This window comes from Eulemur rufifrons, chromosome 2 (genome assembly GCF_041146395.1).
Source record: "Eulemur rufifrons isolate Redbay chromosome 2, OSU_ERuf_1, whole genome shotgun sequence".
Taxonomy (NCBI): Eukaryota; Metazoa; Chordata; class Mammalia; order Primates; family Lemuridae; genus Eulemur; species Eulemur rufifrons.
Window position 1 is genome coordinate 42,933,228 of NC_090984.1, and position 53,613 is coordinate 42,986,840.

Consider the following 53,613-nt stretch of genomic DNA (forward strand, 5'->3'; position numbering starts at 1 on the left):
TCCTCAGAATTTCCCAAAGCCTCCCGTGCCATGCCAAAGACCCCCCCGGTCCTGGAATAGACTCCACAGTGGGGAGACCGGCTGTGGAGTGAAACCAGCTCCCGTCTGAGGAGTGTGGGGCATTTGCGTGTGGGACTGGGCGTGCTAATCAGAGAGCTGGGACTTTTCTGGTTCACAGATGCATTTTGTCTGGGATGCATGGAAGTTTCAAAAATTTTGAGACTTCAGATTTTAAAAAATTGGGAGATTGACATGAATATCTCGATTTCTGTTTTCTGAATAATCAGAAGATCCCAGCAGTACCTGATCTGTATTCCCACATGACAATACTCAGCTGACGGAAGCTTAGTAGCTGTCCCATTTGCCACGTTCATTTGTGATCTGCTTCTCTTATCCACATTACCTGTGTGAATCCTGAGGACACTTGAGTTTGCAACCCTTGATGTAGATAAAACATGTATTGAAATCAACTTCTTTATTGAGGAATTTATTGAACTCTGATGTCATAGACTTAGGTTCCTGAGGACTATAGATGGCATTTTCACCTGTTCAGTGATGCTGTCTGTACGCAGTGGGTGAGAGGGTTGCCTTACAGTGGAGCTGGATTTCCACTGGGTTGTCCATTGCTGATTCGCCCCTCACCCCACCTTCCCCCTCTCTACCATTTTTACCTAGAATGTCATTATCATTATGAATGAGACCCCCGTGAAAAGTTACCAATGAGGCCATCAGGCTTTGGAGTAACTGACACAGGCTTTTCATTCAGAATGAAGTCAGGAAAGAACACAAGAGACAGTGCCATCTCATGTTGGTGTTCATCTATTTTATTATGTATTTTAAAAAATAATGCCCTCCCTCCAACCAGCTCCATTTGCAAATACAAACAGTAGGTGCACATTGAAAAATAATTAAGTCTTTTCACTTGCAAAGGTTCAGGTGTAATTAAAAAAAGTCTCCCCTTATTGGTATGCATAATTTCCTAAGCAAAAATTATACCTCACAATCTTCAAACAAATTAAAGTTGAATTATATCACATGGCTATACTAGGTCCATTCATTTTCTTTCTGGGAATATTGAGTTACCCTCTTGGGAATATTCAGAGTTTCACAGTGTTAGCACTTATGGCATTATAAATGTCCTCAGTCATGGGCACATACATTTTTGCTGTGTCATCCAAGAAATATAAAGGATCTTTGATGACGGTGGGGTTAAAACCCTCCGCCACCAGGGTCACTTTGCGGTGTTTAAAAGTTCCAGTAATCTCAATGGTGTCCTGAAAAACATCAAATAATCCACATTGCAGTTATGTTTTGCAACAGATTAGGGAGCCGGGCAAAGGGAAGGGGTTGGGTATGGGAATTTGGCAACTCGTTGGCATCCCTGGCTCCTGTGAGAGCTGTGAAGTGAAAAGTTGGACTCTTGAACATTTTTTTCAGCCAGGTGTGGTGGCTCACACCTGTAATCCTAGCACTCTGGGAAGCCGAGGCGGAAGGATCACTTGAGGTCAGGAGCTTGAGACCAGACTGAGCAAGAGGGAGACCCCCATCTTCATATAAAAAACAAAAACTTAAAAAATTTTTTTTCCATGTAAAAAATTTACAATTTTTTTGCATACATAGGACGGACATAAAAATTATTTTTAAATTGACAGATAACAGTGTATGTTTTTTTTATCGTGTACAACATGATGTTTTAAAGTACATATACTTTGTGGACTGGCTAAATCTAGCTAATTAACAAATGGATTACCTCACGTAGCTGTCATTTTTGTGGTAGGAGTCAATAACATCTACTCTCTTTACATTTTCCAGCGAAGTGAACATTTTCTACGATAACCACAAATCCTGTTTTCAGAGTCTCCACTAGGGGGCCCTTTGCGAAGTATTTTTTTATTCCCTTAAAGCTTCAGGATCACCTTTGGGGAGAAAGGAGCTGCTAACAGTGAAAAATTTATTATTGACTTCTAGTCATTTAATCCATGTTTTTAGAATTAAATTGTCAATAGCAATTGTAACAATAAGAACATCAACAAGTAAGATTTTCACGAACCAAGTGCAGGGTTTTGCCCAGGTTTTGCATTAACTGCCTTGTGAGTTGTATTTAACTCACGCTAGTTTTGAGCCTGAGGCCTTGTGAAGCATATGTAACTCACATGTCTCTTTACCTTGGGAGCTGCATGAACTATTTTTCAAGTTGCATATAACTCATGCACAGAAAACAATAAAAAATAAATTTTTCATTAAATTAAAAGGATTGTTTTGTTTTTGAAGTTTTGATTCTATTTTCATCATAATATACCATGGCCCCAAGGAATATTTTTTTTTTTATTGTAGCAGTCAATGTGTTAATTTCTTTTCTTTTTTTTTTTTTTGAGACAACATCTCACTCTGTTGCCCAGATTAGAGACACTGGCATCCTCATAGGTCACTGCAACCTCAAGCTTCTGGGCTCAAGTGATCTTCTTGCCTCAGCCTCCTGAGTAGCTGGGACTAGAGGAGTGTGCCACCACACCCAGATAATTTTTCTATTTTTTTGTAGAGATGGGGGTGGGGGGAGTCTCTCTCTTGCTCAGGCTGGTCTCGAACTCCTGGCTTCAAATGATCCTCCTGCCATGGGCTCCCAAAGTGCTAGGATTATAGATGTGAGCTACCTCGCCCGGCCAATTAATATGCTAATTAAAGTATCTGAGGATACTTCATTTTCATGTCCCTTCACCACCTGGTTGCAGAGCAAATGTCAGTACTTTATGAACATCAATAAAAATAGCCCTATATACACAACAATATCTGGAATCCTGAGACTTTTTTCTCAAGTCTTCAGCTAAAGAGTCATAGAGCTCAAAGTCGAAAAGTTAGTTAAGTTTTGGATACTTCCACCTGGCTAATGAAGCCAACTTAAATTTCACACCATATAGAAGTGTAGGCTGTCAGCGGATTTTTCCATTCTTTAAAACTGAAAACAACAAATAGGAGGGTCAGAGCATTTCTATTTGAAGTGTCTGTCACACCTCATGGAACACGGACTTTGCAAGTTATTTGCTAAAACTGCTGCTGGATGAATTGGCCTGTCAATTTAGGGAGAAAGGGCTTAGGATTGGATTTCTGCTAGCTATATTTTCTGGTATGTATGCTTCCTTACTGATCCATGACAGGGCTTTCTGAGCTTCCTGGAAAGGGTAGTGAAAATTTGGCAAATGTGGTCACGCTGGGAGAAACGGACATGTTTCCTAAGAGGCGGGGAACTCCAAGAGAGAAGATAATTGAACTTAATAACAAGAGATCTCACCTGTATTCTTAGAAAACGTGGCCTTGCATAAGTAGGCAGATAATCAGCAACGTGCTGGAAGAGTTTCTTTCCATCAAATTCATGGTTTTCTTTCATCTTGATGGAGGCCATGCCAATTCGGCCTTCATGACCTACAAATAAAGGGAGCAAAAATTACATGTGTTGTAGCTATTTATTTATGATGCTTTGCTGGTTCAAAGAACTGTGGATCAAGACAACATTATAGCATAGTTGAAATTTTTGTTTCAAATACATGTTAAAGTTATTCTAACGTGAATGTACTAATCGTAACAATAATAGCTATACATTGATTGAATCTTTATTATATGCCAGGCTCTATACTATGTGTGTTTTATGGAATATCTCATTTAACCCTCACAACAACCTCACGAGGAGGTACAAATGTTATCTCCATTTTACAGATGAAGAAACCGAGGCTTAAAGACATTGAGAGACTTATTCATGGACACAGGGCAAATACTAGGCAGGGTCAGAAATTGAATCCAGGCCGGCCGGCTCCGGACCCTGTGCTGGTAATCATTATCCTTTTCCTCAGCAGCCTGTATGAGAACATCTGAGTGGGAAACAGGTTGAACTGATGACTAAAGATTTTTTTTTTTATACTTCAGTGAAAAGTCCTTGCTTCGCTGTCATGAATAATGGAACAGGGTGTTCTTTAGGTTGCAATGTCAGGTCTGTTATGCTCCCAGGCACAAACACCACCTTTGAGACTGACTTATTTAATCAAGGTTCATAATAGCTTTGCCCGTCTGCATTTCAGAGGCTGTGGGACTGGGGGTGCAGAGGTCAGCGGTTTTGTGCCCTCCCATGGATGTCCATCTGTCCTGAGACCATGTGCTCGCCACAAAGAAAACACATCCTGACAGCAGGGCCGTGAGTGGAGAGAAGTTCAGAACATCTCCACTGTTTTCGTGTGGGGACAGTGGTAACTAGGTATTAATATATCTTCCACCTGATCCAGCAGGGCCAGCGGGAGTCCAGGTCTACTTCCCTGATCTGCTTAGCTGTAACTGGAGAGCGGGAAGGAGCCTCCCTTGGTCACCTGGGCCCCAGCTTTCGAAATCTCTCCCATGGTGATTGTGTGTTTGCCTATGGCACTAAGGAAGGCAAAACACAAAAGGAAAAAAAAAATACCCCCTCGTTTGGTTTGCCTCTTATCTGAAGGAGAGAGGTAGGGCGCTGGACCCCCTTTCTTCAGGGGTCCCTGGCACCTATCTCAGGATCTCAAATGTCTCCAATAAGGTCCTTTTAGAAGTAAGGCAGGGGCTCCTGGAACAGATATCTCTGCACTGACTGGCCCCTTGCTTCTTGCTCTGGCAGCAGCAATGCCTGACTTGGGGCAAATGGGCCTGTTGGTTCTTGGCTGCTGCCCGAGTCTGAGGTTAGTTTGGGACTAGTTCAGCTCCGGGGGTAAGGTTCAAGCCTACAGCAGTTCTGGACTGAGTCTAAAGATCAATTCTGGCTTGGGATTCTTTAGAGCTGCACTATCCAATATGGCAGCCACTGGTTATTTGTGGGTATTAAAACTGAAATTAATTATAATTAAATAAAATGAAAATCCTTAGTTGCACTAGCCACATTCCAAGTGCTCAACAGCTACACGGTGGCTATTGGATACCATAATGGACAGTGCAGATATAGCACATTTTCATTATTGCAGAAAGTTCTGGGAATGAAAAGTTTTAGAGACTAGTTGGGCAGTTCTGGTATGATACCTAGAAACAGTCAGTTCCACTCTAGGTCCAAACCTAGAAGTTCCCTCTTGGTCCAAAGCTGAGATCTGTGAAGGCCTTGCTTAGAATCACCCGGGGTGGGCTGATATCTCATTTTAGAAAGGCTTGTTGCATTTCTAGGCTGGAATGGGGCTGGCCTCTGCAAGATGGGAGGCCAGACGGCATCGAGTGTGGCACTGAGAGTCACAGAATCTGAAAGTTTAGAATTTATCTCTAATCTTTCACTGCTGCAAGAAATCTCCTAGGATTCCAGGTCACTTCTAGCCTCTCCTTACATACCCCAGCTGGTGCGGCATTTCCTACCCCAGAAGACAAGACCGTTTAACTGGTGATCCCTCTGGTTTCAGGGGAGTTCTCAGGCTAAAAATCTGCTCCCTGGTTATTTCAATCTGGTTTTAGTTCTGGTCACTGGAGCAGCACAAAACCCACCTGCTCCTTGTCCTTGCCTGACTGTCTGCCAACCACTGGAAGACCATTAGCCTCCTCTTCTTTGTTCTAGATCAGTGGCTCCCAAACCTTACTGGTTATTAGACTGACTTGGGAATTAAAAAAAGACATGCAGATTCTGAGTCCCAAACCCCAGAGGATCTTGATCCATAAGATCTGGGCTTTAAAAAGTTTCTCAGGTGATTCTGATAATTGGCCAACTTTTTGTAACCTTCTTAGACTTTAGTGTTGTTTTTTTAAATTGTGGTAAATAACACAAAATTCATCATTTTACCCATTTTAAAGTGTACAATTCTGTGGCATTTAGTACATTCACAATGTTGTACAATCATCACCGGTATCTTTTTTTTTTTTTTAGACAGAGTCTTGCTCTGTCCCTGGGCTAGAGTGCAGTGGCGTCAGCCTAGCTCACAGCAACCTCAAACTCCTGGGCTCAAGCGATCCTCCTGCCTCAGCCTCTCTGAGTGCTAGGATTACAGGCATGAGCCACTGTGCCCAGCCTGACATCTATAATTAATAAGATTTATTGTCACAGCAACCCTCATGTATATATTTGATAAATATATGTTTAGTATTGATGTAATTAAAATGAATTCGTTCTCCTGACAATCTTAACTGCAGGTCTAGTATCATCTCTAATTTTAGTGATTTGCCTGTAGTCAAATAGCCAGCAGGTGTTACAGCCAGGACTCAGCGTCAGATCTCGGCCCTCCACTCTGCTGGCAGAAGCACATCTGCAGATGAGGTGGTGGGTTACAACACTCTTTATCATGATTTTGAAACTTATAGGGGGGTGAACTGGAGTTGAGAAACTTTAAAAACAAGAGGCTGGGCCTGGGCATGGTGGCTCACGCCTGTAATCCTAGCACTCTGGGAGGCTGAGGCGGGAGCATTGCTTCAGCTCAGGAGTTCGAGACCAGCCTGAGCAACAGTGAGATCACGTCCCTACTAAAGATAGAACACATTAGCCAGGTGTGGTGGTGCATGCCTGTAGTCCCAGCTACTCAGGAGGCTGAGGAAGCAGGATTGCTTGAGCCCAAGAGTTTGATGTTACAGTGAGCTGTGAGGACACCACTGCACTCTACCCAGGACGACAGAGTGAGATTGTCTAAAAAAAAAAAAAAAAAAAAAAAAAGGAGGCTGTATAAAATCAGCCCCTTCCCAGTTTTTTCTCCTGGTAACTGCACTTGCTCTTATTGATACCTCCTAGTTCAGAGGCCAAGACACTACTTCCCAGCTCTCAAGCATGATATAACTTTTCTTAGGTGTGCCAAACACAGCATGGGACCCTGTACTTCCGAGACTTAGTTTGCCTGAGAGCCCAAGAACAGCTGGGAGCTGAACCACAGAGGAAAGCCACGTTCAGATGTACTGAGCTGGCTGCTGTAATGGAACATAAGTCAGACATAAGCTCCTTACTCCCTGGTGACTGAAAGTGTTGTTTAATTCTCTGGCTGGCGGGAGAAAATAATGACAAACTTTGCCCTGGGATTAAAATTATGTTCAGTTACTGTGTGGGTTTAGGCAGAGATTTATATCTTGTGTATACCTGGCACAGACACTCCATACACATTCACTTCTTGGACAAAATCAACCAGTCCTACTATATCAGCGACTTCAGTGGTGGCCACGTTTTCCCCTTTCCACCTGGAAGAAAAGGCAAGGTAAGCAGAGGTCACTGGTGGCTTCTGGCCCAGATTGTAACGACAAAGAGCAGGTATTTCCTTCAGACCTCTGCAGGGTAGCTGACCTTGTCTTCCCCATCTTGGCCCCCTAAACCCCCAACTTAGTTATGGGTGGGGTATCCTGCTTGAGATATAAAAGACAAAGTTATATACCTAGATAATGAAATAGGGAATTTTATTTTATTTTATTTTAGAGACAGGCTCTCGCTCTGTTTCCTGTGCTGCAGTGCTGTGGTGTGACCACAGCTTGCTGCAGCTGTGAACTCCTGGGCTCAAGTGATCCTCCTACCTCAGCCTCCCAAGTAGCTGGGACCACAGGTGCATGCCACCACACCAGGCTAATTAAAAATAATTTTTTTTTGAGATGGGGTCTCGCTATATTGCCCAGGCTGGCCTCAAGTTCTGGTCTCAAGTGATCCTCCTGCCTTGGCCTCCTGAAGTGCTGGGATTATAGGTGTGAGCTACTGCACCCAGCAAAAATGTAGAATTTTAGTCTTGTCACATGAAACATGATACACAGAAGGATGTTGTTCTAATGTTAAAATACAGCCTTGGCTAAGAAAGGCACTGAAAATCAGATATAAGTCTCAACTTTTGGCTGTGTTTAGACCTCTCACTTTTCTCATTGATTAATTTAAGTTGCTATTTTTTTTAAATTCAGTTAATTAAGTTCTGTGTAATGGAATTTCATATTTGTATTTCAGGGTCTCAGGGCAAAAAGCAAGCTTTTGATTAAAAAGGAAAAAAAATCGTACATTAGTTGCAGGGAGATTATACTGTTAAGGCCCAACTAGGTGCTATTTTTCACTTAATAAAGAGTTCAATTTTGTTTTACATAAATACTTTAGATCTCCCAGAAGTATCTTCTTAATGACCTGAAGGTGGCATAAAATAATGACATGGAGCCTGAGTCACACAATATTAGAGATGGAAGGGCCCTTGAGGATCACTGAGACCCTCATTTCATGTGTGAAAGAACTAGATCCAGAGTAGATACCTGCCTTGGTAACACTGCTGGCCGGGGGCACAGGGCAGCCTGGTTCTCCTCATTCAACCCCGAGAGATCTACCTACTGCAGTCAGACAACTTCCCTCCCTTCCTCATTCAGTCATGGAAAAAGTAATTATGTGTGTCAGGCACTGTGCTAGGCGCTGGGGGTGAGCAGGGAAACCTCCCTCAGGGGTTTACATACAATGGAAGCTGTGTCAGGAGGCTGGAGGACTGCGCTATCGTTAAGAATTAATTCCGTGGTCTGTTAGAAAGACTTTCAAGCTTCCTAGTGCTGACCTGGGGGTTCTGTGGGAAAGTAGCTGGCTGGGGATGGAGGGAGGGGAGGGACTCCGAACCCCTCACCTCCTCTTCAACCAGATCAGCGCCACATTAATTTGCACTGGATTTTATCTGAAGAAAAGCCCCATGACTGGAAACTGTGTGAATATCCCTGGCTGTCCTAAGAGTGACCAGTAGTAACACAGGACAAACATGAGGAGTTAAAAGGACGTCAGTCTCCAGAATTCTGACACAGGTTTCCTGCCTTGCTCTCATCTGGGGTTGCTCAGCCGAGTTAACTGCACTGCAGAGCGACACTGCACACGCTTCACTCCTTGTTCTCTCGGAACACAGAAGGCTGAACCGACACGCTAAAGAGACAGAAGGGAACGAAACACCATAACCAAAGTGGAATGCGATTCCAAATTAGGAGGAAGCTGAACTGTACATGTGTTTTCTTTTGGCTAAATAATTTAGAGAAACCCACCGGAATGTATCGCCAACTCTGTCGTGGAAGTAGATGAAATTTTCACGGTCAATCATTAAGAGATCTCCACTGTTGAAATACAGGTCTCCTTTCTTAAAGACATCTCTCAGTTTTTTCTTCTCTGTCTGAGTCTTTCCCCCAGCATAGCCACTGAATGGTGTAAATTGTGTGATTTTGCAAACCAGGAGTCCAACTTCACCTAAGACAGAGGAAAGTAAATTATTATTTTATGTGCTAGAGGTAAGCATATTTATGTATCAACCTATTCTTTTTTATTTATTTTATTTTTTTTATGGAACGCTTCACGAATTTGCCCATCATCCTTGCACAGGGGCCATGCTAATCTTCTCTGTATCGTTCCAATTTTAGTATATGTGCTGCCGAAGCGAGCACTGTATCAACCTATTCTTAAAACTGATGCCATACAACCCACTAGCAATAAGCTGGCTGTAGAAAGTATCATTTTCCATGCATATGTACATATGAGTTATATATATGTTAATATATATGGATCATATACACATATATACACCACACGCATACACATTATTTTATATGGCCACGCATCTGTAATTCTTTTAATGTGAATATTTTACTGAATAATGACTTACGCACAATTAGACAAAGGCACAGTAGTGAAAGCTTACAGGTAAAAACCACCTAAAACTAAGTATGGTTTTGCAACCATACTTACATATCCCTTCCCACAAAACACTGCGTAAGCAAGAAGTTGTTAAGCTAGGTTTAAAACTATAATTGTGTTACATGTAGTGGTAAATTAGCACCTTTTGGAATTTCTGTTATTTCTGAGGATACTGAAGTCCCTACCTTTCCTCACTCTGATAAATTTTACCACGTGGCAATAATGTTAGTCCTCAAATGTCTTTTGGTCAAGAGAAGAAAGGGCACAGGTTAATTGAACAAAAGTCCACTGTACCTTTAGGAACTCTAACGCAATATCCATTTTCATCACGGACAGGTTCATCTTTCTCCACATCATATTTAATCAGGTCATAAGTTACGACTTTCTGGCAAAATTAAAATATTATCATTTTGAGTACACATCTTTTATAATATTTTTTATTGTGGTATAACATACCTACAGTACATAAAGTACACATATCTTAAGTGTGCAAGCTGGTGAAATTTTGCATTTGTATGCACCCATGTAACTACCACCCAGATCAAGATACAAAACATGGGCATGGTGGCTCACGCCTGTAATCCTAGCATTGTGGGTGTCTGAGGCGGGAGGATCCCTTGAGGTCAGGAGTTCAAGATGAGCCTGAGCAAAAGTGAGAACCTGTCTCTACTAAAATAGAAAAATTTAGCCATGAGTAGTGGTGCATTGTGCCTGTAGTCCCAGCTACTCTGGAGGCTGAGGCAGGAGGATCACTTGAACCCAGGAGTTTGAGGTTGCTGTGAGCTAGGATGATGCCACGGCACTGTAGTCTGGGCAACAGAGAGAGACTGTCTCAAAAAAAAAAAAAAAAAAAGATATAAAACATTTTCATTTCACCTAAAGTCTCTTCCTGCTCCTTTCTATGAAGTTAGTTTAACTACTATTCTGACTTTTATCACTGTCAATTAATCTTAAACCTCAAAAAAGTGAAATAAATGTATGCCTTTGTGTCTGTTTCTTTCACTCAATATGTCTGTGATATTCATTCATCCACGTGGGTATTCTTATTAATGGTTTATTTTTTATTGTCATGCAAATTTCCCTTGTATAAACATACCATAACTTATTGATCTATTCTCCTGTTAATGGGTATTTGGATTGTTTCTAGTTTTGGACTATTATAAATAAAGCTGTTATAAACATTCTTGTACATGTCTTTTGGTGGATATATCACAAATGAGTTTTTAAAATCTTATATAACCTTGCCACTATTAGATGTTTCACATTTCCAGGGAAATGTTATCCAACATATTTAAGAATCAAAGGCATAATAATTTCATGCCCATAACTATAACATTATTAAAATTTGGTCATATTTAATATAATTCAATGGCATAAAGATTTAAATTCTGATAATTCAGTAAGAACAATAAGTATATTGCTATCTCTATTGGCAGAAAATGCAAACATGATAGTATTTGGATGTAATTATTAGCCATGATTACTGTGTCCACTGCAAGTTTATATTTAAGTCAATGTGATAAAGCAATCAATCACATGCTTTAGTATTAGCAGCTTATTAAAAAGCAAGTGACATTTATGGTCAACAAATGTAGATCTTATTTATTTGCAAGAATGTCAAAAATTTCTGGGTGGTAACTCGTGCTTCTATCCACAACAATTTTTTTCTCAATGGGGTTTTGCTTAAAGTATAAAAACTGACAATAAAACATGGCAGTCAATGGATAAGAAAGCAAAGAACTAGTAACACACACTACCAGCTGACCCTCTCAGTGGGGGAGTAGGAAATGGAGTCTGTCTGGAGCAATGCTGCCCAGTGGAGTTTTCTGCGATGATGGAAATGTTCTACATTTGCACTGCTCAACATGCCAGTCACTAACCACAAGTGGCTAGTGTGACTAAGGAACTGAATTTAAACTTTTATTCACATAGTTTAAAATAGCCACATGTAGCTAGTAGCTAGTGTTTGGACAGTGCAGGTCTGGAGGGCAGTGGAGGGACCTCTGTAGCGTAGGTTTGGCTGTCATCGTCAGAGAAATTCCTTAGACTGAGGAACATCTTGAGATCAGGCTAGAATATAAGAAATGGAATGACAATTATCATTACACCTAACAATTATCCAAGGCTGTTATATGACAGGCACTGGGCTACAGCCTCTAAGGGCTTTTTCATAAAGTTATTTAATTTAATCCTTTCAACAATCCCTTTCTCTTCTAGAGTGTAGGCTAGACACTGGCCTCAATATTTTCTCTTTTTGTCTCTGTTTTACAGATGATGAAATTGAGGCCTAAGGAACACAAGTTACTTGCCCAAGGTCACTCAGCTAGTATGTGGAGGTGCTGAGATTTGCTCTCCAGAGCCAGGGCTCTTGTGCACACTGATTTCAGTCCTCTGTACTCTGCTGGCTGTCCCTGAGGACATAGGTTGCCTGGGAGTTCCAGTGTGGCTGTTCCATGACCAGGCAGGATGAGCTGCCCAGAGACCACAGTGACTTGTCATGTCAATGGAGGCTCAGCATTTGCTCAATACTCCTGGAATTTTGCAGAATAGTTCATTATCTGGAATACTGACTGCCTGAGCACACAAATACAACAGATTGTCCAGAGACCTCAAGCAATATAATGACAGGGAAGAGACTCCTATGTGAGCTGGCTTAAATATAAGAAATATCTTTCTGGTGGAATTATTAGGTAAACATGAATGTTCAGCAGATCCTAGAACTGGGATGCCCGGGGGCCCCACCTCAGAACAACTGAATCCCCTGGGGCCCTGCATCTATGCATATAAAAAGCTTCCCAGGTGATTGTGATGCACAGCACAATTAAAGGGAAATACACTTTACGGTGTGCCATAAACTTAGGGAACTTGTAACCTTCAGGTGTTTTATCATGTACAAGTATAAATGGCAACAGAAAGACTTCATATAAATTGCAGATGTCAAAGGCACCAAGCATTGTTATTAGTAGAAACTGAGATGTTTTTAATTGGAGGATCCTGATTTTTTGAGGTCATTGTCACGGAGAGTGAGGAAAACCTCTTGGTGATACGGATGGGACATATCTCTGATGCTGCCTGAGTTCTGATAATGACATACCTTTTAAGAAATCTCTGCATTCTGAAAACCAGCTACCTATGCTCTCATTTTTCAATGTACTTACTCTCTGTAGGTAGTTGACTCTTCCAATAGCACCTATTTTTCTCGTGTAATTCAAAAATCCAATATTGCCTTCAGTGGCAGCATAGAACTCGTAAATGTGAACATCCCCAAACCTCTTGATGAATTGCCTCCACACATCTGCTCGTAAGCCATTGCCCACCGCCATTCTCACTTTATGGTCGCGATCGTTCGGTTTCTGTGGCAGGGGGAGAAGAATGGACCAACCTGAAACATCTCTGGAGCCTGAACTTATATATTAATACTTGTCTTTATTTTTTACATGTTTAATTTATATTAACAGTTGCCTTTATTTTACTACATACATATGTTGGTTACAAATTCCCCTCAGTGCCTGACTTTCCTGCCACCCGAACACATTGTCCCCTCTCCCTCTAACACAAGGAGTATGGTCTGACAGGTGGAACTCTGAGTTCATCACCAAAAAGCTTGGATTTTCCCATTTTGATTTTTAAGGAGCAAGGTGAGAAAATCTGACAGAACCAGGTGATGCCAACATCTAATCCATATCCAATCTAAAGTTACAATAATGCATTAATAGTTTTCTTGATGGGGCTGGTGAGTATCAGAGAATTTCCAGAAAGGAGGAGCCAACATGGGAAAGGTCTGTCAGAGATGGACACAATCTGCTTCTAGGAGGACCCTGGGCAGCGTCTCTCATGCTGAGCCAATGATTTTCACTTGATAATGGAGAAGAAAACTGGGAACACAGGCCAAAGGGGGGTGGGGGGAGGGAGAGAGAGAGAGACAGAGAGGGAAGGAGGGAGGGGAGGACCACTTCTTTCTTTCTTCTTGTTTTTTTTTTTTTTTTTTTTTTTTTTTGAGACAGGTCTCACTATGTTGCAGAGGCTGTCTTAAACTCCTGATCTTCCCACCTCTTCCTACCTCACCCATCTGGTAGTATAGGCCCTGCGCCAGCCTGAGAACCATTGTCTACAAAGTCATTAAAAAGCACTAATGTCTGCCCCGGTGCGGGGGCTCACGCTTGTAATCCTAGCACTCTGGGAGGCTGAGGCGGGAGGATCACTCGACGTCAGGAGTTCGAGACCAGCTCTGAGCAAGAGTGAGACCCCCGTCTCTACTAAAAATAGAAAGAAATTAGCTGGACAACTAAAATTATGTAAAAAATTAGCTGGGCATGGTGGCACATGCCTGTAGTCCCAGCCTAGCTTGAGCCCAGGAGTTTGAGGTTGCTGTGAGTTACGCTGACCCCACGGCACTCTAGCCTGAGCAACAGAGCGAGACTCTATCTCAAACAAAAAGAAAAAAATAATAATGTCCCGGCCTCGAGGGACTAGAGAGAAGAATCTTGATATGCCCTCATTTAACAAGGAGACCCAGTGGTCGCAAGACCAGTTAGAGCTGAACTAAGGCAAAAAAACTGGCCTCATGGGTTGGGAAGGGGAAGAGGAGGAGGAAGCTGGCTCCCAGTGGCCTCAGGTGGCCAGGGTGGAATATGCTTTGCTATAAATAAAAATCACAAAGGAAAATCTGTTTGGGGCATAATGACTGAAAGGCATCTCTCCTGGGTCAGCACGAGAGGTGGGGCTTGGACCAGGCCATCTTCCATTCAACCAAACTCATTTACAAGGCCCCCATGGATATGTCCAAACCAATGGTGGTTTCAACGATATTTTATATTAATCAGGCAATTTATGTCCCCTTAGGAAATCACAGCCTGGCAGGAGAGACAGGTAAATAAATAGGTATAATTTTATCGGGCAAATTCTGTTACTCTATGACCTTTATTCTAACGGAGAACAGAATGAAATGGGGTAAAAGGGCTACAGTCACCAGGGCTCTCCTCTCAGATCACATGTGAATTTCTTTGATCCAACAGCAACTGCTTAAATTAGAGCATTTTCTACATTATTTCCTACACTGTGAAATCACTGTGGAGTGATTTGGGAATGACAGCTCCTGTTGGAAAAGAACTGTTTGAAGCCAGAAGCTGGCAGTTCTCTATAAGGAGGAGGGCCTTTGCATGGCAGTTTAAAACCACAGAGCAATAAACTCTGAATTGGTTTCCACGCAGGAGCAGATAAGGGGCCAGTGAGGCGGCAACTATACATTTCATTTTTAAGTAGCTTGTTGGCCAAACTGAGGTGGCGAAGCTCTTTCAGGAGTCCTACCCAGAGGGCAGACACTGGCCACTGGCACAAACGGGACCTTTGAGCCATCTTTCTGAGCAGGAGATGTGTAGAGAGACCGGGGCCGAATGCCAGTGGCTCTTAACCAGGGAGTCTGCAAGAGTCACCCGAGAAACCTTTTGAACCTGCATGAGCCCTAGACATTTCCCCTGGGTAGGAATCTATCCTCTTAATCAGCTCCCTTGATTCACAGGTCAGCAAATCTATTCCCCTTTGGAATTACCAAGTACCTATAAGTAGGGAGACCGTATTCTAGGGTGCCAGGGTGAGTCCTGGCTATGCCTGTTGTCCTGGCATGCTTATCACCTCGCATTACCTTTCGCCCTCAGGTGTCCCCATGTGGATGATAAGCTGTAGTGTTATCCTGCCCGTGAGGCACTATTCTCCTCAGTAATGACTGTCAGTTTTCAGAGACCACCCCTGCCCCCTCCACCCCCACTGGCCCTCCAAGAATAGTAAAATAATACAAATATCTGAAGAATACTTACTTTCGCTTAAAAATAATCATCTGACCTGAGTGCTGACCTGCTCCCAGGCCAGCACAAGAAGCTCTGAAGCAGCATTCCTGTATGTAAACCCAAGACCTTCCTTATCCCACGTGCAGCCCACGATCAACCCTCCTTCTGCCCACTTACTTTATTTCCTTGTCTAATGGGGGGTGAACACCTGTCTCCCTCATTAGATGGTAAACTCCTTTGAGGCCAGCTAGACCTCTATATCATCCCCAGTGCTTGGATCCATGTTTTGCATGTAGCATAACCCCTGAAGTAAAATAAATAACCCCCACCAAGAAACCCTCAATTTTCCCACTCAACAGCTAGTGGGGACATCAGCACACAGGCAGGGCTTAGGGTGCTGGAGGTCGCAGATGCTCTGGGTGTGTGAGAAGCTGGCCAGCCTCACAGGTGCAGCTGTCACCTGTGGGTGGCAGGTAGCTGGGCTCCTAATCACAACACCATGGGCTCAGTTTTCACCATACAACTGAGGGATCTTGTTACACCAGCAAAAGGGATTAGAGCCCTGGGCTGGAAATGTTTACGCACACAAATGGGAGACCCTGGAGCCTTCTAAGATGTCTGGTTCCCAACTAAGCTTTTGTTCACCCGTGGCTGAAAGTAGAATAAGACTCGAGTTTTCCTTTCCCATAGGGAAAACAGTGTTTCTCCATCACCAAAGCTACTCCTCAGAGGAACTGATTTTTAGGTCAAGGGTCACCTGCTCATTTTCTTTAACAAGGATATAACCTTCTCCTCCACATTTGAGCTAAGGTGTGACATGCAAACACACCTGGGGGACTTAAATCCGCACTAGGATTAAATGACCGATGAGGAATGAGAGGTCAGGGTGTCCAGGGAGGAATGTAGGGTGCCAGGCACTTAAGCAGAAAGCTTCCACAGAGGATTTCTCCATGCATCAGGCATTTGGTCTGTGTTATCTTAAGTTTCTAAAGAACCCTAACAAAATGTGATAGCTAATAAAGTATTTGCCTTATATTACAATTGAGGAAATAGAGGCTTGGGAAGCTTAAAATAATGTGCCCAAGATCACAAAGGTAGCAAATATAATAGTTGCTCCAAAATTCAAGTCCAAATCTATGTGACTTCAGAGCTCTTTTCCTTAATTAAAAAAAAAAAAAAAAAAAGCAAAAAAGAGAGAGTTGACACACATACATAAATTAAGAGTCAAATAGTACTGAAAGGCTCTTAAATGCTGTGTTCATTTCACTTGTCTGTCCCCACCTTTGTCTCAGCTTGCCACACAGAGGCGGACACTTTTAACTCTAGTAGCTGTTTCTTCTGATCTTCGTATTTCTAAGTGAAATGCTTATTCTGTTATCTCTTGATTCAACAATGTTAGATTTCTTATTGTGTTAGGTGAGGATTAAGCTCTCTCTCATTTTTCCAGTATCACAGTTTTTGGTTACGTCAATATTCAGAGCTCACATTATTTTGCCCATGATACACCACCTACGAGCCAAGTAATATACTATGAACAAATTCTTGCACACACTTTTTTTTCCCCTGGAATTAATTGTTTCCCTGCCCATTTGCTTTATTTTCTTTGTGTCTATTTGTTAAGTCTTTTCTTACCTTCCAATAGCCTCTAAATAAAATCTTCCTCATAGTGAACTCTATCAGATGATATAATTTCTTTTTTCTCCATTATGTTTCTTTCTTTCTGTCCCAACCTGGACTAGTTTCTTGCTAGGCCTGAAGATTCCCTTTGTCTCTCTTTCCTGGATCCTGTGTCTTCCTCTCTTTTTTCACTCTCTTGTTTTGGATGGAACATTTTCTCTAGTAACTTCCTGAAGGGAAATATATGAGACGTAAGTTTTTTTTTTTTTTTTGAGAATTTGAATGTCTGAAAATATTCTTATTGTACACCTGATTGATAATTTGGCTGGATATATAATTCTAGATGGGAAATTTTGAAAGTGCCACTGTGTTCTGCAGCTTGCGGTGCTGCTATTGACAAGTCAAATGTCATTCTTATAGAATCATCTCTCTTTCTCTTTTTTTGGTAGTCTTAAATTCCATCATGGCGTAATTTTTTTTCCTCCATTAATTTTACTAGGAACTCCATTGGTCCTTATCATCTGTCCTTCAGTCCTGGGATGTTTTCTTTCGTTCTTTCTTTCTTTTTTTTTTTTGAGACACAGTCTCACTCTGTTGCCTGGGCTAGAGTGCTGTGGCGTCAGCCTCACTCACAGCAACCTCAAACTCCTGGGCTCAAGAGATCCTCTTGCCTCAGCCGAGTAGTTGGGACTACAGATATGCGCCACCATGCCTGGCTAACTTTTTCTATATATTTTTAGTTGTCCAGCTAATTTCTTTCTATTTTTTTAGTAGAGACAGGGTCTCGCTCTTGCTCAGGCTGGTCTTGAACTCCTGAGCTCAAATGATCCTCCCGCCTCAGCCTCCCAGAGTGCTAGGATTACAGGCGTGAGCCACCACGCCCGGCCAGTCCTGGGATGTTTTCTTGTATTATTTCTTTGATAATTTCCTCCTCTCCATTTTCTCTATTTTCTTTTCCTATAAAACATATATTGGACCGCTTTAGTTGATCTCTAATTTTCTTATCTAGTCCCTCCCAATGTCCATCAATCTATCTTTTTGTTAAACTTTCTTTTTTTTTTTTTTTGAGACAGAGTCTCACTTTGTTGCCCAGGCTAGAGTGAGTGCTGTGGCGTCAGCCTAGCTCACAGCAACCTCAAACTCCTGGACTCAAGCGATCCTCCTGCCTCAGCCTCCCGAGTAGCTGGGACTACAGGCATGCGCCACTATGCCCGGCTAATTTTTCTATATATATATTTTTAGTTGTCCATATAATTTCTTTCTATTTTTAGTAGAGACGGGGTCTCGCTCTTGCTCAGGCTGATCTCGAACTCCTGACCTTGAGCGATCCACCCGCCTCGGCCTCCCAGAGTGCTAGGATTACAGGCACGAGCCACCGTGCCCGGCCTGTTAAACTTTCTGTAAGATTTCTCAGTTTTATCTTTCAATCTTTCTATGAATTACAGATTTTTAAAAATTTTCAGGTCTTATGCATTTTATTTTTTGTAAAACACCTCTCTTGTTTTATATAGTATCTTCTTTAATCTTTCCAGGGATATTAATTATAGGTTTTTGGAGGTTTTTCTCCTGTTCTTTGAATTGATGTTTCTTATTTTCTTTTGATGATCCCTCCTGTTGGAGGTTTTCCTCAGGTGCCTGGTGATCCTTGATGTCTGTTCCTATTCAATAATAAAGCCACAAAAAGATGTCTGAGCAGTCCTGTGTGTAGCAGGGGCTACTGCCAGGTGGGCTGCACCGTTGGGTGATGAGGCAGTAAGCCAATGTCTGATTTCCTTTCTGGAAAAGTTAGGTCTTCCTAAGAATGACCCTATTTTATTCTCCTGCCTGCAAGCATAAACTCAGTACTGGAGTCCCAAAAGCTGTGCAGGGGAGAGGAGCTGGGGTTCTCCCTGGCCAGTATGTAGATATTTACTCAATCTCTGTTTCTAGTGTCTCACCCCTGCCTTTCTCCATTCTTGGGGTCCTTGAGGTCAAAGCTTCTTTAGTTCTCCTCCAGAGAATAAACTTCCTGTTGCCTGTGGGGTGAGGGAGAGGAACAGCAGGTCTAGCTACTCCTCAGACAGATTTTCAAACAATCTTGTTTTCAAGTCTGACACCTCATCTTGCCCTTAGTTGAGTATTCAGTGCCTTCAATTTCTCAGCATTCAGGAAGTCAACTGGCTTCCTTCTTCTTGGCCCTGCTTCTTAAGTTTCACCTTCCTTAGCCCTTCTAGGTCATCTTCATTGCTCAGCTTTCTTTACTATGTAGTTCGTGGTTGTAATGTCTCTTCGTTTCTTAGATGATGGAGCTTTCCTTGTCTTCCTTGTTTTTGGGTGACTTCTAAGAGTTGAAAGGGCAGGAGGTCTTTACCACCTTAGGAAAACTCTAGACTTAATAACTAACATGTTACAACTTCTGCCTGGAAGAGGGCCCACCTGTCTGCTTTACAGAAGAGGCCTGTCTCCTTCCAGTGTATTTTCCCCACTGCAGCCATTGACCATTTAGCCAATGGTTTAAAAATGCCACCTGTCACATCACTCTCACACTTCAGGTCCTTTAGTCGTGATGTGTCCTGTTCACATTTAAGTCTCAGCATAAAGCCCTTGCCATGTGGCCCTGCCAATAAGTCTCACCTTCTGCCACAGTGCTTATGGCTCCCAGTGTGCCAGGTGACTTTGTTCCAGTGCACACATCCTGTTCCAGCTAGCCAGAAGCCCTTCTTCACTTGCCTGGCTGGAGAACTCCGCAGTCTTCAAAACTTACCTTCTTTGGCAAACCTTCCTGATCCTATGCTCCTTCCCTCTTTCTCCTCGCCTGTCCCCCATGTCAACCCCCAGTCAAATTTGTCACTCTCCACCCTATGCTGCTTCACACCCATCATTCTCTTTTCTACCAGCCTGAAAGTGATGCAGAGATGGAAATTTTAGGCGGGGAGGGACCACAGAGATTATTGAATTTCAAAGGGAAGACCGGAAACATTAGGGAGGTAAGTAGAGTCTATTCAGCCCTTTCAGGGTTCTGGTCTATCTTATTTCCCCTTGCAAATGCCAGGACTTTTATGTGTGGTCCCTGGAACTCTCTTCTAGTTCCCTCTCCTCCTCCTCCCACTCTGGTCACACTCTCAGCAGGCAGCATAAAGCCTCCTTTAGTCCCCGTGCTATAGGAAAGAAACTCTCAGCTTTAGGAATATCTTGCTCCAACAAGTAAGTTTTCCTAAATGACATTGTTTTTTAGGTAACTACACAAACAAAATAGGAGCTGACAACTGCACACTGCCAGAAATGAACCAGAATGTTCTTTCATTATAAACAGGTGCTCTGAAAGCAAAGGCTCAAATACAACATGGGATGACAGGCAAAATGGATAAAGAATATTCACCATAATACTGTAAAAATCACCTAAGTCAATAGCTTTGCTATCCAACCCCCCACTCACCCTCAGATGAGAGTGATGAACTAATTTGAATATCTTTTCTTATTTCTTCCTTTGTGTATGGGGGGCAGAATTTTCATTGATTCATTCGATAAATATGTATGGGGCACCTACTATGAGTGACATACTGTTAGGCATAGAAAATAATGATATAATGATAATGATAAGAATGGCTACCATTTGTTGAGCATTTACTAAGTGCCAGGTATTTTGCTATGTACTTTACATACATCATCTCATATTGTCTTCATAGACCCCCTGTGAGGTAGATCTGTCATTTCCCCTGTTGGCTGATGGGAAGCTGAGATTTAGAGAGGTTAACTCTTCTGCTCAAATGGCAGAGTTAGGATTCAGGCTTATTGACTCCTGAGTCCTGGCTCATAAGCACTGCTTTAAGTACCTGGAGCCAAACGTGAACCACTGGCTGGGAGCACTCCTTCACTGTCCTCTGCCCTACCAAAGCAGCTACTGAACACGGTTAAGAACAGGGAGGAGAAGCATAGTGGCCTCTGCCTCCCAACACTGGCCCCGGATCCTCTTGGGGAGCTGTGACATGTCTATGGATGGGCGACAGCTGCTTCAGCTGCGTGGCTAAGGCAGAAGTTGCTTCCCTGAGATCCAGTGCTTGGGGGCTGTGGGTGGTGTTCACCCCTCCAGGGACAGCTCATTCTTCTAGGCAGGTCTAAGGGTGAGAAACCTCCTGATTACATTGATCCAGAGCCTTCCACCATTCACTCTGGTTTTTATCCACTTTTCTATGAAAAGTCCTTTTGCTATAATCTTTATTTAAGCTCCATAGAATCTGGGCTTCCTATGATGACCTATGATTAAAAAAAAAAAATCTTTAACTGGAGGATTTTTGGAGATAATTTTGATCATTTATTACAATTCTTATAAGTATTTTCCAGACAGAAGTCAGGGGCGGGGAAGCAATGGCAAACAGGAACTCCAGATCTATTTCTAGATTAGGGGTCACTGTGACTGTATACCAAATCATAGTGTATTTTGAAGGTGTAGAACCCCAAACTGTCTTTGTTTTCCAGCATTTGAGATAACATTACAAAAAAGGTAGAAGAGAGTATGTGTGTGTGTGTGCTTGTGTGAGCCTGAAGACAGCTATACCCAAACATGTTTATTTTCCTCCAGTCCAAAGGAGGCTCCCTTTAGACCTAATAGAAGCAACACACACTCCCCAAGGAGACTTCTAACTGATGAGGGGGTGCCTTTAAGGTAGAGAAGAAAAGCCAAGCGGAAGGGCCCCATATGGATTTCTGGGTTTTAATAGAGAGGCACGCAACCTTGAGGACCAGGTGGAATACTAATATAAAAAAAATTCAATAATGACATTAACAGAAACGGCTGTGGAAAAGGTCCCAACCCAGCTCACGTAAAATTATGTCCCTCATGAATCTGTTGAATCTGCCAAAAAATCAGAATAATATGTGCTAAGCCTGAACATTTTGGGGGAAATATATTACCTCCCTCAACTCAATTACACATTTTTCAGGGGCAAGAAATGAGAGGTTCATTCATCAAAATTTGCAGATGCCTATGGTGCGCCAGTTACAGGTCTTGGTGCTGCCGATCGGGCAGCGGACAGAGCCCCTGTTTGTATGAGACTTGCGTTTAAGGGGGTGGGGCGGATAGTCATCACATACACCTGTACTGTGTCAGGAGTGACAAGTTCCAAGAAAAGCAGTGACGGGGGGATAGCAAAGGGCAGGTGGCATGTTTGATAATTAGCAGGAGGAGTCTCTAACGAGGCGGCATCTGGGCCAAGACTGAGTGAAATGAGGGGAGAGAGTCCTGGGGAAAGAGCGTCTTACACTTCTCTCTATGGTACACAGCAGCCAGTACATAAGTTGAACAAAATTGCGTATCAGTAGCAATTTATCAACGTAGTGATCCTTTGAGTTTGTTTTGTGTTGATTGAATGGATTAAAAGGAATTAGAATCTGGTGAGTTTACTACATTACCTAGTTCAGTGGTTCTCAACTAGGGTAGAATGTGCCTGACAAGGGACATTTGGCAATGTCTGGAGACATTTTGATCACCATGACCTGGGGAGGGGGAAGATTACTGCTGGCATCTTGTGGGTAAAGGCCAAAGATGCTGCCAAGCATTCTACAATGCACAGAATAAGTCCATACGGCAAAGAATTAACGAGCCCAAAATGACAGCAATGCCAATATTGAGAAATCCTGATCTGGTACCAAAGCCAGCCACCAGATCGTTGATGAGCTCTTGAGAACCCTATCAAGATAGCTGGACATCTGCAAACAGGGCAGATCCATGGCCCTTGGAGTTACCTTGGGGTGTCTGTTCCCAGCTTGGTGACAGACTTGGTTGGTTAATTTCAAAGTCACATGGGGACTTATTCATTAAAGAACATAAGTTTCCTGCACGCTTTTAATATAAGAGAGGCCAAGAAGACAAGACGCGGTCCCTGCCATCAAAGATGCTGCAGCCTGGGGATGTGAGGCATGAAGACAAACACCTGCAATGTGGCAAGGGCTGGAAGAGGGTAGAAATAAAATGATGTACCGGAAAGGGGTAATGACTTTTGTTGGAGTGACCCAAATAAATTTAACATATGAGGTATCATTTGCACTGGGCTTGATGATGGGTTTTAGTAAACAGAGAGGGAAATGGAAGTTATATTAGGTAGAAAGTCAGATGTAAAAAAGGTAAAAACGCAGGGAATAATAATAATAACTGCCATTTAGTAAGCCCCCTCTATGGAGCAGATGTAGTGCCAAGCACTTTATCATGATAAACAATTGTAATCTAAACTCAAAGCTGATATACATAAATCTGCTGAAGGCTGGCATCATCCAAAGTGACTTGAATTTCCATCTTATCCATTTCAAAATGATATTAAAATATGGAAAGTGTTTACCTGGGGTGAGTTGCATAAATACCGAAGCAGTTCACCAATATACTGAATGACAGTGGCATTGTATTTTCTGCAGTCATCCCAAAATTGGCTGGCTGAGAATTTAGCCCTCAAGGCAACAGTAGCACCTACAGAGAAAGCATAGAGGGTGTCAATAAAGAAATGATACAGTTGGGAAGTTAGCAGGTGATGGCTAAGGAGTGCGAGGTTGTCTTCTGGGTTAATTAAAATGTTCTAAATTTGATTATTATGATGGTTGCACAGTCCTGTGAACACACCAAAAGCCATTTAATTGTACACTTTAAGTGAATTAATTGAATTATATCTCAATAAAGTTGTTTTAAAAAAAAGCTACAAAAACTCCCCCAATTACATTTCTCATCTTTGAAAGGCAGAAATTTAAAAAATAAATTACATTCACAAACAAGTATTGAATACCTATTATATTCAATGCAAAAAAATGAGTAAGGCATTGTTTTGTCCTACAAGGGCTTCCAACCTACGGAGAAGACACAAAAAAGTCATTCTAATAAAAGTCAGCTTGCAGTAAGAGGTTCAAATGAGGCACTAAGGAGGAGAGAGAGAGAGAGAAAGAGGGATATTAATTCTGCTTGGAGGCAAGGGCTGAGAAAGGGTAGAAATAAAATGATGTAGTGGAAAGGGGTAATGACTTTTGTTGGAGTGACCCAAATAAATTTAACATATGAGGTATCAGTTGCACTGGGCTTTGACAATGGGTTTTAGTAAACAGAGAAGGAAATGGAAGTTATATTAGGAAGAGGGAGGATCTGAGTTCAGCCTTGAAAAATGCATATGGAGAGAGATAAAGACCTAAAATATTTTAAAGAAGTTTCATTCTTGAGATACTGAACAGTTATATCATTATATTATTAGATAAGCAGGGTGAGAAAATGTAAGTTATTTTAGATACTTGCTTGCAATGTGTAAGCCAAATACCTTTGTTATTAATGCAAACTTAAACTCTTTTCCTAGCAGACAGGAAAGTAGCTAAATTTTATATTACTTTTCCCTGTGAGTAGATGTGAACGTGCACTGGCCTCTGAAGCCTTGTTGAGAGAAAACGCTTACCAGTCATGATACATCCATGTATGCCAACCAGAAGTGCAGCACTATGGTATATGGGAAGAGTGACATACATGACATCATCTTTCTTCAACCCGGCTGCTAGAGTAATGCCGGTTGCGATCCATATGCGGTAATGATTGATCATGGCAGCTTTGGGGAGACCTTTGCAAAGATACAAGAGAAGGCATGAGTGAACCAAGGTTGGCCATTTACAGTTTGCGGGGGAGATCTAGCTTAGGAAGCTTCATCTTCCTGTGCTTAGAGAGTTGCATAGGGAAGGGTCATGACCGGTTAGACCAGGAGTTGGCAAATTTTTCCTATAAAAGACCAAAAGGTAAATGTTTTAGGCTTTGTGGGTCATACAGTCTCTGTTGCAATGACTCAACTCTGTTTTGTGGCTGAAAGCAGCCATACACATACATAAAGGAAGGAGTGTGGCTATGTTTTATTTACAAAAATAGGTAGGAGACTATATTTGGCCCACAGGCTATAGTTTGTTGACTCGTGAGTTAGAAATTATTACAGTGATAATCTGAAAAGGAAGAGAAAGGAATGAACATCTACTGAATTTCTGTCCTGTGTCTATCATTTTTTAAGACACTTTCAAAATTTCATTTAATTTTCATAACAAATTTATGAAACATATAATTATATTCTCCAATCCACAGATGAGAAGGCTGATATGCAGACAGATTAAACCCATTCAATCACCTTCCCTCATAACCACTTTTATTAATTTCTTATGTACTATTCTAGAGTTTCTTTATACAAATACAACCACATGTGAACATTTGCTCATATGCTCTTGCCTTTTCCATTACAAAAATATACACACTATTCTGCATGGTTTTTTTTTCCTCTTACCACTTAACAATGTTTCTTGGGGACCTGTCTGTGTTTGTACATGGAGATTTGCCTCACTTATTCATTTATTTATTCTCTTTCTCTCAGCTGCCCAAAGTCCTTTGTATGAGTGTATTATACTTTATTTACACTATTTGCTATTACAAATGATGTTGTGGTGAATAACTTTGTCCATACGGCAGTTCACCTAGGAATGCCACTACGTCTCTTGCATAAATTCACTGAAGTGAGATTGTGGGTCAAAAGGTATGTCTTTGTAATTTAGACAGATAACTGCCACATTGCCAGTCATAAGGCCTGTCTCCATTTACTTTCCTGTCAGCAATACTTACGTTTGCCTGCTTCCTCATAGCCTTGCCAACCTGTGCTCTCAAATGTTGGGATGTATGCCAATTTAAAAGGTGAAAAATGGTACCTCTGTATAGTTTTATGCATTTGCATTTTCTTAACCAGAATTTACATACGTGTTTGTAAGACTTTCTACTGCAAGTGTATACTGACATTATTTTCCATGGCAGATCAGTTCAGTTGGGTAGGGCGTGAAGTCATGCCAAGGTGAGCTAAGAGTTTAAGACCTGAGTGGGTAAGTAGGCTTTGTGAAGAGGAAGGCAGATCTCTGTAGACTCACATTTTTCAATACTTGATGGTACCCTTTGCCAGATATTGCCCAAATAGAAGCAATTTGTTATAAAGCAAAGAACGATGGCCAGCAAACTACCATCATTGTAAACACAATTCAAAATTCATTTTCTTTGACAGTGGGCCACTGGCATTGTTAGTATTAATGCCCCATTCTACACTAATATTAAGAAATAGAAGAAAGCATCCATGTATCCATCATGGAAAATAATTATTCGAATAGTGAATGCTCTGAATTACATTTTTCAAAAAGAAATGCCCATCTTTGTAGCTTTGAAACACTTCTAGAACTTTCCTAAATTAAGATCTTGTATTAATGAAGATATAAGAATATTTGGTAACTATTGTATAATTTTGTACGAATGATTTCCTTTGAGGAACAGGAAAAACATTTTGTTCTCCAGTTACTTAAATGAGCTTTTAAAATTAATATTTATAAGAGTAACTTGGCAAATATTTTATTCAGAGAAAAGGGAAAAAATAAAATAAACATCAATCTAGTTGTCTTCTAGTTAAATATAAATTCTGAATTATGAGATTAAATCAGAGTGTTCATTCTTTTTTCCTCCCTAAAATGGGTTTTATATTTGATTGCCAAAACATGCATTATAAAGAAGTTCCGTACTTGTCTATCCAGTATTAAAACTAGAAGTGTCCATCGCTAACAAAGGGCTCACTTTATCTGAATTGTTTCCCAAATCAAAGTTTACAATATAATTTTACCATTCTAGTAAGAAATGAGGATAAAAGTTCCATATATTAATATTAAGGTAGTATCTGTATGCAGTGGAAGCAATTGGTGAATTGTGTCTTCCCACCTTCCTGTTGGCATGGCAATATATAACTTTTGACAAACAAAAAAATGATGGACGTTATGCTTTCGGCACCAGCTTTAATGTCATTCCTCGCTTCTCTTCCTCATTTACTTAAAGAAAATATTTAGCAAAAGTGACTATATGAAGGGAACCTGACATTCAGGTTAAACTCAGGTCCAGGGACTGAGAGATCAGAGGGGTGCTGAGGGCCTATAGGCTGCTGTTGAGATAAAAGGCTCAAAGGAACTTTTAGCCTTATCTGTAATGTTGATTATTTTACAAGGAGAATGTATGTATTACCAGCTTAAATTAAAATTTTAATCAAAAGAGATAAATGACTCATATATTCAATTTCCCAATATTAATAATCAGCATGCTGGGGCTAGCTTCCTGCCCCTCTATAAATATATCCCTCAGGCTTCATATTAATATTATTACATTTTGGCTTTCTCTGGCCGACAATAGGCAGACACTAAATATCTGCTACATGAATAAGCCAGGAGGTATTGGGGCAGACCTGTCAATTATCTGAGCTGTGGAATCTGAGCCTATAAGGTGAAACCTGACACTTCTATTTCTTCTCTTGGGAAGTTCTTAACCTCTCTAAGTGTCGTTTTCTGAATCTGTAAAATGGGAGTAAGAATAGTACCCATCTCAAGAGTGGTGGGAAAATTATATAAACAAATGCTGTAAAGCTCTTTGAAGAATATCTAGTATATACTACCCTTAATATTGTTTGTTCCATTTAGCAGTGTTCCAATAACACTGTTAATTGGCAGTGCTTTTTCAGAGGCTCATAATATAATGGTGCAGCTTATAGTTGAAGGCTACAGATGTGATGAAATACAGTATTTTAGGCCGTATGCTAGAGCCATCCTACATCCACAGCACCAAATAGTGCAAAGTCCATATTGCATGGGAAGATAGTAGTGAAAACATTTATATAAACATAACCCCATTATTGTCCACTGGTCTTCTCCAGTGTTCTATTTACAATTGATTACATATTATATTAGTATATAGACTCTGTATATAATCAAAATACAAGAAGCATTAAAAAAAATTCCAACAACCCATTTAGTGTCAAATCTCATCCATCATCGTAACCATTTTTGTAGTTTTTGGTTAACCTCTTTACCTGTTCTATACTAACTGGGGGAAAATATGAATAGCTTTGAGAAACCCAAATGGGATCGTATGCTATGAAATAAGATCAGTTCCCACAGGCAAAGAGCTAAATCCTCTGAGGTATTAGTTACCTGATAAGTTTTGCCAAAGAAAGAGAAGATTTGAAAAAGTATGCCAACATTTAACTCCTTTAGCATAGGTCCATTTCTTTGCAAATCCTCTCTTTATTTTTACCTGTGGTTCCAGAAGTATAAATGTATAAGGCAGGAGTGGAAAAAGTGACTTCAGACCTCCACGATTCTGGGACAGGTTCAGTTGACGCTTCATCCACTTTGTCTAGCAAAGAGTCAACACCATCCGTGTTAGAAGTTCTGCTCACATAACAGACGGACACACCATCTTTTTTCAGGCTTGGCAATACCTCTTCAATGGCTGCTTGTAGTTCTTAATTTAATAAGAGAAAAAATTCAAACAAACTAAATTAGTCCATTAAAGTTTTGGATAAAGTGTTTCAATAAGCTTTATTGATAATTTTGTTTTCAGCATTTTTTTTTTTTTGCTAAAATGTGTAGACATGACAAGTGATGCTTATAGTTATGTATTTTTAAATGTGAAAGTTGCTACATTTGAAAAAAAAATCACAAGATTCAATATTTGAGAGAAAGTTGGGTTTTGATGGTTTCACAAGCACAGCAGATTGTTGACTGAAATCTGTGTTTCTTATGGCAAGTGCAAACCAGTGGACATATGGGAAAAACCAAGAAACATGACTGTATAACTGATATGTATCTTAAAATACTCCGGAAATGAATTTAGTTATTGCTTATATGTGCCCCACAGGACCAGCAATTAAAATATAAAAAAAAAAGAAAAGAAAATTTTAAGGAAGGAAAAGAGAAATGAAAAAAAGGGAGTCATGTTAACTAATAAAGATGACAGAAGCCAACTTTATATAACAAGTTTTTTTAAACTTCAATATCAAGTAGTTTTCTAGGAAAGTTTAGCTGATCTGAGAAATAAGCTAAATTTTATGAACATATTCTCTGGTCTGAGAAAAAAAGGAATGATTAATTTAGAGCAGTGTTTTTTAACCTGTGGGTCACAATACAGTAGCAGATTGTTAAAATCATTTAAAGTGAGCAACATTTTAAAAAATTAAACTAGAATGAAATAGCAATTTTCAAGCACATCACACACAGTAAGTGGTTAAGCATTGTTTTTCAAAAATTTTGTTTCAGTTATGTGGGTGTGTGGGTACTGAGTCACACACAAATGTATTTCTTACTGGGCTAAGGTCAAAAATTTTAAAGGCACTTACTTAATATTGCAAACTGCATTTGATGTTTGCTACTTGGATTTTTGTGCCCGTTAGCCATAAAATGAGACTGCTTTTAAGCTTACTTGTCTTGAATTGTGATAACTGAAGTGAATATACTTATTCTTATTAGGAAGGTGACTCAATATCCCAGGGAATTACCTTGGGGAGGCTATATCTAATTCATCTTATATGCTTTGTTTATCAGGTGTTTGTGTATGATGTCTCCACCAAGATAAGGAATATCACTGCAGTAGATGCATTAAAAATGTTAAAATTTTTAACCCAAAGACTCATGCACCTGGTAAAAATAAATCAAATGGCACAAAGAGGTTTATAATGAAAATCAGCAAGCCCTTACCACAGTCCTCCTCACATCTAAAGCTGCTGCCTAGAGGCAGCCACTTCCAATTGTTTTAGCTGTTCGTTCTGGCAATCACCCCTCCATCACCAGAAAAGGTGCATTTCCTGCTCCTTCTTGGCCTATCAATTTGAATCCCCACTCCCATTTTACCCTGTCCGCTCCCAACAGTTATTATCTTCACTTTATATTGTCTGGGTTCATAGCATTTACATCTATTCTGAGAATATGATTCTGCCTTCCCAGCGTGGTCTATGGGTTGGCTCTAGAAAACCAATCATCACAATTGACCTGCCTATGGCTTTGTAAATATTATTCACTGCAGAACCAAGTAACACGCTATAATTGTATTTTCTTTTTTGAAAAGTTATCTCTTGGAGTTTCTGGTTGGCTATTATTCCTTAATGTGCTACTGGCCTCAATTCTTTCTTCAACCCTATCAGATTAATTTTTATGGCCCCACCACCTTTGTTCTCCTCCTCTACTGTTTTATTTCTTCTGTTTCCTCTCCAGTCCTTCAGCAACAGTAAAACATTACTGTTGTAGAAACTGGGGTGGTAGCATCTACTCCCTTGCCCGTTGGCTTAGGTCCTCATTATTTCCTACCTAGATTATTGCTCTAGCTTCCTGACCAATCTCCTTGCCTCTAATCTCTTCCGCTTCCAATCTATCAGCTTCACTATTGCCTCACTTCTTGTTGCCACCCCGTTTAAAATCCTTCAGTGGCTGCTCATCCCTTGAGATAGAATCCACTCTCCTCATTTGGGAGGTCCTGAGGTCTTCACATCTCACCCCTGCTGGCCTTTCTGATGTCATCACCTACTATCTACCTCTTGCCTCATTCCTCTAACTGCACCGATCTATTAATATGAGAAATCTCTGAATGTAATTGTATGCTTACATCTCATCACCTTTGTCCAGGTAGTCTCATCTGCTTGGAATAGCCTCCCACTCCCTGGTCACCAGGAAAACTTCTGCTTATCCTTCAAGACTCAGCCTAGGGGACACCTCCCTTCTGTCAACTTCCTTCCCTCTGCAAAGTTAGCTGCTCCCTTCTCCGGCTCCCACAGGAGCCTACAGATAGTCTTATCGAGGTATTTAGTACACAGTATGCCATGGTTCAATTTTTTTTCTCCTCTATTAGTGAAATCTTTGAGAGTAAGGGATCATAACTGAATCACCTGTGCACTCCCAACACTAGACTAAAATGCTCAATAAATGCCTATGAGTGAAAGAATCTGCACAAAGTATTATATGAGTGTGGAAGAGACAGAGGAATAAGCTAAAGCTGTTGATTTAAAGGATTCATATCTTACAATACTGTGAGTTGATAAACCTTTAAAAAATAGAAAGTAAAATAATTTCTGTGACACAGGTATGCCTTACATACAAGTAAGGGCCCAGAGAGGTAAATTAAAAAACTACTACTGCTACTTAAAGAATGAAGAAATCTGTTTCTTCCTTCCTCCCGCCAAGACTTAGGCTATAGAGTCCAACAATCTGTTCATAAGCTACCTGGACTCATTCTTCTTCCCTCCCAACATTAATTCAACATCTATTTAAACAGTGCTCCCTATGTGCCAGTCAGGGTTCTGAGCACTGGAAACAACAGTGAGCAAAACAGACACTGTCCCTATGTTCCTAGAGCCTAGGTCTAATGGGGAGGAAACAAACAAACAAAAAATCAATTAAAATAAGGCGATGCAAGTGTCACAAAAGGGGAAGGAGGAGATGTTTTGAGAGCACATGGGGGGTGCCCAAAGACAACCCAGAGGAAGTGCCATCTAAACCGAGACGTGAAAGATGAGCAGGACTTGGCGAGAGGAAGATCAACCGACACGGACTGAGCCTGTGTCTGGCAGTGGGAACCGCTCGTGCAAAGCCCAGAGACAACACGGTGTGGTGCCAACATGACTAAAAGAGGCTAAGCTGACTGGAAGGAGGAGTGAGAGGACAATAAGGTTGGGAGAGTAGGTAGAGACAAGGTCTCAGAGGGCCTGGCTTAAGTCAGGCAAGCGGACTGCAGGGGGCAAGGCCAGAGGTGGGGAGATCAGCTGGTAGATGACACTTGTCTACACTACGGTAGCAGCGGTGGGTGGAGAGAAGTGGATGCACCTAAGAGATATTTGGGAGGTAGAATAGATAGGACTTGGTAACAGTCTTATTTTTTTTTTCCACCTGCAGTAACACTTAGGTAACAGTCTTAACAAAAGGAAAATGGTAGGTCAAAAGGGACTTTAAGTTTTTCTGAACTTTTAAATGTACCCAGGTATTTGTTATGTATTTAAAATTAATAACAGTAATAATAAAAATAAAAGGCAATGTAATTAAGCAGGTGTCATGCTTGATTATGGTTCAAGCAACTTAGCATCATGTGTATTTCATTCATGTTCCCAGTTGGTCCTCTGCAGTCATTTAGTTTGTGATCCCTGACCTTTTACAAACATCATCGCATCCGAGGGAAGGCCACTGCCCCTGCCCAACACAATTTCCTCTAGGCTGGTGGTGTAGAATTTGTTATTTGGGCAGACTTGAGGTTCCAGTGGTTGCCAACCACATTGGGATATACTACGGCAGACTTTCTTCCCTTAAGTTAAAGAAATTGATACAAAAACTGAAATTTGAAAGGAAATTCTAGATGTGAATGCTGCCTGTCAACTATCCAGCTGATATTTAATGGCTTGTCGTTCTTTTCTTGAGTCGTTTATAGATATGATTGGGGCTACATGTTTTCTCCTTTATATATAATTTTTTTTTTTTTTTTGTAATTCTTATTGTAAAGCCTGCTCACCTTAGTGGCAGCCAACCAGGACATAGGAGCTCCAATAATCGTTTTTGTGAAAAGAAGGTTGGGTTATCTGAGCCTCTGAGATGCGTGTGCAGGAGTGCTCTTGGGAACAGGACCTGCGAGGCTGCAGGGGAAGCAGATTGGGAGGGGGAGAAGTTGAACTGCGATGCAGGTACAACAGGGGTCTCCTTTTGTGGATCCTCTGATACTAGGGGGACTCTGGACCTGGGATGGCCCTCAGGGTTGATCCAAATTAAAGGAGGTGGGCTGTGCCTTTACACCTGCCCTTCAACCAGTCAATGGACCCAGGCTGGGGTGGTGGTGCTTGACCTTGGGCAAAGCAGCTCTCTTCAACCAAGGCAAGTCCTGAAAAGGGTCCCAGCTGAGAGCGGGATGAGTCCCTCTGTCCTAAAGGGGGGATCTGGGCAGCACATCACAGCATCTACCCACCTTTCTCCCTACTAATAACAAAGACTAAAAATTTTCATTTGTATAGAACAGTTTGTATAGTAGCTTTACATATATGATTCACACAATTTTCACAACAATCTGTGATGTAGATACCAGGAACCCAGTTTCTACACGTGATAACAGAGGCTCAGCAAGCCAATGTATGAAAAGTCACATACAAAATGAAAAGAATTATACTGGGCTTCTGGGATTCTCACGTCCCTGTACCAGCCATGCAGGTTAAGTTTTGGTGAAGTGTTTTACTTTTTGGCAGAGGCTGTCTGTTGGCCTTCTGCTCAGTGTTTGTTCAAGTGTGTGGGTCTGCCTTTAAAGAGTGATTTGGACAACCTCTTGTTCATTTTCTTGATAAGGAGCATAACCTGAAGCTTTACTAAAAGCTTGGGTATGAGAAATTGTAGTCACAGAAAGTTGGCTGAAGGGTGCAGAGATCTATCAGTTCCTCATTTGTCTAGTTTTAAACTGAGAATTGAAGTAAACCCCCAGAGAAAGCAATATACACTTGGGTGATGGAAAATCGAGTGATTACAACATTACCACCCTCCCCACCACCACCATGGAGTCTGTCTTGTTGAAATAAAATTAAAAAAAAAAAAATCAAGGCCAGGCGCAGTGACTCACACCTGTAATCCTAGCACTCTGGGAGGCCGAGGCGGGAGGATCGCTCGAGGTCAGGAGTCCGAGACCAGCCTGAGCAAGAGCGAGACCCTGTCTCTACTAAAAGTAGAAAGAAATGATCTGGACAGCTAAAAATATATAGAAAAATTAGCCGGGAATGGTGGCGCATGCCTGTAGTCCCAGCTACTCGGGAGGCTGAGGCAGAAGGATTGCTTAAGCCCAGGAGTTTGAGGTTGCTGTGAGCTAGGCTGATGCCACAGCATTCTAGTCAGGGCAAAAGAGCGAGCCTCTGTCTCAAAAAAAAAATAAAAATAAAAATTAAAAAAAAAAATAAAAAAATCAAGGTAGTATATACCAAATCCCCCACACCCCAACCTTTTTTTTGAAAAAGGAAGAGAAATTTCTGAATAAACAGGCCCATCCCTGGAAAGCAGGGAGAGTGGGTGCTTGGGTGGTGAACTGAATCAATCTTTATCACAAAGGTGCTGAGGTGCTACTGGCTAGACCTGCTGCTTTCCAGTAGGGAAAACATTCAGTCTAGGAGCTTGTTCTGCTACTACATTGCCTTACCCTGTGGGTAACTGACTGAGATAGTTAAACAAAACATCCCAGACATGTTTACCAATAAGGGCAGATCTGAAAGGGAGGCAGTGAAAGGAAAGGTGCTCTGATCAAAATTTCAGGATGCCTGTGAAATGGTTGCTTAATGAACAAGTCAGGATTGAAGGTTTATCTTTTTTTTTCATTCAGGGAAGCAACTGAAACACAAACTGGTGCTAACGCAGCCCCTGGAGACAGTCTGAAAATAGTTCTTGAAATGCCATTTGTTACTGTGATTTTGCATCTCTGTCACTGGCAGTTTGGATTTGTATTTTGCACAGCAACACAATGTGTATTAGAACACTCCTGACAGAGACATGCACACGTTCCCCTTCCTCCCCATACAAAACAAATCACCCTGAGGTCAGAAAGACGTTTAATTAAAGTTAAGTTCCACCAGGAATAAGCAAAAATTAAACAAGGAAACACAGCTTCATCTTACATATATGTAATTAAGTAATAATTTACTTGATATTATTTTTCATTTCATTTCTTTTAGTTAAAGTTCTTGCTTATGTGAACTGTTGCTTTCTGAATAGCCCTGGAATCAAAGGTTAACCCTTATCATGGGGTTACCAGGTCACACCAGGCCTTACACAGTTGTTATTGTTCGATATCTGTAAGCAACCATGTCACCTGTCTACCGACTGTCTACTTCCCTATTTCTCAGAGGCTGGGGGCAGGTCCTTTTCAAATATTGGCCATTTACACTCTCTATGCAGAATAATCTGAATTCTATACTTCTCCTCCAGATTCAATAACATTAACAGCTGATTCACGGTTTATTTTGTTTTTACCTCTTCATTCCCTTCTTGTTTCTCAATAAAATGAACTGTATTTCCACATAAACTAGCAAAATGTCAGTCTGTTCTTGAATGGAAATGACAACCATTCCCCTTGCAACCTTTAGCGATAAGCTGGCAAGAAGAAAAATTTTAGAAAATATCTTTAAGCTAGCTCTCCATTGGGATCTTCAGCTACTAGGCTAGGAAACCCAGCCCTGGGATATATTACTCATTTGGTGTCTGCATTTCCATCCTTGTAGAAATTTCTTCACCATCCTATCCATAGATCCTTTCCAGCCCACACTGAGCTCATCACCTGCTCCCTCTGTGCACTGAGACCCAAAGAGAGCATGTCTCTCCTACGGTCCACTGCCAGAAGCTGGACACAGTGATTGGGTAGGAGGACCATTGGGAGGTAAGCAAATCTGTGATAGGGTAAGGCTGGGCCTGGGGGAGATTGAGTTTAAATAAATTTTCTGACATCAGGCTATATTTGATTTTGCTACATTATTTTTCAGGCCCTCATGCCCAACCCAATGGCTCTTAAGCATCAGGGAAGAAAGCCTGTTACAAGCAACCAGAATGGTGGAATTCATTAATTCAACATGTAACTCAACATTAACTCAAACATGTATTGAGTGCCTACTATCTGCTAGGTATTACTACAGCATTATTCAAAGATATATGAGAGGATTCTAAGCCTCTGAAACAATCAAAGTGCACTGAAGCAACTCATGTAAGTTACTCCTTGGGCAGCCCAGAGAGGTGACGAGTGGAAATTAGATTATCTTTATGTCTTGATTCTGGACTGAAGTTGGCATTAGAAAATTATCTCCTTCCATGGAAGTGAGGCCAGTGCTGTTGGCTATTCTTAGGATTCTCTGAGTCCCTATTTTCTCTACATCAGTGTCCCTCTAGGAAACAGTTTTAAAAAATGGCCATTATTTAAGTCTCACCTGCTGTTGTTCTTGCACAGTAAAACTCTTTAATGAAGCATTTCACTGTGCTATGGGACCTGATCAAAACTGCCTCTGGTGTTCCTTTTGCCTGGAATGGCCCCTCCCCAACTGCACTTGTCCAGCTCAATTGGCAATGCCCCCAAGAAGCCTTCTTTTGCCCTCTGCTTGCTTTTCCCACAGCAATTTGTAGCTCTCCAAACATACTTAGCACATTCTCCTGGGCTTCATAATCATTTGTATATGTGGTTTAGTTCTTTTACTGGACTGTAAAATCCTTAAACTAATTCATCTTCTCTTCTCTCCAACCCATCATGGCAACTAACTTGTACCTTGACGGGACTCCTAACCTCAAAAGCTTGTATGACAAGAGTTATCCTTGGTCCCAATGCTAGTTTTATACTGAAGTTCTCCTGTTTTAGAGCTTTCAATGATGTAATATCTTTGAGAGCTACTGGAAGCATTTTCTTTTAGCACATTGTTTAAAAGAGATCCAATTTCATTCTTTTGCGACCTTGCAAAACCAGATCAAAGGTAATTTAGAACATTTTACCCTTTACCCAGATACTCTCTGGGCCTCAGGCTTGTACTAGAGAGTATCTTTAACTGTTACTAACACCTTGTACAAAAGTATTATCTACACCGTGGGAACTACGCATGGTTATGTTGAGCCAGGCAGTACAGACTTGACCAGTGAGCTGATAAAAGAGCCCTCAGAAGACCTGGGTTATCTTTCCAGCAGAAGAGCTAGTTTAATGATGATCTTAATGCTAGTAAAAACGGAAAAAGAGCAAATTTACTATTTCGGGTCTCTTCTGGATGTTTTTATAAAATATTTCCCATGTTGTGTGAAATTAAATATGCTTTCCTATTTCACCCATATTCTATGTTTGAGAAGTTGCGTGAAAAACTACTGGCCCATCCAGTTGGCTTCGAATAACTACAAGACTGATACAGGTTCATATGGTTGAAGGCAATTTTTCCATGTGATTACTTAGGTCATACCCTGCCATGGAAAATGAACCTAAAATGTACAGCAGAGAGAAAATCATATTCTCTGGGAGACAGTGTTTCTGTTTGATTCAGAGAAGTGGTTGTGAATCTTGACTTTCTGTAAGTATAGTAAATTCAGAAGGAATAATTAGGCACTGAAATTCCTGATAGTATTAAGCCCTGTTAAGCTTTATGGAGCGACCCCAAAAGTAATGACAACTGGATCAATCCTCATGATAAATGCCACTATGCTGGTCCTTTACATATACTCCAGAATTTGACAGACAATTGGAGCTCAAGAACTCTTGCTAGCCCACAAACCCTGCAGCTGAAATTTAAAGTACAGAATCAAACTCACCTTTATGTACCATGTTCATATGGTGTGATAGAATAAAAAGTGCCCCGGAAGTGAGTAAAAAATCTGTTTCTACTTTTCTGTTACTAACTACCAATAAGACCCTGGGCAATTCATATCCGTCCCCTGCCCCCCACCTTGGGCCTTTGTTCAGCTATAAAACAAGTGGAAACTAGGCTGATTGTTTCTCAAAGCCTAATCCTCAGACCATTTGGTTCAAAATCATCTGGGGTTGGGGTGGGGCTTGTTACAAAAACACACATTCCCAGGCACCACCAGTCCTACTGAACTGGTGTTTTGGGGGATGGGGCTCAGAAGTCTGTTTTTCAAAATAAGATTCCCAGGTGGTTCTTATGTTTATTAAAATTTCTTTTCGAGACATTTTTAAAAAATATAACACACTCATTAAAGTTAGAGGATTATAGGATCCCTAAGATCCCTTCCAACTCTAAAGAATTCTAAGAATCAGTCCATTCAACACATTTCCACATGAGCATATTTAATACACATGCAACTTTGGACTCTGTGTTTCTTTCTTTGCAGTAATTATTTCAGACCAAGTGTGATTCTACTTTGTATCTCAGTGATTTAGAAAAACTGAATGTTTTCCAAATGTGTTCCCTCCCTCTGAGGTCAGTTTACTGTCCAGAGAGTGCCACAGGAAAGCCTAGTTTGAGTTTGATATGAATATAGGAATTTCAGTATATTCTCCACATAAACACAGTGCTCTATGGCAGAGGACTGTTGTCTGAAGTGGGGAAGAGAGTATCTGGCTGTATTTCTGACTTTATTACAAAACCAAACTCTATTATAATCATTTAATCCTGAACTTTTTTGGGAATAAAACTCCAAGCCTTGTGACCTCCTTGCCAGGGGGCCTGGGATACTAAAGAGATAAACAGAATTTAAATGCTTCCTGAAGTGGTACAAAGATCACCATGTTAATAATTTCCATCTAAGTAAGCTGATAAAGTAATGGGTTTAAGAGAGTCTCCCAGTTATTAATATTAACTAGTGGAATTGTCTCTTTTCTCAGGCAACTAGAAATTGTTAAAAACTTTCTTGAAAGGATCATCGCCAAACAATTTAGCTGCCTATAAGCTTGTCTTTCTGCTTTTAAACTTTTATACAAAACCTATTTTTTTGGACATTTTTTGCACTATTTATTTTATGCCACATGAAACAGGTGTGTAAGTTGTCTGTTTTCTCACAAGCGAATCGACATTTCATCTTTCTGTGAAACTAGGCAACTTGCTTAGCTTGCCTCAGTTTCCCCAGCTCTGAAAGGAAGGGGTAGAGCAGATGGATGCTTGATCTCTTCCAGCTCTAACACCTTACATCCATGTGGAGGAAGATAGCATGATGTTGGAAAGACCATGGGCTTTGAAGTTGAACAGACCTAGGTTGGAATTTTAAGCCTTAGTTTTCTCAACTGTATAATGGGGGTGGAGGAGAGTAATATATTATCTTTCAAGGTAATAAAAGCATTCAGCATAGGGCTTGGCACAGAAAGGCCTTCCAGAAAGGTGAGCTTTCTTGGCTCCCTAGGTCCCTACCCTGTCACCTAGGTCTTTCAGCCCACATCTGGTTAGGCCTCCTCTTACTGAGAAAAGTAACCCCTGGTCCATATTCAAGTGCAGAGACAAGCTCTGTGGGAAGAGAAAACCATAAGCCCTGTAGGTAACACATTCTCTGGTTCTTCCTGGCCTGGTCACCACTTCAGCATAGCATTTCAGGTCTAGTTGAAATGTGGCGGGAGGTAACCATAGTACTGAAGGGGTCACAGTTGATATAGGTGCAATAGGGACACACAGGAGCGCTGCAGCATATCTCCAAGTCTTCTCTCTGGGGATCAGGTGGGGTCACCTTCTCTATGCAGTGTGAAGCCAGAGATGCTAACAGCACTTGAGATTTGGAAGCAACACTGAAGACTGCCTCATTACAGAGGAGGAAACCAAGGCACAGAGAGGGGAAATGACTTTCCCATGATCATGCAGTCAATTAGTCAGCAAAGGTGAAAACAGTCCCTCTGGATCCATTAGAGTTCACACTCAAGACACTGCATTTTAGTGCAAATGTTGTTAAGTATTGGTTAAGAGCTTGGGCTTTGGAGGTAGAGAGCCCTGGTTATCCACCAGCTCTGTGACCTGGGCAAGAAGCTTCACCTCTCCGGGCTTCAGTGATTTCATCTATACAAGTAACCCCTACCAGTTGTGAGGATTGGAAGCACCGCTGTATGTGCTTAACACAGCGCCTAGCGCGAAATCAGCTTCCACAACGTGTACTTCTAAATGATCATTATTTAGCGTTTCAAGGAAACATTGCCAACCCCTCTCTCTACACCTGCAGTCCCGATCCGAACCTCCTTCTGCACCCCCCACCCCCCACGTTGCTGCTGGTTTGCTAACGCGCGAAGAAGCCCCAGTGCCAGAGCGAAGCCGTCCCGGGGGCTCACCTGGCGAGGCCAGCAGCATCTTTGCTCCGGAGCATTGGAAGCAGTGCAACAGGGACTTCGAACGGATGTTGCTGTTGAGGCAAGCCATGGCACAGCCCAGCTTGACCAGCCCCAGCCACAGCCACACGTAGGCCGGCTCATTACCCATAAAGATCGCCACACAGTCTCCCTGGCGCAGGCCGAAGTGGTCGTGCAGCGCCCGGGCCACCTGGTTGCTGCGCCGGTCCACCTGCAGGTAGCTGAGCGTCTCGTCGCCGAAGAGCAGGAAAGGCTTGTGCGGAGTCTGGCGTGCTTTTTCCAGGAAGACCTCCAGGATGGTGCGCACCGGCCGCCGGTGCCTAAAGCTGCGCGCCCGCCGGGTCAGACTGACCGCCCGCAGGAAGAAGCCTATGTCCTGTAAGAAGTAGGGGCAGCAGACGTTCAGCAACAACGGCAGGAGCAGCAGCCCCGCCAAAGCGGCGTAGATGGCCGGCAGCATGACGGCTGCCGGGCCCTCTGTCCCAGCGAGGGCAGAGGGCGCACTTTGGGCGTGCAGTGTGGCGGCGAGGAGGGCTCCACGTGGACGGCTGGCGAGCTGCTCGGGGGCGCACGGCGGAGGGACGCCGGGTTCGCGGCGAGGCTGGGGCACAACTGAGAGCTTCGGGCAGAGAGCTCTGGGGCAGGTGCAATTGCGTGTGGCTGCCGCCGGCGCCGGGCGGGACCGGCCGGCTAAGCCCGCCCCCTCGTGGGGCACAGCTACCTGCGCTCCCAGCGCGCCCCTGCAGTCCTCCCCGCCGGGCAGGCGGCTGTGCGGCTCGCCGTGGCTCCCGCCACCGTTCCGCCCGAGTCTGGAGGTCTGGGGTCAAGGCTGGACTCTCCTGCGTTGTGTGCGAAGTTTTTACCTCTTGGAGCCCCGGTTTCCTTAAATGGTGACGATAAGACGCACTTAGCGGACGTTCAGAAGATTAAAGGAGATAATGCCAACGTGGAGCTACTGTTATTTGTTGTTATCACTGACAGAGTGGCTTATGGAGATGGCTTGTTATTATCGATAAAGGGCCTTATAAATGTTAAGACAGTCCTATTATTTATTAATAGCGGGCACCAGGTGCCACTTCCAAACCAGAATCCCATTTCTCCTTTCTGGTCCCAAGGGCTTTCCACCTAGTCTCCCTTTGTTTTTCAGATTTGCTTCCCCTCCCAACCCCAGCCCGACTGCCAGGTGGTCTCCTGTGGCGAAGGATTCAAGGTTGAATGAAAGCGCCAGCGACGGTCAGGTCCAGCTTGTCCCAACCCTCGCTGGGTGGGTGATAGTCTAGTCGGCCCCCCCTGGCTTGGTGAGCCCTGATTTCTCCAGAAGGACTGCCACGCATCGCCACGTGATATCAGGCTCCGGTATTACTCTGATGTTTTAATATTTTGTTCTGTTAAATGTTGAAAGTTCGCTAGTATTGCGGGCACAGTGCAGCACAGATTTACTAAGTGGCTCTGTCAGAGAGTAGTACAACACAGAACAAATTAAGCAAATGTTACTGGCATTTCTCAAAAGCCATTTTTTCTAGAGGAAGTGTGATCCTTTCTTTTAATTTTCCTTAGTGCTCCTTCTGTGCAAAGTGAACACTCATTACTTGCCGCTGAGGAGGGTCAGGATCTAAGCAAAGCAGCGTTTTACTTTCTTTCATGCTCTCCTGTCCTGTGCTCATCTGTCTTCGCATTCTTATAACCGGAAATAATGAAGGCTCACTCCTTCCAGACACTCTCTGCCAGGGGCTTCCCTGTATTATATTTTGGGGGCCTCAGTTCTATAAAGGTGGCACTTTCATGCTCATTTACAGACAAGAAAGGGAAGTTTAGAGAGGCGAATTGAGATAGCTATTAATAGTAAGTAATGAATTTACTTTTGGTTTTGGAACTGGTGTCTGGTCCCAGGGACCCAACTCTTAGCTTATTCTTAGGTGCTCTCTTAGCAACTATGTCATGCTGCCTTCCTGTTCTCTAGGTTTCTGTACATGTCTTTTTTTCTTCCACAATTTAAAAGACTCATACCGCCCCTTTTATTGACCGCCTCTTTTTGTTCCTGGTCGTGCAACCCTTTCTCTTTTCCTGACTTTCTCATTGCTGATCCAACTACTACTAGTGACTGGTTGCATCATTTCCCTGGGGATGAGATGGGGGCCTTCTTCATCCCTAAGGAGAAGACAGCAGTGTTAACCAAAGTAGGGGGCACAACAGAAACCATTCTGGTGTACACTTCTTTCATGTTGAAGCTCAGAACCAGCCCTTCCTTTTCCATCCCGGTGCCACCCTCATCCACTGACGGCTAGTCACTTCAGTGTAGCTTCCTAGACTCCACTACTTTTTCCCCCTTAAAGAGCTACTCTCTATCCAGAGTGCGAGGTTCTCACAAAGGCCCACTTTTGTTTCTCTTACTCCGAGGATCACTTTAACCTTGTGTATCAACAATCTTTCAGTTGCAAATAAAAGAAGACCATTTTGTGAAAAATTTCAGGGCATTTTTAAAAAAGTAGGGTTTGGGGAGAGGGCAGGGGAGAAGAAACAAATTTAGGGAAGAAAAAATTAGCAAATGTCTATAATATATACCTTGGAACTCTTTGTCCTAATGATTCCAGCTTTGAATTTGGATCCACCTTTTGTTCTACCACCAGGTTAATAGTTCTCTTAGTCTGTTTAGGCTGCTATAACAAATACTATGAACTGGGTAGCTTATCAACCACAAAAATTTATTTCTCACAGTTCTGGAGGCTGGGAAGTCCAAGATCAAGGTGCTGGCAGACGTGATGTCTGGTAAAGGCCTATGTTCTCATAGATGGTACCCTAACTCTGTATAAAGGGCAAATGACCTCCCTGGGGTCTATTTTATAAGGGCACTAATCCCATTGATGAGGGCTCTGCCCCATGATCTAATCACCTCCCCAAAGCCCCCCACTTCTTAATACTATCACCTTGGGGGTTAGGATTGCCACATGAATTTTAGGAGGATATGAACATTCAAACCGTAGCAATAGTCTACCTGGAAATATTGCCATCCTCTATATCTCCACTGCTCAATTATCTTTAGTGACTCCCCTTTGCTTCTCATCTTCTTCCACCCATGGCACCTATGGATAATTATTATATTTGTACAGCATACTCAAATATACCTGGCCTAGAGCTAACCAGATGTCCTGGCTCCTGGCTGGCTCCCTTGAAGTGTGATTAGTAGCTTAGCACATTGCCTGCCCATTCTTGGCACATCTGTTGGAAAGCTCTCTGGTCCAGAAAATAAAATTCAAACTTTATTTTCTGGCTCTTCTGAATCTGACTCAAACTTTCATTCACTCAATTAACAAATATTTATTGAGTTTCTATTATTAGCAGAACATCATCAGGCACTAAATATTTAAAAGTGGACCCAAACGTAACACTTTGTGTGTGTTATCTGGTCTACACACTCCTAAAAATGCCCTGCACATTCCTCTTTCTATAGGCTTGTCCTTGCCACTTTCTACCCCTGAACTTTCTGCCCCTCTGAATCTCAACTCTCCTTTAAGGCAATGGTTCTTGGATTCCTGGATTTCTCAGTCTAGTTGTATTTCAAAACAAAGTTAGGGATTCAAGAAAGGTACCAACTTTTTAATTTTTCAAGTAAAAACAACCCCCACGACTGTATATTTTCATTATTATTTTAAAAAAGAATGAAATTTTTGGCACTTAAAAAAAGTACACCTGAATTGTACAGTTTAAAATGGTCAAAATGCTTATGTTTTTGTTACGTATATTTTACCATAATTTAAAAAACCCAAAAGAATAGCCCTTTTCAAGAAAGGATGAAGACAATGCTATACCAGCACATAAAAAAGATGGAAATTAGACTATTTTTGAATGCAGATGGGGGGGAGGGGATGCGTGTATATCTACATAATGAGTGAGATGTGCACTGTCTGGGGAATGGACACGCTTGAAGCTCTGACTGTGGGGGTGGGGGAGCATGGGCAATATACATAACCTAAACTTTTGTACCCCCATAATATGCTGAAATAAAAAAAATAAATAAAAGGAAACATTTATGTAAGGTTTCTTTGAAGTAGCCGGCGCCAGAGAAAGAAAGACAAGCAGAGTTGAAAGGGATAAGTAAAGAGGCTTTATTGGAGCGCTTCCGGGTGGGGGTAACGAGTCCCCAAGAGAGGGACCCAGGCGAGCCTCACAGTCCCATGAGTGGAACTAGAGAAGCCGCCCTGCCCAGAAGTCTGAGTGGGTTTATATACATTTTTTAGGGATGGGGGATGGGAGCTTCTTTGGGCAAGAGATGTTGGCGCCGAGGAGTGAGGAATTTCTTTGTTTCAGCTTCAGGGTGGGTATTCAGGAATAGGAGGGGCTTCTTTTTCATTAGGGAAGGGAGGGGTGCCTGCCACCGGCCTTACATTCCGGCCTTTTAGTGATAATAGGGTGCTGTGGTCTTTCTGGCTACTTCCTGCTTTTGAGGGGCATAGTGGGGGCTATGGGCTGGAGTCGGCTGGTGGAGGGGGTGACTGGAGGGGGAGAGTAGGGGTGAAGAAGCATCTGGTTTACTGCTACTCTGGATAATTCCTGCAGGCGGCATTGGAGAAACTGAGCCAGAGAAGTCAGTTGTCTCTGCAGGGAAGTTAGTGAAGCGCACGTGGTTTCCAGGGATAGCTGTAGGCGATCTGCAAAGTCTTGGGGAGAAATGACACTGTGGCCCAGGGCGCCTCCTGCAAGTCTTGAGGCTTATAGAGTTAATTGAGGGACGACCATGACAGGGAAACAAGGACCCAGGGTGGATGTATTGATGCAGTGGGTAAGTGTTCCATTGTACCAGAAGAACTGTCCCGGAGCAGAAGAGGTGGTCGTGGTCACAATATGGCTAGTAAGACAGCGCCTATGAAGTTGTAGGTTGGGGTCATTGAGGATGGTGAGAAAGCATATGTGATCCATATAAGGTTGGCCTGTGGGCTCAGGTTCCCATAGGGGAACTCAAGTGAGTGGAGTGGAGCATGAGGGACCTGATGAGGGAGTCTTTTAGGGGTTAGAAAAGTTTAGGGGAACAGCAGCCAGTAGGGGGTTGCTGACGGGAGGCACAGAGGAAACAGTGGGAGACATTAGAGATTATTTTAGAGGAGTTTAGGAAGGCGACGGTATGTTGAATAACATTTAGTCAGGAGGTAAGAGGGGGATGTTTAGGGTGGGAGGAAAGTTGTCCTGCTAGAGTTTGTTCTGCTTCCAGAATACTGATAGATATTTGAACCTGTGTCTGGTGGGCCAGGACGTATTCACGGCTGACGTGAATAGTCGCTGAAGGGTAATAGTCGTGTATTTTTCAGTATACTTTGCCTGTGATTTTAATTTTTTAACACTGGTCTCAAGGGTTGAGGATATCTGTGTGAGAGATATCTGAGTCGGTCTCTGGAGGCTGAGGTAGATATCTGTCCGGGTGGGCCAGGAGACGTTGCCTGGCGAGGGAGAGATATGGGAGATAGGAGGCCAAAGGTGGGCGCTGGGCTGGAAGATGGTGGTTAATGAGAAAAGGCCAGCCATACATGAATTCAAAAGGGCTAAGGTAGGTAGGATGTCGAGGGGCTGCCCTGATCCAGGTGAGAGCTAAGGATAAAAGGTCAAGCCATGGTTGGTGGGTCTCAATAATGAGTTTGGTGAGGTGGTCTTTAATGAATTTGTTAGCCCTTTCGACCTTTTCTGAGGACCAAGGCCTGTAGGAAACATGAAGTTTTCACTCGACATTGAGAGCCTCACAGACCTGATGAATAACCTTAGAAACAAAAGCAGGGCCATTGTCAGACTGAATGGAGGAAGGAAGGCCGAAGCATGGGATAATTTTAGTAATGAGAGTGGAGGCAACAACAGCAGCAGTTTCATTGGCAGTGGGAAAGACTTTAACCCACCCCATAAAGGTATTTAACTGTTAAAAGATATTTGAAACGCCTGTGAGGTGGCATATGGGTGAAATAGACCTGCCAGTCTTGTCCAGGGAGGTGACCATGCATCTGGTGGGTGGATATAGGGGGTTTGAAGCCCCCTTGAGGGTTAACAGAGGCACAGATGTCACAGTTCAAGCAAATAGTTTTGATGAGAGAATATAGGGCAAGGTGTGAAAATAGAGGCTGTAAGAGGTGGAAGAGGCCCTTAGTTCCAATACGAAGTGAAGAGTGGACCTGGCCAACGAGTTCCAGGGCCTGTGCCTTAGGGAGAGCCAGCTTGCTGTCTTTTAGAAGGACCCACCCTTCGGTGGTGGTTGATCCCCCTTGGGTGAGAAGGCTGTCATGCTCCTCTGGAGTGTAGCGAGGCTGGAGGGAAGGAATGAAAAGGAAAAGAAGAGGAGCTGGACTAGGATGTTTTGGGGATGTTAGACTACGGGCGACAGTATTAGCATAGTTGTTTCCCTTAGTGACAAGGGACCCATCCGTCTGGTGTCCCTTGCAGTGTATGATAGCTAATTGGGTGGGTAACTGAAGGGCCTCGAGGAGACTGGAGATAAGGGTGGCGTTAATAACAGGGAGTCCTTGGTAGAGAGAAAGCCCCATTCTCTCCATATGGCAGCATGGCAGTGAGCTGTTATAAACATATATTTGGAGTCCGTGTAAATATTTATATTCCTGCCTTGGGCTAGATGTAAGGCTCAGGTGAGAGCAATGAGTTCTGCCTTTTGGGAGGTGGTGCCCTCTGGAAGATGGGAGGCTTCTATTACCTGAGAGGCAGAGACAATGGCATAGGCTGCCCAGCGTTTGTCGTCCTCACCGTGACAGAGCTGTCATCAACAAAGAAAGTTAAGTCCACTGTAGGAAGTGGCTTGTCTGACAGATCGAGTTTAGGGGTAGTGGAGGCTTTAACCATTTCTGAGTAGGAGTGTGAAGACAGGGTTAGGCAGGGAATGGGGAGCAGAGTGGCAGGGTTTAGAGTTGGGGACTGTGATAAAGTAATGGTGGGATTTTCAATAAACAAGAGATGGAATTCCTGTAGTCTAGACGGAGTGAGGAGGGCTTAAGAGCGGTGAGTTAGAAGGTCCTGTAAGCGGTGGGTGGAGAAGACATGTAAGTTCTGTCCCAGGGAGAGTTTGAGGGCCTCCTTGGTGAGAGTAGTGGCCGCTGTTAAGGCGCGGAGACAGGGTGGTCAGCCATGGACCATGGTGTCCAGCTGTTTGGATAAGTAGGCTACTGGGGTGGAAATGGAGTAAGTCCCAGAGGTTGGGTGAGGACACCAAGGGCCAGGCCCTGGCACTCATTTTTGTAGAGGTTAAAGGGTTTTTCAGGATGAGGGAGTCTTAGAGGGGGTGCTTGTAGGAGAGAGTTGCGAAGTTTTAGGAACGTGTGGCAGACAGCCTGAGGGTTTAACAGAGGGCCAGCAGAAGCATCACGTGCTGCCTCATAGAGGGGTTTGGCAAGGAGAGAAAAGTTGGGGATCCAGTGTCGGAAGAAACCAATAAACCCAAGGAAGGATGGAATTTGTTCCGCAGTGATAGGAGGCTGGAGGTGGTGGAGGGCCTGCCGGTGATCAACAGTGAGATGACAGGAAGTGGAGGTGAGACTAAGTCCAAGGTAAGTGACAGTAGGCTTAGACAGCTGAGCTTTGGAAGGGGACATCCAGTAACCCTTAGAGGCAAGGAAGTTGAGTAGAGAGGCAGTTTGTGTGCGGCTGTCGGAGTATGAGGGGCTGCAGAGTAATAAATCATCCACATATTGGAGGACAGTGCTTGGTTGTAAGGGGCATTGAAGAAGATCGTGGGCAAGAGCCTGACCAAAGAGGTGGGGGCTGTCCCTGAACCCCTGGGGCAGGACAGTCTAAGTGAGTTGTCGAGACACGTTCGTGTCAGGATCTTCCCATGTAAAGGCAAAGAGATTGTGGCAGGCTGGGTCTAAAGGAATGGTAAAGAAAGCATTTTTGAGGTCCAGGACAGAAAAGTGGGTGGTGAAGGGTGGAATATGAGAGAATAAAGTGTAGGGATTAGGCACCACAGGGTGTATGGGGACAACTGCCTCATTAGTGAGTCTGAGGTCTTGGACTAGCCGGTAGGAGTCATTTGGCTTTCTTACCGGGAGAATGGGTGTGTTATAGGGAGAGTCGGTTGGAATTAAAAGTTTTTTTGTGCAGAAGACGTTCTATTATGGGTTTTAGACCTCTGCGGTGGGTTGGTGAAATAGGGAACTGTGGCCAGGAAGGGAAGAATGAGAGGTCTTTGAGTCAAATGAGGACGGGGGTGTGGTGTGTGGCCACCACTGGGTGGAAGTGTCCCAAACCTGGGGGTCTACGAGTTCTGGTGGGAGGGGGTATGTAGGACTCAGTAGAGCAGGAGAGGCTGTGAGTGGAGCTGAGGAATCTGGAGAGAGAAGGAGGGTGGAAGTTCCAGAGGAAAACTGGAGGGCGGTGCCCAGCTTGGTTAGTAAGTCTTTTCCCAATAGTGGAGCGGGACAGGAGGGCATGATAAGGAAGGAATGGGTGATGGGACGGTCACCTATCAGGCAGGTTCGGGGACCGGTGGTGGGGGGTTGAGAGGGATTGCCGTCAATACCCACGACCGACACCTGGGAAGGATAAGTAGGGTCTGAAAAGGAAGGCAGGACAGAGTAGGTAGCCCCCGTGTCAACCAGAAAGGACACTGCCTTACCCGCTACCTTGATTGTTACCCTGGGCTCGGTGAGGGTGATGCGGTCGTTGAGTCAGGGCCTCTTCAGTCTTTGGCAGCCAGACCCAAAGCTGCCATCGGCAGGTCTAGGGATGGAAGGACTGACCCTCCAGACTTCTGTCCCAAGGGGCAGTCACTTTTCCAGTGTCCCTCTTTACCACATGCCGGGCAAGGCTTGGTGGGTTGACGTGACTGTGGGCACCACTTGGCCCAGTGGCCTTCCTTACCGCACTTGAAGCAGGTGCCTGGTGGAGCGTGGCTGGTCGCCTTAGACGAGGTCGATGGTTTCGCAGGTTCCACCGGCCTCAGGGCTGCAAACAAGGCTTGGGCCTGTAGGTGTGCCTTTTGCTGGACAGGGGGCTCCCTTTGGGTCTCTGCGTGTTCATCTCGGGAATTGAAGACTTTAAATGCCATATTTACCAGGTCTCGGATGGGGCCTGAGGGCCCTCCTCTGCCTTTCTTGTTTCTTTTTGATGTCAGGGGAGGACGGAGTAATAAAGTGAGTTGTAAGGAGAGTAGTCCCTGTGGGGGAGGTAGGATCTAGGCAGGTATATTGGATAAGGGCGTCTGTAAGGCAGCTGAGAAAGGCCGCGGGGTTTTTGTCTGTTCTTTGAGTGATTTTCCTGAGTTTATTATAATTTACAGCACGGTGGGTGGCGGCCTGGAGGCCGGCAAGGACACACTGCAACAGGTGGTGCCTCTGCTGCCCAGTTTTCATCAGTAGTAAGGGCACAGGACAGTATGATAAAAATATCATGCCAGGTAAGGTCATATGCCTGTGTCAAGTAATGGAATTTTTTGGTGTAGGCTGTAGGGTCATTAGAAAACGAACCTAGGCGTTTTTTAATCTGAGAAAGGTCAGAAAGGGAGAAGGGAGCATGTACCCGTACATGCCCTTCGGCGCCTGCCACCTCCCATAACGGACAGAGGAGGGGCTGGTCTGAGGGGTTTGCGTGGGAGCGAGTGTGCCGGCTGACTGGAGACGTCGGGGGCAAGTGGCTGGGTGGTGTGGGAGGATGGGCGGGTGCCTGTGGGTATGGTGGAGGTCGAGTGGAGGGGGAGGGCTGAGGGAGTCGGGTGGATCGGAGAAAGCAGAAGGGGCGTCTGAACAGACGTCCGGTGGAGAGTTAGAGGGAGAAGAGGCGGAGGGGGGTGGGGGATCCAGCACAAGGAGGACTTGTGCGGGGTGGCAGGTCAGACAGAGAGAAGGACGGGAGCACAAACAGAAAAAGGCTTGGACATATGGGATCTCCAACCATTTGCCATTCCTGCGACAAAATTTATCAAGGTCTTGCAGAATATTGAAATTGAAAGTCCCATTTTCAGGCCATTGGGAGTCATTGTCCAATTTATACATTGGCCAGGCAGTGTTGCAGTAAAGAATGAGGCACTTGGGCTGGATGCCTAAATCCAGGGCCTTCAGATTGGCCAGCAGACACCCCAGGGGCATCTCGCGGGGAATTTTGGTCACCCATGTCACCTCAACCTGGATGGGGAAACAGCCAGGAACAGTATCCTGGCTATGGAGGCAGCAAAAGTCTGGGGGGACGTCTCCGCCCCGAGACTAGAGTGCCAGTACAGAAAGGGGTGAGAGGAATTCAGGCATCCCCGAATAGCCTCAGCCTCTGGAACAGGGGAGCTTCTGAAGTGGGCCCACGGTTTAACGGACAGGGAACAGCTTCCCGGAGGGAACGGAGGCTCCTGGGGGATCCGAGTTGGGATAACATAGGGTGACTCACCCAGGCCGAGGTCATCAAGCAGGGACTCCAAGGCAGTCAGAAGAGGTCCCAGTCCAGACTGTGAGAGTTGGCGGAGGGGGTGGTGCAGCCAAAGCCCCAGAGCAGGCCGGTGCAGCCAAACGCCCCTCCCGGGTTCCGGCACCAAATGTAAGGTTTTAAGACTGGAGTCCAGGGGAGGGGCGGTGCAGCTGAAAGTTAAAGTACCCTCCTGGGTTTCAGCACCAAATGTAAGGTTTCTTTGAAGTAGCCGGCACCAGAGAAAGAAAGACAAGCAGAGTTGAAAGGGATAAGTAAAGAGGCTTTATTGGAGCGCTCCCGGGTGGGGGTAACGAGTCCCCAAGAGAGGGACCCAGGCGAGCCTCACAGTCCCATGAGTGGAACTAGAGAAGCCACCCTGCCCAGAAGTCTGAGTGGGTTTATATACATTTTGGGGGGATGGGGGATGGGAGCTTCTTTGGCCAGGAGATGTTGGAGCCGAGGAGTGAGGAATTTCTTTGTTTCAGCTTCAGGGTGGGTATTCAGGAATAGGAGGGGCTTCTTTTTCATTAGGGAAGGGAGGGATGCCTGCCACCAGCCTTACAATTTACTCTCCAAAAAAAAAAAATTCAAGGCTATTTGGAGATTTTGTTTTTCTTATACAATCCAGCGAGTCCTAGCTAAAATATAAACATTGAAAATTTAACACTAAACTCATTTGAAACTGAAAAAAGTTATTTTAAAACTAAACTGCTTTATCCAAAATTTTGGTCCACAGCCTTTATTAGACTATCTATTGGGGCAAATAAAATTTAGCCATGTGAATAGGCCTCATTTTTTTTTGAAATATAATTTGGACCCAACTGTTTTTAATAAACTAGTGAGTTTATATTACAATCTCATGACTAAAATTCTAAACGAGAGCTTTAAGATCTGTGTGTGTGTGTGTTGGTGTATCTATGCATATGAACATGTACTATGTTGTATGTTGTGTCTACATGGTAATTCGGCATAGTTGGTTAGAAACTCCTTAAGAAATTCTGTTCAAATTGGTTTAGATAAATGAGTCATATAAAATATATACAAATTAACCCAAACGCCTTTTAGTTCATGTAACTTAAGTAAATCTTTAATAAATAATCTGATTTAAGGATTGTTGGTAAAATAAAAATAGAAATGTCTTCAAGATTGTAAATTTACTTGTTTGCTTGGGTTACTGGTTATACAGTTTTATATTTGTCTTTGCTAGATTTTTTTTTTTTTTTAATATAGAGATAGGGTCTTCCTGTGTCACCCAGGCTGAAACTCCTGGGCTCAAGTGATCCTTCTGCCCCAGCTTCCCAAAGAGCTGGGATTACAGATGTGAGCCACTGTACTCAGCTAATTTTAAAATTTTTTATAGAGATAGGGTCTTGCTTTTTTGCTCAGGCTTATCTCGATATCCTGGGCTCAAGTGATCCTCCCACCTTGGCCTCACAAAGTGCTGGGATTACAGGCATGAATCATCTTTGCTAGATGTTATAAGGTGTTAAGGTTTGCTACAAACATTATAAAACTATATACCCAGCCTAAAACAATGATATTTGTGCAATTCTTTGATAAATAAGACTAATTAAACATTATTGGTTTAATGAAAACAACTGTGTATTCTGAGTTATTGGCAAAATACCCATATATTTAAATTTAAGGTTCTTACTTAGGTGAACACCTGGTATTCACAGGCTATAACAGAGAAATAATTTGAAATTATGACCAGCTTTGTCTAACAGCTCAGTTTTTATAGAAAGACTAAATATATTTAGGTTTATTAATATACATTAAAAATTATGTTATGGAAAACATGTTTCTGAAAATTATAAATTGTCCTCATCTATGAAATACTGATATGTAATATGAAGTTCAAAATTGATTAATAAAAATTAAGGTTACTGAGAGTTAAAATTCTAATTAATATATAATTCTGGCCAGGCATGGTGGCTCACACTTGTAATGCTAGCACTCTGGGAGGCTGAGGCGGCAGGATTGCTCGAGGTCAGGAGTTCGAGACCAGCCTGAGCAAGAGTGAGACCCCATCTCTACTAAAAAAGTAGAAAGAAATGACCTGGACAGTTAAAAATATATATAGAAAAAAATTAGCTGGGCAGAGTGGCACATGCCTGTAGTCCCAGCTACTTGGGAGGCTGAGGCAGGAGGATTGCTTAAGCCCAAGAGTTTGAGGCTGCTGTGAGCTAGGCTGACACCATGGCACTCTAGCCTGGGCAACCGAGTGAGACTCTGTCTCAAAAAAATAAAATAAAATAAAATAAAATAAAATAAAATAAATGTATATGTATAATTCTGTATACAGTGTACGAAAAATGCACTTTTAATGAAAAAAACTATAAGAAAGATCTAAAAATATGTTTTTTTATTGAGAAAAAAGAATAATTTTATCTAACTTAAATGTTATTTAAGGGTAGTTTCCTAATATGGGTTTAGGAATGAAATAAAAATAAGATAGAGGCTGGATGCAGTGGCTCACATCTGTAATCTCAGCACTTTCAGAGGCTGAGGCAGGAGGATTGCTTCAGGTCAGGAGTTTGAGACCAGCCTGGGCACAAAGGAACACCCAATCTCTCTAACAAACAAACAAACAGACAAACAAAAAACTAGCTGGATGTGGTGGCTTGCACATATAGTCCTACAGTCCTAGCTACTTATGAGGCTGTAGTGAGAGGATCACTTAAGCCCAGGAGTTTGAGGCTACAGTGAGTTATGATCACGCCAATGTATTCTAGCCTGGGTCACAGAGCAAGGCTCTCTCTAAGTGAATGAATGAATGAATGAATGAATAAATAAATAAATAAAACAAGATAGACAAGAACCAGTAAATAGGAAGAGAGAGTACCCTTTCATCAGGGTTAACTTCTGGGTTATCTAAATGGGCTTTCCATAAGGGGAAGCAATCACACTGCAGGAGGTTTTCTTTATTTTTTTGTAACTGACTTAATTAAAACAAGAATGTACTTTTTATCAAGATAATTTCCTGTGTTGTCTTTATTAGGTTTTTGATTACTTAGGTAAAGTGAGCTTTGAAAAGGTTAAGGTTTTTTAAATCCACTTAACTTTCTATATATTTTTTTGAAGTCTTTTGATTATTACTCTGGTGAGATGAATGACTATTATTTCGTAGTGACCTGTGATGCTATTTTGATAAAATGTTTTAAATGTTGTGACATCTTTGGCAAGCTTCCCGGGATCAAATTCTAATTTATATCTTTTTGACTTAGAATTAACTTTAGGATTTTCCGTTGGACCCTTGGAGAGCCTCAAAGAATGTGTTTCTCATTTTGCAGAGATACTAAATAATTAGGCTTAATTGGTAAATTATATGGAAAACATTGTCAAATGAAGTGATGCTAGACCATTTTTTAGTTACATTTATGGATATATTATTGATATCAATGTTCCAAAATTGTATAAAAATCTTAGAAATATGTCATCAGTTATAATTCTGGATATTATGTTGTATGCCACAAAAATAACTAAATGTCCTTGTCAATTGCTGATTATATGAACTTCTATCAGATTTTTAATAGTGGCTATTCTAATTTTTCGTCATCCAGAGTTATTGTTTTGAATTCTTCTGTAAAAGTATTTGCAGTCAGATTCATGGAAGAGATTTTTCTAATAACTTTAAGATTAATGGGCTAAATAAAATTTTTTCAAAACTCTAATGAAGAAACTGATGGGTTTATAAAACTGTTAATCAAGATCAAGCAGAA

General features: G+C 42.6%; 1 protein-coding gene and 1 non-coding gene across 3 annotated transcripts; both read right to left on the minus strand.

The window, feature by feature from the left end:
* Window positions 1–800: 800 nt before the first annotated feature.
* Window positions 801–40,207, minus strand: SLC27A2 (solute carrier family 27 member 2). 2 transcript variants are annotated; one of them, XM_069483856.1, is made up of 10 exons: window positions 39,506–40,207; window positions 28,046–28,255; window positions 24,369–24,527; window positions 23,283–23,407; window positions 12,730–12,924; window positions 9,866–9,956; window positions 8,929–9,127; window positions 7,037–7,134; window positions 3,287–3,417; window positions 801–1,274 (listed from the first exon to the last, which is right to left on the minus strand). In XM_069483856.1, the coding sequence occupies exons 1-10, from the start codon at window positions 39,981–39,983 to the stop codon at window positions 1,098–1,100; spliced, it is 1,863 nt and encodes a 620-aa protein (XP_069339957.1). In that variant the 5' UTR covers window positions 39,984–40,207; the 3' UTR covers window positions 801–1,097. The 2 variants fall into 2 exon arrangements, with proteins under 2 accessions (XP_069339957.1, XP_069339964.1); XM_069483863.1 differs by lacking the exon at window positions 24,369–24,527.
* On the minus strand, window positions 9,215–9,321 carry LOC138381025 (U6 spliceosomal RNA). Its single transcript, XR_011232979.1, has one exon. It is a non-coding gene; the product is annotated as a U6 spliceosomal RNA (small nuclear RNA).
* Window positions 40,208–53,613: the final 13,406 nt, after the last annotated feature.

Bases quoted from the DNA above. Each gene is read 5' to 3' on its own strand.
- SLC27A2 (XM_069483856.1), bottom strand. From the start codon at position 39,983: ATGCTGCCGGCCATCTACGCCGCTTTGGCGGGGCTGCTGCTCCTGCCG. The intron at 28,256-39,505 runs GTGAGCCCCCGG...TATTAAATTAAG, and splicing joins GATGCTGCTGGCCTCGCCAG to AACTACAAGCAGCCATTGAA. The intron at 9,128-9,865 runs GTACAGTGGACT...CCTCTGTCTTAG, and splicing joins TTGCGTTAGAGTTCCTAAAG to GTGAAGTTGGACTCCTGGTT.